This window comes from Notolepis coatsorum, assembly GCF_963971535.1.
Source record: "Notolepis coatsorum genome assembly, chromosome: 5".
NCBI lineage: Eukaryota > Metazoa > Chordata > Actinopteri > Aulopiformes > Paralepididae > Notolepis > Notolepis coatsorum.
Genome location: NC_140169.1, coordinates 123,377,383 through 123,449,198, shown reverse-complemented (window position 1 = coordinate 123,449,198; position 71,816 = coordinate 123,377,383). Strand labels below are relative to the sequence as shown.

Here is a 71,816-nt window from a genome sequence, read left to right as displayed (position 1 = left end):
TGTGGTATGTTTTTGTGGTTGTACAAAGTGAGTCAAAGCGACACGCCCATGTTTTAAGTATACCTGCAGTCTGGCGACCCCGTGTCTTGTCTTAGCATAAAGGAGACATCATGTGAGCTTCACTAAGCAGACAGATGAACGATAGAAGAGAGCTCACACATGATGACAGACAAAAAAAAGTCAACCCTCGAAAACCGCTGCCAAATGACTAAGCAGGCTTTTGTGCAATCTGTGTCCCACAACCGTCTGTCTGAGGACAAGAGGAGAGCTGGGTCTGTCTGGAGCGTCTGGGCCAGGGTTAGTCATCCTAGCCGCTGCTGGCAGCACCGGCCCGGCCGTCCCCCATGATTACAGGTTGCCGACAAGTCCGATGGGCGTTCCAGCCGTGTCCCTCACTTACTCTAGTAATGCACTCCTCTCTTTCCGGATTGGGGAACAGCTGAGCTGATGGCTGGCTTTTCGCATGGAGAGGCACGTTCGACTTGTCACAGCCCAAATGAGTTATGCTCAGCCCCGACGCCCACTTTGACTATTGCAACTTCCAGCTAGGGCCATTATCACCTCTGTGCGCCGGCTCGGTTTTTTGCGTGGGGCAGTGGAGGTATGGGGTAGAATGAGGTGTTGCTAGGCGGAGCTTTGAAGGAGGCATTTATTGGATCAGTGTGGGATTTATGGCCAGACAAAATGGAGCTGCATGCCTCCCAACCACCTGTGACCTGCGCTCTGACACCATTAAAGTAGAGAGGTCAGACGATTGTTTAGATCAGAACTAATCATCTCATTTAACGTCTTAGCTTGATCTTTTGAATCGTATGTTATTTTTGTTCAACGGGCACTTAATGTTAATGGGACAAATTAAAAACAAGTTACAACAATAACAAAATTGGCGTAATAGCATTGTTTGCATTCCTCATTCAAAAGAATGTATACCTAGGCGGCTGGGTGGCGCAGTGGACTAAGCGCTCGTCACCACCGCAAGAGACACTGGTATCGAATCCGGCTGTCAGCGGTGCCTCCGGCCTGGCCGGCCGTCATACTGACACAATTGGCGGTGTCAGCGGGAGTCCACGCTGTCAGGTGAAAAGAGGCTGCTGGCTGTCTCCTGTGTATCGGAGGAAGCATGTGATAGACTTCAGGGCTCCCTAGACCGACCAGTGGGGGGCACATGCGATCAACGACCATGAAGGGGAGGGGGGAATTGGCATAACGACTAAATTGGGATGGGAGGGGAAAAAAATTTAAACAAAAAAAATGTATACCTGTAGCTGCTAGCGGACTTCTTTCCTTTTAGCTAGCGACACCCGTTGTTTTTGATGAATACTGTAGTCCTTATTTCTAGGCCATTTCTAGGCAAGCAGGACACATTTTCCAATATTGTCATCAGCGCACAATGAAGAAATATTTACCCATGTGCTAATTTTTTTTTTAAATGTAAGGGCATTCCTTTGAGGCATGTATTTTTAATCATATTCCACAGTGCTTTCCGTATTATAACCACTACTCAAGTGTTTATTGAATAGAACTGGCTAATCTCATCTCTCACTCGCACTACGAAACCACTCTCTCTAAGAATGGACCGCGCCCACACTCTCACAGATGTGTCCAACTTACAATGGAAGCTTTTCCATCTTCTGGCCAAATGAAATAACAAAACAAGCCAGTCCCATGTTCAAATAAACAAGTGTGGCGGACCGGGGCAGCTATTTGCTTCATCTGGTAGTAGCCCATATATCGAAGCCGCTGACAGACCCGGGCGCTTGGCAGCCTGGCCGTATAGCACCAGCGGTGATAATGATGTATGCACACACATAAGGCGAAACCCTACGTACTGCACACCCCACAGCTGTCCACAATGAAGTGGAGCTGGGTAATTTTCTCCGCTGGTCTGCCTGTGGACTCTGATCCACAGGTATGGGCCTGACTTGACGGTTTCTCAAACAGAGCTGCGGGCTTGGCCTAGATCTGTTGGCAATCAGCAGAGTGCGTCCCGACCAGACTCCATGCTCCATGCGAAATTACAGTGGCGGCTGGGGGGAGGGGGGGGGGGGGGGGGGCTGGATATGATTTTCTCGGGATGGAACCTGTCCAAGCCAGTGATTAAAGAGCATATGAGCTCTGATTAATGTGATCATCTTCCTGATGACAGAGGTATTTCTCTAATAAATGGATGTTTATGATGCCAAACCCTCAGCGATCGTATGTTCCCCCTCCCTATTTTGTAAACTAATAGCGGCGGTTTTTAATCTAACATTTTAATATTCTCTGTGTCTCTGATGCCAAGCATAGGATTTATTCACAGCTGATAAGGAAATGAGAAAGTAAGGAGGAGGATGTGCCCCTGTGGACAAGCCCAGATAAGTGTGGCTGTGTGTGACGCTCCAAACCTCTAAATAGCAGCACTGCCTCGGGCCTCTTGACCTGGCTTATGCCGTCGGACTACAGCACGCTGCATTTTGTGAATTATCTCACTTTTCGATCCCCCCCAATACGCCTCAGATGTCCAATCAAAGGTGTTAGATGGTGAGCGCAGGGGCCCTCAGGCTGTACTTTGACATTTAAATGGAAGCAAAGAGGCAGCGGGCGTTTTGACTACTAAGCAGCTCTTGTAAATATCCCCGGTCACAAACCTCACGCCGTAATCATTCTCTGTGCCTTCTTACTCCGGAGCCATTGTTTTATTAAGATAAATGATAAAGCCGACGTGTATACGCAAACACATATCCCGCTTAGCCTGGTCATGGATTTGAAAAGACGTGCCTCGCAGCTGCATGGATCCAGCAAAGGTCGCCAAGGCGGAGAATAAGCAAAGCCATCCGTCCCCGCAGTCCTTTCAGCTCTCATCTGGGCCGCGTCTGGGTGTTTCAAAGTGGATTCTTTGTGACATCCAGTGTGCTGAGCTGGGGTTAGATAGCATCATTATAATACGGCTCACCAGCAGCAGGATTTGGACAAGCGTGCCACATTTCTTATGACTTCATCAGCCCCGTCTCTGCAGTGAATTCTGGAGATCTCAGGAAATTCTGCAATTAAGAACGGGGGGGGGGGGGGGGGGGGGGGGGATATCGGGCCGTACATCTTCCAGCCAGGGAGTTCTTGGAGGATTTGCGCTGATTAAGTGAGTTCAGATGGAAAATGGTCTCTGAACAAAACTGAGATTTATTTACAAAGCCATAGAGCTTTTCCACCGCTTTTGACCTTGTCATCTATTTCCTCCGACCTCCCTGAAACGAGATCATTTACAGTCTTCCTCCTCATGTGTTGGCCCGCACCTTATTGTTAGCATAATTATAATTGCCAACATGAATCAACAAAAGCCTTTCTTTGGCATCAAGCTACTTTTTACGATATAGAATCGGGCTCCATATTTCCTCATGCGAGCAGCTGAGGATCTGCACGGGGTCGTGCGTTCGCCACGATCGCATGCATGCTCGCAAAGTAAAAAAGGACGCAGAATGTATTTAGCCTTTTTAAAACGTGACAAACACTGCAATTGTGATATGATTCTTCACAATATTCTTTGAAAAACGTTTTTCAAATACGATGATTTCCCCAATCCGATGATTTTGACGTATATACAACGGACGTATGGCTGTCCCGGGAGCGTACAATGCTGATTGTGGGCCGTCAGCCCTGCCACCTCGTTTGGGCCCTATGCACGGTCCCTGCCGGCTCAACAATTATGTAACACATCTGACCAGTGACTCCTGCATCTGTTACCCAACTGAGCGGTATTTTGTGAGATTATGACACGGACGCCCCTGTAGGCCGAGACGAACTCCCTGCCGGCAGGCCACGGAGGGGCCGTGCACATGGTCCCATCCTGCGTGCATATCAGTGGAGCGTGAATGCAATGTCCCCCCGTGACGTTGACCTCCCCCCTCCTCCTGGATTTGCAGTTCTGTGCAAGGCTATACTTGTGTTGTTACGTCCGGGTGAAGGGTGATGCACAGCATAGCCCCGCTGAAGAAGGATACAATCTTTCCCCCGACATGGCCACTGTGTTCATTTATCGTAGAAATACTGATCACAGCCTACAGCTTTTCATTCACCTCTGAGGAATGCACTAGTGACTACTACTAGTATATATATATCAGTGGTTTAGGGCTTGGAATTGGTCCCATTGTAATTTTAGGGCAGATTTTTGAATTGGGATTTTGTGACCTTTTTACTGGTGAGTGGTGCTGCCTAAAACAAGTGCAACATTAACAGAATAACATCATAACAATTACTTTTGTTTAAGAACAACCACATTATTCAGTTGATTTAGCCTTCCATACACATCGTTTGCGTTCTCTATTTGTTACTGGGAGTGTTGTAACCTATTTTGTACCTGCATTGATACTAAAAACAACAATCAGTATTGTCCAATATGAGTGTTGGAAAAGACTGGTTATCAGTATATCAGCCTCCAAACACCTCTCACATGCCACACCTGAGGATGATGATGGTTATTATTTATTTAATAGGCACGTCTCCTTCGGCATACAACACGGACGGTTACACCTCAGAAGCGGTGGGAGGCGAAGGAAATTGGGTTTGATATCTCTCTGTTGATCCCAGAGAATAAAAATGAATATAAGATGACGGCGGGGCTTTTTTTTTTTTTAAAGGTCTTTTGAACTGGGGAAATAATGATGTGAAATTGTCATTTTGACGGCCCGGTAGAGCCGTCAAAGGCAAAAAGACGTCAGATATGTATTAATCATGGTCCCATCAGCTCTGCAGCTGTCATTCCTATAGAACATGAAAGGACCAGCACAGACCCTCTTCCAAATCAGACCTGGCTAATTGCTTTCGAATGGAGGTGCCTTTGTCCTTTGACCTCCCTGCATGGCCTGTAAAATAGCCCCCTACACTGGAATTGTTACGCAGCTCACTCACTAACTCACCCACTCTTTCACTCCTTGCTTAATTCATTAATTCACTCACTCACTCACTCACTCACTCACTCACTCACTCACTCACTCACTCACTCACTCACTCACTCACTCACTCACTCACTCACTCACTCTCACTCACTCACTCACTCACTCACTCACTCACTCACTCACTCACTCACTCACTCACTCACTCACTCACTCACTCACTCACTCACTCACTCACTCACTCACTCACTCACTCACTCACACTCACTCACACATAGCCACTAGTGGTGTAGGACTAGTTCAGTCCATACTTGACATATTGAAACAACAACAACAATCATCCACGTGCAACATCTGATAGAACACCAATACATTTGACTGATGTTCTGAGCCGCGTTCATGGGTTAGCTAAGCCTTTTTCCATTCCACCAATATCACAGTCAATGACACTCTTTCATCACGTAGCTAAGCACATGTGTTTATTGTGCTGGCAAACCTGTGCCCAAAGGCCCCCCCAAGCTAAACACAACACGGACCGCAGCCCCCCCCCCCCCCTTAAAGCACGCAACACTTGCATCTGTGACACGATGTGTCCTTGTTTCAAACACATTCCGTTTTCAAGGGTATTTCATACAGGTCTGTAAATGATGAATTAGAATCACTGAGCTGTAGAAATGATCAAATGAATTAGACGCCGTCACGCCAACGAGTCTCGAGTAGCCATACCTCTCTCCACACCACGTTAGCGCCGTGCCAGCGCTGTGGGGAGAGGTTGCGGCGCTAAGCCCAAGATGCAGCGACGGTGCCCTTGCTAAATAGTGTCACAAATAGCGGAAGGAGAGGAGAATTCCGACTGAAATAGTAGGCCCACAGTCTATATCCTGTGAGTCAGACAACCTACTGCTGAATAAGACATTAACAGCTTTAACCACGATGTACAGTTTAAATCCACACGATCTTCCAATTAAGGCCTTGAAAGAGAGATAGATTGATGATCAGACCAGAGAAGGAGACATAGCACCGGGCAGAAGGACTCTACCACAGAGACGTCGTCCACATGACAAGCTGAAGCCTTGGAAATGAAAGAGTTACTTAACAGGCTGGGCAATGTAAGCCTGCATCGACCTCTGTCTCTGTCTTCCCGCATGGCTCCAAGTGGAGGTGACGAAGCACTGAGCAGCTGGAGAAGCATGTTGTGGGCACTTGTTGCCACCGGCAAGGAAGACTGTGGTGCTGAGTCCACCGGCTGACGCCAATTCCAGACAGTTCCCCCGCACTCTCCTCTTCTTCGTCATGTTTACTGCAGCCTGACGTGTGAATGAGGAACTTTCACTGCTTACCGGGTACCTGCTCTGTGGGGACCTGCCGAAGAGAGCAGATATGAACATACACACAGACACACACGCACGCACGCACGCACGCACGCACGCACGCACGCACGCACGCACGCACGCACGCACGCACGCACGCACGCACGCACTGCTTAAATGTCCAATATCTCCTGGGCAGCAACATTAAATACCAGGGGTGTTTTTCTCTCATGGGAGTCACAGTGTCAAATAGAAGCAATCTTGATTATGTCATACCTCATTAGTGTCGGCCCTGGAACCATTCTGTCGCCAATCCTGATGTTTTCACAGACTTCTGGAACAGATGTTAAAAAAAAGGCTCCATTCTAATAAAGTGAAAAAGCCCCAACAAAATGGACCATAAATATCCAGCGTGTGGTTAGGGTGGGGTGAAATGTAAGGGAACTCTGGGGGAACCAGCCAACCTTGTGTTAAAAGAATTGTTTGCTTTTTTAGGAAGCCTGTCTGAAAGGAGGCAAAGGAGCTATTTCAGTATACTATCGAATAATGAACTGGGCAATATTTCAGTATTATCCATAAAGAACTGGGAAATATTTCAGTATATCTATTAAGGAGTTATTTCAGTTTGAATTGGGAGATATTTATATATATACACATATATATATATATATATATATATATATATATATATATATATATATATATATATATATATATATATATATATATATATATACTGTATATATACTGTATATATTAGCTGGGAGTTATTTCAAAATATCTGTTATGATATTAAGTCATTTCAGTAATAGTATATCTAATAAGCCCTTGGGCTGGGCGATATGGCCTAAATATGATATCACGATATTTTCTGACCTTTCGGCGATACACGATACGCATCACGATGTTTTTCTTTTTTTCCCCAAACAATTCATTATGAGGCTTACCAAGACAGTATTTGAGTTTGCAAGCTAACATTAAAGACAAAATAAAATACCCATGCATTTAGCATTTTTATATTATATATTAGATTTAGATTATTAGATTATATATTGCATATATTTAGCAATGAGATATTATATGATTTAGATATGAAATATGAATTGAAAATGGCGGACCCTGATGTAAACAAGACGAAAGTCTTTCGCTGGTCTGCATCCCCTTAACAATTGTATGTATTGAGCTGTACTGTACCCATTCTGCAATATGTTAATAAAGTTTTAAATCAATCAATAGGATTTTAGCATTTTTATGAAACTACTGTATATTTGTATGTCTCTAAATGTTTTGATGAATTGAAAATGGAGGACCCTTATGTAAAAAAGCCGAAAGTCTTTTTCTGGTCTTCATCCTCCAGTCAGTCCACTGTTGTTGTATTGAGCTGTACTGTATTGTACCCATTCTGCAATCGTTAATAACGTTCATTCATTCATCATTCAGCCGGCAAAAGAATAATTTTGATTGACAGTCGAGTCTGCCAATTACGTCACACCGCTTGTACCCGCCCTGCTGTTCTTAGCACCAATCGGCAAGCAGCGCCATTCTTTTTTTACTTCCTGAATGCCCTCCTTGATTTTAACGAGAGCTCAGCTCAACGACAACAACAACAGCTCACCGCAGCCGACGAGTGATTACTAGCACACCGCAGCATGACAACGAGGCATAATGATTTTACTGCAACAAATGTTATAATAAAAGCCTTTCCATACATCTGTCTGATTGAAAACTTTATTAACAGACCGCAGAATGGGCACGCACAACTCGGCACGGACTGAGATATGAACAGTAACGCTTGCTATGTTTGGGTAAATACGCTGATGTGTAACTATATAATGTGTAACTATATAATGTTGATGCCACAAAACGAATGCCTTTGTTAATCATAAGTACTAACTAACTTTGATGCAGTAGTGTGTGTGTGGGAGCGGCGTTGTTCAAAAGTTTGAACGGGGTGGACCAGATTGACGCGACACAATCCTCTTGGGCAAAACATCACGATATCCACGATACGTTAAAAAAGTGTATCGTTAATGAACTGTACCCGATATTTATATAATATCGTCATATCGCCCAGCCCGCATGTTTTCGTTTATGAGATATTAGAAGTTGAAAGTGTTAGCATTTGTTGATGAAGTGAATTATGTCCAATGGAATGCCTCTGATAAATCACATTAGCGTGTGAAGTTGAGCTATCAATTTAAATCATACATTTAAATAGTCATATAAAACCATCTCCATATCTTTTGATATCTTCAAATAGTTAAACTTGCTTATTTGTTTGACTTGTGTATTTGTAGTGATGTCCTCAAGCCAATAGGATTCCAATGCTGTTTTCCCTGTAAAAATAGATACTAGGATCTTGTGGTTAAATTAGTTAAAAACCTTTTTTAAAAGGTGGTAAAATGCAAGCAATCCAGTGTACTGTAATTAATACAGTCTGTAGTGTGGGCGAAAGATATTCATGCGTGGCTGGAATACTTGGGTAATTAATAGATACGTTTATAGCATTGGTATGGTCCATGAGGCAGGCAGAGAAGCAGAGACATGATGAACTGCAGCTTATATTATGAACCGCCTCTGCTTTGCATTTTTGCCTCTTCGACCGTCTAGTTGAAATCAACCAGCGTGAGTGAAAGAAGAGGATATTAAAAACCCCAGTTTGTAATGTATTCATAAGATATTCAAATTGAGAGAGATTGGCTCCTGGATCAGTTAGCTCGACATGAGGAGGTTTCGGGGGGGGGGGGGGGTCACTAATATGTTCTCTAATATCACAGAGTGATTTGCACAAACACCTTCCCAAACAGCCTCTTTAAGCCTCGCCTAACAATTAGAAAATGTTCCGCTACACTGAGCCTCACAGGTTTGTTAAAAGACTGCGAGTGACTGACTGGCTCTGGTGTCCATGATACTAAGTATGTCATTACTGTCTGTGGCAGTGTGCTGGCTGAGTAATCCACAGGGGGGGGGGGGGGAGAGAGAGAGAGAGAGAGAGAGAGAGCCAAAGGAACAGGTTTCCTACAGATTAATGCTCTGCCGAGGTCCTCGATCACACGCCTCAAGAAAATCTGCAGCGCAGGTTCAAGGCCCGCCGCTCTGTTCCTCTTTAGGCTCGGCTGTTGTGGAATTATGAAATTTTTTTTCTCTCGCGCGGAAACTACCACGTCCGCTAATACTGTTAAGTGATTTTAATGATCTCAGTGACAACACAGCGTCACCCGCGGTGGAGAGAGGGAGTGAGGACGTGGCGGGGGGACCTGACTGACTCACTGCCACTGAGCCCCCCAGGCCTAGGGATTGATTGATTGATTGATTGAAAACTTTATTAACAGATTGCAGAATGGGTACAATACAGTACAGCTCAATACACACAATTGTTAAGGGGATGCAGACCAGAGAAAGACTTTCGTCTTGTTTACATCGGGGGGGGGGGGGGGGGGGGGGGGGGGAACATGGTGCAGATCTTCTGACTGAGGCTGCATCAGTCTGACTCAGGGGGGTATGAAAATGTGTTATTAAAGATGTGTTCAACTTATTTCTCATTGTAGAAACACTTCTTTATTACGGGACTGCAGTGAGATGCTTCTGCACCTCCCTTACTGGAATCTATCACGCAGCGCTGCATTTGGGACAATCGTCACGTTCTAGAAAAGACTAGATTACATTCTAGATCAAGTTCTAGATTATGACTCAAGACTGTGTAGACACAAAGAAACAGTTAATCTTGACCAACTGACCAAAAAGAAGGAATGCTTTTGACTGTTCAAATGGACTTGGAACAGAGTCTTCCTTTACCCACATTGCTCCGAGAGTAATTGATACTTGCACAAAAAATAATGGCGAGGGCAGTGAAAGCAAATATCAAATCGGAACGGCGCAGAGAAATACAGCCAAGAGGCATCTTGTGGCAGCGATGATAAAGTCCAGGACAAGGAAGGGTCAGCTCTCAAGACGACTCACTGGACAAGGTCAGGGGAAAAAAACGAAAACATCAACGTTGGACCTAAGTTAAGCTACGCTAACTGCTTGTTATGACTCTGGGATGAGAACGCAATCATCCTTTTAACCGTCTGGCTGCGTTGCAAAGGATATGTTCATTGTCCCTGTGTTTTGGATTGGATTACGTCGGACATGTCACAACGGTGGGTTCCGACGAGGCCTCTGGCGTCCACGCTGTCGTGTGCATTACTGTCAGGAATGCAGATGAGGCCTAATGAGGGTTTAATCCGGCAGGAGTCATTAGTAGTGGGTCATCTTAAAACAAATCCGGGGTCAGGCTGAACGACGACTACAGAGGTCCTCCTCCCACACCGGGTCACTGAACATGACACAAGGCACATCATCGCCTCGGCAGCTCCGAACCTTCACACTGAACTTTCTTCTCTTCTCTTTCCGGAGGCCCTCGCCTCAACCACCACCTCGTGCCCCTTTCACGAGCACTCCGTCTGCGAATTAATCCATCCTCCATGATTAAGTTGATATGAGGGGGATTGTCTGATTTCCCCTCCTCTCGGTAGAAATCTAATACTGAAGGTCATAATTGACGATTGTAAAAAAAAATGTAAACGTCCCTTCTTCATTAGGAGGCCGTAAAACTTTTGAGTTGTGGCTTTATTGCCAATACGTGTGGTTAATAGTGTATGCCCTTATTAAATGTATGTCTATTACAGGCCACAGAACAGTTTGTCTGAACATTAGGAAAGTAAATGTACCTTATTTTATTTCATTTTTATTTTTGTTTAAAGGGAATAATTCACAATGTCAGCTGTGGAATATGTTTCTCCTATCCGCTTGGATTACGACGATGATGACAACCAAACCATCACTCTGAGTTATTTGTTTTTGGGGGAAACGGTACATTTGGTTAATACTAGAACCAACCAAAATGATATTATATTGTATTATATAAATCCGGTTGTAAAAGTGTAAAAGAGAGACACTATAAGAAGTCGGTCTATCCTTCACGGTCAATTGAGCAGTACCTGACACATCAGCATGACATTACACAGAGCAGATAAATGGTTCTCAACCTTTGGGTCCCTGGGGTGATTCATTTTCAGTGCAGGACTGATTAGACTGACCTCTGCCATAAGCACATTATTAAGGGAAATCTTAATCCACAGCTGCGGTGGTAAAGTTCTTATTACATCCTAAGCTTTACTACCACGATGTGTCCAATGCACATATATTTTACAGATCACGTAGATTTAGCATATTTGTAGTATTTATTTTACCGGGAATTGTTGGCCTGCATCGTCTCCTTGGTTTACGATACAGTTAAAGTGCTTGTCAACTCAAAAAAGTTATTTCTCACCCAAGGGCTTGTTTGTCCCCTTACATGAAGGTAATAATGTTTTCATCAGATCAAAGTTTCTAAAGATGCAATTCTGCATATTAAAGCTATTGCTTTAAGCACTGACATTCAAAAATAGGAGAATGGGTATTTTGTAAGGCAGCGTGTACAAGGTGGCACCACAGTAATAATATAACCCTTGAGCGCTTTACCCAAAAATGATCGTTTGCATATCAATTACTCACCCTGTGATGCCTTGAATTCATGGAGATTACCTTTTTATTTTCTGCGCATTCCTCCACGGGGGAAAGTAGTAGTTCAACAGTAGCAGTTCTTGATGAATTGAAGTTACTAGCAATTACGTTTTAACGACAGCAAAACTGTATCAAGACATCCCTTTATAAAGTATTTTTAGTGAAAATGCATTATACTTTGTGAAGTACTGAGCACACAGAACGGCTGGATAAAGGAGACTTGGATTACACCGCAAGATGTGTTTGAGCGTTTGTGAACGGATGTGTTGATATAGTTTTGCTGTCGTTAAACACAATCTCCAGTGACTTTAATTCATCAATTATATATATTTGAATTGATATACAAATTAGAATGTTTGCGTGAAGTGCTCTTTTAACCCATTTAGACCTGAAACACCTGCTAATAATGCATTATAATATAGTCTGCATATACAGACAAATGTGTTTCCCGGATTCAATGGGTTAAAATGAGCTATGTGTAATGGGGACATTAACGTGTGTTGTCGGGCCTTACAAATTAATTTGATTTGATTTGATTTGATTTAGTGCCACCGACTTTAACTGCTGTGCATAAGACGGGGGGTTGTGAGGTTACACAGGTACAAACACGCCTCTGCCTCTCCCCACAAGAGGCTCCTCCAGTGCTTTGCCAGTGGGGAGAGAGTGAGTGCCTGCATTCCTCCACGGGAATGGTTGGAATTAATTCAAGTTAATTGTCATTCATAACTTCCATGTTGCAGTTGCACACTGACTGGGATAATGCTATCTTCCGGTGTTTGCTTTGTAATTGAAATTTCGATCATGAGGTGTAAACATTTAAGGAGCAGCCGCGTGAATATTCATTCAGCGAGGCGAGGGGGGCGCTGAGCGCTGTGTGTGGGGGGCGCAGAGGGGGGGATGGATGTGTGTGCGTGTGTGTGTGTGTGCACTAAGGGTTTGGCCCCCCCTTTATTGACATGTCCTGTTCAAACAGCTCCGTCGCAGGTCAGCGAGGTCATCAAGGAGAGAGTGCAGCAGCGCAGCATCCAGCTCTCCTGGCAGGAGCCCGAGCAGCCCAACGGCGTCATCACCGAATACGAGATCAAGTACTACGAGAAGGTGAGTTTGTGTGATCCTCCGTATGCCTGCCTGGATCCGGGAACTGTCAATGTGTGTGCGTGTGTGTGTGACTGTGTGTGTGTGTGTGTGTGTGTGTGTGTGTGTGTGTGTGTGTGTGTGTGTGTGTGTGTGTGTGTGTGTGTGTGTGTGTGTGTGTGTGTGTGTGTGTGTGTGTGTGTGTGTGTGTGTGTGTGTGTGTGTGTGTGTGTGTGTGTGTGTGTGTGTGTGTGTGTGTGTGTGTGTGTGTGTGTGTGTGTGTGTGGGGTTGTGTGTGTGTGTGTGTGTGTGTGTGTGTGTGTGTGTGTGTGTGTGTGTGTGTGTGTGTGTGTGTGTGTGTGTGTGTGTGTGTGTGTGTGTGTGTGTGTGTGTGTGTGTGTGACTGTGTGTGTGTGTGTGTGTGCGTGTGTGTGTGTGTGTGTGTGTGTGTGTGTGTGTACTGAATGCACTAGGGACGCATGATATATTGATTGTATCGGTCCCATGAGTAAAATTGGGCAGATAATAATAATAATAATAAGGCATAAAATGAGCACAAAATTGGCATAAAATAGACAGCAGCAAAATAGACAAAGTCAAGATAAGGCATAGATTCTAAGATCACATAATTTTTTTTTATCTACTTTTTCTCCCCATTTTTAAATTGTTCTCTCGTCCCCAATTTCATATTGTCCAATTCTACCCTCCCCTGTCTCGAACGCTGCTAGGCCATGCCTCCCACAGGTCGGCTGCAATGTGGACGAAGCCTTGCATCACGTGTCCCCTCCGGTACTCGAGGAGGCAGCCGTCACATCTTTTCACCTGCACAGCACGATCTCTCAGCGGCGAGGGTCTGCGTGGGAGGGACACGCCGCCCTCGTCGCTTCCTGATTCTACTGCGCAGCCGCAGACGCACCAACCGACCTGTAGGAGTCGCTGTCCACAACGTCCAATCCCCACCCACCAGCTTCCCACCCCCTAATACTGCCAATTGTATTAGTATGAACGACCAGCCAAGCTGGTAGCAACGCCGAGAGCTGGGCTCGAACCCAGCATCTCCTGCGTTGGTGGCGAGCGCCTTGCCCACTGCGCCACCTATCCGCCCTAGATCACATCATTTTTCATATTAGGATCTAACATCTTAATAGGCCTCTTTGTTTACAGTTTGATTGTTACTGATACACATAAAATAGACATAAAATCATGAAATTGGCAGATACACATAAAATAGACATAACCCAGTATTGGAGATGATTACACAAAATACGGTTGATTTATCGATTGCATTGGCAAACCTGATGATTTTGCAATTGATGATTATTTCTCTGGTGTTGTGTGTGTGTGTGTGTGTGTGTTTAAACAATTTTGGCCATGCAGAGTTTGATTTGGTACGTAACGTTACTTGCACGTGACAATCATGCAAGCACAGGATTGTGGGCTAACATTGTTTCAGTATGTACAAAAATAGTATGTACAAAATGAAATGATCATAGAAATCGTGTTTTATTTACACAGATCATATCGGTCATAACAGTGAAGTTGCATCCCAGGCGTGTGTATGATGTGCTCGTGTTTTGTCTTGCGAAACAACTTAACCCTGCGCCCATACTTTCCATCTCTCTCGCCCTCCATTTCGCCGACTCTCCATTTTACATTCCGTCCGCATGCGTCTGTGAGTGGAATTTGCAAGATTCTGCGAGGGCCTCCTTTGTCTCATAATTGCAATAATGAATGAGTTGCTCATAAGATTTTAATCAGCCCACAGTCCCTCTCAGCCAACCCCCCCCAGCCCACCGCCCACCGCTCCCACCCCCACACACTCAACTCTCACATGGCTCTTCCGCTGCAAGAATTAACAGTCTGTCACGGTATCTCCTTTCCTCCTTTCATATATAATCATACATCGCCACTCCCCTGTGTGTGAAGTCTGAACAGATCAGCATGTTGCAGTGAGGTCTAAAGAAGTGGCTTTCGCACGACAAATCAAAGGCTGGGTCGCCCTCATGGGGCCCTGATGCCCGGCCTTGTTGGCTACAGCCAATCAGGCTCCCTGAAATCAGTCTCCTCTGTCACATACTGTGACTCTAGTCCGCTCGGCTGTGGAAGTGGAAAATTGGAAACCACGACTATGCTCCTAACAGCATTTGGCATTGCACTTGAGTTTTTGCCAGGTAAAACATTTACAGATCAACAACAAAATACCAGATGGAAATCCGAGCTCAAGAGAATTTGGCTTCAGGGTCTGATAAACAAAACAAAAAAAACGAATTCGGAACACATTTCTATTATCATCACACGTGTTCAGTGATTATTAATGAAAGAAAATGAATGATTTATTTGCCCCTTGTGCAGGACCAGAAAGATCGCATCTACTCCACAGTGAAGTCCAAGTCCACATCAGCCACGGTGAACAACTTGAAGCCCAGCACGGCCTACGTGTTCCAGATCAGAGCCTTCACGGAGGCCGGCTACGGCACCTACGGCCCCAGACTGGAGATCACCACCAGGGAGGAGGCTACAGGTAGGAGATACGCCCACCAGGTGTAATTATGTCCGGGAAGATGGGAGGCGCTGGTGAGATACGGGGGATTTCCCGCCTTCTGCCTCTGTTTCCAAAATGTCACCTCCGCTTGGGACATTGTTCACCCGCCCCCCAAACTCCCCGCCTCTTTGATCTATTAAGGCTGATAAATAGAGGCTTTGAATGCACTGAGCGTTTCACACGCCTTAACATACATGGAGCATTGCGTAGCATCTACAAATAGATGGTTAGTGAAAGACGTCAGTGACAGATGATCGCCGGTAGCTAAATCTCACCCTTGGTGAGGTTATCTGTTATGTTGTTATGGGCAACAGGCTCTCTGCATCAGGGCCCTGTTTCTTGTACGTGGTTCAACTAAGTCGATCAAGATGTCATTATCCAGCTTCAGTTAACCCGATGTTTGAAGCCGGGATTTTCCTGTTCCACGAAGGTGGATTCAGTCTCGTTAACTCAAGCCAGACTTGCGACTCAGGCTAAATGCGCGCGGCCGCTTTAGGTGAAAAGCCAGCACGTATCGATGGCAGAGATCCTGATTCTCTAACGGCATTGATTGATTAATTGATTTAAGACTTTATTGACAGATTGCAATACGGCTCAATCGCCTCGCCGACAAGTTAAATGCGTTATCTATAGGCAAATTTTAAGTCCCTCATTACCTCAATCAATCAGACTATATTTCTTTAAACTTGCCTGCTGGATTGAATAATCAAATGAGATCTTGCTAGCGAAAATAATTAGTTAACTGTTATACAGAATTACGATACGGCTCTCTTACCCATTGATTGATGTATAGTCAATCTTTAACTTATCTCCAATGTGGTCTAACGGGTTGTTCTTTTGACTTTCACACAGACGACCGGGGTTCGAGACCCTAGTCGTCTCCTTCTTTTTGCAATATAGGAATAATTCAATTTGGTGCACGTTGAGAGCTATATAAAGAATGACATCCTCAATACATGTAGATTTATAATATTTTAACTTAAAACCAGGCTACTTTGGCGTATAATCATTAATATTATATTCAAAAAAATCATATTGGAAACACCGGGTTTTGAACCCCGGTCGCTGGGTTGGCAGGCTTGAGCACTACCGCTGCACCACTGTGCCAGATGGGATAAATTCATTGTTTATACATTAATGAACGAGAGACCCGTGTTTAGAATATCCTTTGTTTTGAATGAAGTTTATCTCTTTATCCTCATTCATTAATGTGACGTCAACGGCTCATTCAATTTCTCAAATCCGTCAAACAGCGCATCTCATCAGACATCTTAATCCCAGTTACAATTAAAATAACCACATAATGTGTACATCGCACGAGCGAGCGCCACCGTCGCCACGGTATATATAACGTGCATTATTTAGGACAAAGTGAATTTAGTATCAGCATTTTGGGTCTATTTTACATTTCAAAAGCCCCCTCTGGAAGAATGGAGCACAAAAACGTAATTCAGAATGGTATAATGCAGATCGTAGACTGTGGGAATAGTTTCAGGAAACGGGCTGTCACTTCTTTGCGGGGGCGTGGCGATGGGTCAGGCTAACTTGAACTTAAACTCTGCTTTCGACCAGGCTCAAACTTTTGGATCTGTTGTCATGGTGATTTGGAAAATCCACGTACAGGGAACCGGAAAGTCCGGCTAACTCAGTTATCCAGTTAAAGTTATCCGGCTAACTCAGTTATCCAGGTACAAGAAACAGGGCCCAGGACTCTTTCACCAATATTTGTCTTTCGCACCATTTGTTTTGTGCCACCGGCTGATTTGTCAGTGCAAGGCGCTCGGACGGCTCTCTGAACGAGACACGATCCAAACCTGAATGTGTCTTTTGTTTCAGATGAAGGGCACCGCCGGTTCCATCTGGGACTAAGTTAATTAAGCCCACTTTTCTGAAACACTCGAGCCGCGTGAATGAGGAGCGATCAAAAATAGCAGCGGCACCTCCTTGTCTCTCTCTCTCTCTCTCTCTCTCTCTCTCTCTCTCTCTCTCTCTCTCTCTATCTCTCTCTCTCTCTCTCAGGGGTTATCAGTCCCCCACGCTGCTCATTGCCTCAATTATTTCCCCGCAGATCTGAAGCCGTGATGTGATGCTGAACCTCACGCTGACTGGGTGTCTTTGTCTGTCTGCGTGTTGCCCTCCCCCCTACCCACCCACCCCTCCTTCCTTTCTTTCTTCCCCTCAGCCGCGATCGTATCCAGCGAGCAGAACCCCGTCATCATCATCGCAGTGGTGGCCGTGGCGGGGACCATCATCCTGGTGTTCATGGTGTTCGGCTTCATCATCGGGAGAAGGTACGCTCTCGCGGGCCCCATTGACTCTCCGTTGCTGTGAGTCTCTGCTCGTCAATTAGTCCTTTCTATCACTCACTTGGGCATCCATAGCTGTGGGGTCTCAACTCACACACACACACATACACACCCATCATGTGTGTGGCATGCTGTGCTAATGGATCATCATCCTCCAGTCCCTCACCCTGTGACAAAGCACCTGACGCTATTTTATTTGTATTTGTTTTCCCCTCTATTTCGTCTCTATTCCCCCCCCCCTTTTTTTTGTTTCTAATTAATCCATTATGAGACTACAATACTCAGATCTGTGTGTGTGTGTGTGTGCACGCATATACGCGTACGCTCATGCACGTCGATAAGAATGTCTGTGCGAGTGCCTTTTTACATCACGCACAGTACTACTCAGGGCAGGATGAAATACAGCAGGGCCTCTCCTGTCATCCCAGACCAGGGCACCCATCTGTCAGTAGTCATTACCCCCCCCCCCCCCCCCATTCCCCCCTCATACGCTTCATACAGTAGGAGGTTGTTTCATCACCGGGGGGACATATCTCTTCATCTCTACTCTGCCTTTCCATGGAGTTACATTAGAGCATGACATCCGTGGGGCTCATTCCCAAACCGTCCGGGGGCCACAGTGAACATGTACCGTACTGTACACGTGCAACTTCTACATCCACCCCCTCACCTACCCCGCATGTCCGTCAGTTGTGTTCTATTACACATAATAATGTCTATTACCCCCCCCCCCCCCCCCCAACTTTTTTGGTCTGTGTTCAAAGCACAACCTTGTTCTGCAGATTCCCTGCTTGAGGGCACCTTCAACACGTTAATATTACAAATGAATATTACAGGACATGTTGAAGCAGCCCCCTTTAACAGGGCATGCGTTATTCGATGTGTTTTCGGCGGTGCCGTCAGAGGGAGAGGCAGCCGATCTGGTTCTTTCCCCCCCGGTGCTCTGGAGCGCTCTGTCACGGCCTTGTGCCTCTCAGCGGGTTCTCTCAAAGAGACTTGCCTGTGCACCGCATTACTAGTTACTGCATTCAAATGATTGTAAAGTACACTTTTTTATTTTCCTTCCTTCGCACCGTCGGTTGATTCCGTGTGTCTCTTCCTCTCTCCTCGCGAAGGCACTGTGGCTACAGCAAGGCGGACCAAGAGGGAGACGAGGAGCTCTACTTCCAATGTGAGTGCGCGATGTCATCATCTTTCATCACACACACACGCACGCACGCACGCACGCACGCACGCACGCATGCACGCACGCACACACACACACACACACACACACACACACACACACACACACTTCAACATCTCAATTACTGCACACTGCACAGGAAGGGTGCCCCCCCCCCCCCCCCAAAAAGAACACATCTTAGACCTGCATTGCTGTATTAACCAAAAAAAAATTTATACATTGATTTGGGCTGTCAATTAGAACAATCAAGCTAACATCTGTTTGTGATTTGAATGACAAATCTGTTGAGATGAGGACAAGAGGTCTCTACAAACTACAAACACATGAATATGACATCAAGAAGTGGACCTGATTGACAAAAGAGGGACGTTTTCTTATATATATATATATAAAAAAAAAAGGAACCAGACTGAAGCCACGTCCACACGCACAGTGGTGGCTGCCGGATAGGAGTGTCATGATTCCGACTCGAAATGGAAAATCAAACCATTCCCAACATCGAATTTGTGATTCTCCCAGTAGTTTATTCCTCCTTTCCACCCCGGCCTCCCTCTACCCACGATCTTCTTACTTAGCCAAGATGGGATACGTAACGTTAACCACAGTTTTTCCCCCCTTTCACATTCACACCACCACAAAAGCAACAGAACGAGTCTCACCTTTAGGAGTGAGAGTGCAGGCAGCCATGAGAGCAAAGGAATTTTGTAGTTGAAGATGTCGCCGCTGCCTTTTCCACTCGTGCTCTGTTGTGCCCCGGCATAGTTTGGTCAATTCCACAACAGCCAACGGCATTTTCTATATCAGATCCCTATCGTGTGCACTCCTTGATAATTGAAACAAAGCGGTGCACAATAGACCTCTCATGTGTGTCGTATTTCCGTCTCTGCACGTCTCTCCACGTCTCCTGCAGCTAAAGGCAAGTGAATGGACTATCAATAGTAGCTTCGTCTGTGGTGCATGCAGGCTCGGTTCCTCTGTCTCTGTTCTAATATCGATTTCTCTCTCTGCTAAAGCAGGGGATTTTGAGATTTGAAGCATCAGATTAAAATACGGGAGAATCGCTTGCCGAAACTAGCTTAGCATTGCAGATCATCAGGTCACCACGAAATTGTGACATCCAGTCATTTAGTGTTAGCGATGCAGCTCTTAGAAGTAGGCTAGTTAACAATAATATAATATAATAATAATATAATCCTCCTGTAAAACGTAATTATTACTGGTAAACGGGAAAGGAGAACACCATTACTTTTGGTCATCGGCTGAAAAGAAGGAACCTAGTCTATTAGCAAAGACGCCATAGAGAATAGAAGCCATACTCTCCGCTCTTTGTTGACAGATTCCAGACTCCAAGCACCTCCTACTTATCGGCCAGTTCTGTGGAGCCATGAAAGGTCATGAGATTTCCAATGTTCTACTCAGATTGGTTCATCAGTTCACAGATTGTGCCATCTTTTTAAAGATGCAAATTCAAATGCAAAGGACAGTTGTCCGGGCATAAAACCAATTATCTGTTGATATTTGCAAATCAAGACTTTCAAAAATGGCATAGCCATCAATGCTGAATAAAATAATTGTGACCTTAAAGAGGTCATATTATACTCATGTTCAACAAGTCTCCCCAAAATATGTATTTGAAGTTATTTTTTCTGAAAATACCACTAGCTTATGAATTCTAGCATGCCTCTATACCCCTCTGTTGCAGCCCTGTTGTCTATGGGTTGTTTCTGCGCATGTAGGTTTAAATATAAATGAGCTGCTGTTTCCCACGGCCGAGCATGCAAGTGTGGAGGCGACTGTCAAACTAGGTGTTGCAGATCAAATATGAATGAAGATCCAACAATTGCATATCCGATTTCTCGCTTGAAATGTTGTCAGAAACATATTTTAGTGAACCGTTTAGGTGGAAAAAGGGAATGTTTACAAGCGAGCCGCCATCTGGAAAAACGGAGACAACGAAGTCAAAGACCACCCGTATGCAATGTGTTACATGGTGACATAGAGCAGTAAAGGAAGAGAGGGTTGGCCTACAAACTACTACGACAACGGAAGAAAAGACTCGATTATAAACTAGGCGTTTCATGCAGTTCAGGAGCAGTGATTTCACCTTGGGGTGCAGACATTCTACATGCACCTCCAGCTGTATAACACACTAAAAAAAGGGAAAAGGGAAACCCCCCAAAAAGGGTTTCTAATATTGATTAGATTAGATTAATATGTAGGCCTATTGTCATTATACAGCACAAGTACAGTAAAAAAAAAAAAGTTTGGCATCCAGTGTAAATATACAATATGTCCCCTTCAGGAAATCAAAAGTCGAAATGAACCGTGGAACAAATCGTGACACCCCTATCGCTGACGTGCATAACACCCCTATCGCTGACGTGTATAACATCCCTATCGCTGACATGTATAACATCCCTATCGCTGACGTGTATAACACCCCTATCGCTGACGTGTATAACATCCCTATCGCTGACGTGTATAACACCCCTATCGCTGACGTGCAGGGCTTGACATTAACTTTTTGGCTCACTAGCCACTGTGGCTAGTGGTTTTCCAAAGTCACTAGCCACTCAGCATTTTCACCAGCCAAAAATCACCACACTAAATAATTTTTTCATCAATACGTTCCCATTTTATAGCGTGATGATGAATAGGTTTAAAATCAAAATGCATATGATCGGTATCATGTTCCACCATGAATGCATGAAAGGGGGGGGGGGGGGGCGGGGGACATTGTTTCTGATTATTGATTACCAAAAACGGCATTCGTTATTGTAGCATCATACACTGATGTGTCATGTCTGTTGTGTATGTCATAAATGTCACTATAAATTGAAAATGGGGGACCCTGATGTAAACAAGACAAACGTCTTTCTCTGGTCTGCATCCCCTTAACAATGGACCTATCTCAAACCCTGCCCTCTTTTCTTGAACAAGTTTGTCCGAGGCAAGCGACAGTTGTGATTTCGAGGATCAAGAAAAGAGGGCAGTGTTTGAGATAGGTCTATTGTGTGTATTGAGCCGTACTGTATTGTACCCAGGGTTCGAAATTAACGGGGGCTCGGGGCAAAATGCCCTTGAAAATGGACAAAATGCCCTCGAAAATCAGTTAAGGGGGGCAGAAAATGCCCCCGACAGTTTACTAATCATATATATAATTATATATATGATCTACAGTGCGAGCATTTCCCTTGTATTTGCCCCTAATAATATGTGTGTGCGCGACCCGGAAAAATCATTTACTCGAGACGAGTGACGATTACAAAACAGCTCCGCTGTTAATAGTCCCACATTACACAAGGCGCATAAACGTCCAATCACAGTAGCGCCCGAAAACAAAGTCACGGTACCGGCTTAGGCAAGTTATACATTCAGAATCAGACAACGCAAAAAAATCAGCCAGCCATGAAGCCCATTCATTTTTATTTTGAGCAAAAGAGAGACGAGGAGAAAGAGGAATCCGGCTGACATGGCTTTTGAAGTGATTTTGCGGGTCCAGTCCCCACGGTATGTTGACAGAATTCGCAAAACACCTTATCGACTGAAGCATAAAAGTCATTAGGATACTGCTCTGCTCTGAATTTAGGGCTTAGTGGGGAATTTCTTCCGACGTTAACGTTAACGACGCACCGAAGCAGCTAGACGCTTGGACATTTCTCCATGTTGTGTGTAACACGCAGCGGTCCCCGCCTCCCTCCCTCCCTCAAACGTTCCACCCAAAAACGGAATTTCTATTTCATAATGAATTAAATAATTGTATAAAGAATTTTCAATGTTCTGTCATCTAATAATATATTCCATTACCTTTCCTATCTGTATCAAAGTCAAAATGTTGGTATCATAACAACACTACAACATACAAAAGCAGCTTGACAACCGATATCCTTTGCGTTTGATTGATTGAAAACTTTATTAACAGATTGCAGAATGGGTACAATACAGTACAGCTCAATACACACAATTGTTAAGGGGATGCAGACCAGAGAAAGACTTTCGTCTTGTTTACATCAGGGTCCCCCATTTTCAATTCATAGTGTGCACACGCACAGTATAATATGCATGAGATAAATAGTTAATAAACTCTTGTGTTACTTGAACAATTTTCACTGTGCTCCTAAATTTCTTTGTGTGCTCCTACATTTTTATTTAGATTTTATTTATTAACATTTTATTTAGGAGCACATGTGCTCCTTGGGAAAAAGGTTAGCGTAGAGCCCTATATATGGAGACATTAACATTACATTATCAAACATAGGGACGAAGACTGTAAAAAAAAGTGTCAACAATGTTTTATAATCCTTATGTTAATTTTCATCATAAAAATTCAGTGCCCCCGAAATACAAAAAAAGCCCCGAAAATCAATTAAGGGGGGCAAAAAAAGCCATTGAAAAAAAATGTTAATTTCTAACCCTGATTGTACCCATTCTGCAATCTCTTAAATAAAGTTGTCATTCATTCATCGGCTGGTTGGCTATGCTAACAAGGCCTGATCAGCATGAAATCGTTCTTACCTGTGGCCGGTTGGATCCCAAAAAGGATTTCCCAGTTATTGATCGCCATCTGGTAGATCTGTCCATTGGCTGATGCTATATTCCTTTACTGCATACTGAATTCGGCGTCGCAAAAGGTATTCTATGCGGTCTGATGAAGGCATAGCTTCACGCTAACAGAAAAAGTAGGCCTGAATGAAACATTTTTACATCTGGTCTGAAAACAAGGAGTACTCCATTCTCGAGACAGCACCACTACCAGGATCTGGCCGGTAATGCACTTTTTCGAATTGTTGTGGGAGTTGTAGTATTATGTAGTATCACTTGGATTGACTTAATTATTGCCGATGCTTTTTGTAGACTACAATGTTTTTTTTTCATAGAAAAAAGTCACCGGCCACTGTGGCTGGTAGAATGACAGTTACCGGCCACAGCCGAATTCTACCAGCATTTGGCCGGTGGTCAGGTGTTAATGTCAAGCCCTGCTGACGTGTATAACATCCCTATCGCTGACGTGTATAACATCCCTATCGCTGACGTGTATAACATCCCTATCGCTGACGTGTATAACACCCCTATCGCTGACGTGTATAACACCCCTATCGCTGACGTGTATAACACCCCTATCGCTGACGTGTATAACACCCCTATCGCTGACATGTATACACACTTCACTCTACGCCAGGCTTCCACCGCTAGGCTTCTTTTATCACTAACAGTTTATTTTTGTTGTTTTCTTTCCCCCCACACCTCCCGTACACCAAGCCGTAATGATGCCTCTAGAGATACAGCTACAGACCGCTTCCCAAGTGGAGCCGTAATGATCGGTGCTGTAGGCAACCTGCTGATTTAGGAAACAAAAGGTCAAGAGAGGTGTCACAGAGTGCGGCTCCGAAGCAAAGCAGAGCCGTTTGCCGCCTAGCCTGGTTTCCTGCCCGTCGCTAAGTATCTGACAGATTGCAGAACGCCGAGTCCACCTGCTACAACCTGGGAAACAGAGGAACACAAACAAGCGGCGTCTCGTCGGTGGCTTTAATGGAGGGGATTCTCTCTGCGGTGTCAAATGAGGGGAGGCGGCCGGGGCGACAGAAGCCAGATAGTCTGCGGATTCATCATGTGTAGACCCAATTTGTTTGGTGCGTAGCGGCATGAAGCCACGATAAGACATCTCCTATCAGATCCGGTGACATCTTGGATGGACGAAGCAATTATAGGAGCCGAGTGGAGGGGGATCCCAGCTGCCAACTTCCCTCTCGCTGGAACACATAACATACATTTGTGTTTATGTCGTTGGATTGGCCAGCGCGCCATTCCGGAACACAGAGAATATGTCCTTATTGTCCTGCTCAGCAGAATGCGCCCGGAGCTACTAATAATTGAAATATGTTGTTTTTGTGTTTATTACAGTTGTCTTCCCCTGCCAGTGTAGTGTGGTCATTTCGGATGCACTTTGTTTGCATTGAAGTTGACATGCTTCATTGTGGGGTTTGGGTTCCCCAACTTGTTCATGTCAAGTGGCCCAAATAGGACGCATTCAGCCATATGCACCCCTGTTTAATGTGTAGGGAAACACATACTGTATGAGAAGAGGTCTGATACGATTCATTACAGAATAACTGTTAACACCACAGATGTGGAGATAAGAAGCCTGTGATCATTATAGTCACACGCATGTTCTCTGTCTGTGCCCCACAACCGAAAATAAGACAAATAAATGGGAGACATGTTCTTACTCTCTAGTTGATGAACTGAACTCTTGATACAAGGACTAACTTTAGACAATAGATACATTTAAGCATTTTATTTATTATGCGGTTTTGGTTCGTTTACACTGGCATTGTTTCTAAACTCTAAAACAGATCTATATTGCAATTAACAATGGGTTAATAAAGTTCCTAATAGCTACTTTTCCATCTACAGATTAAACTCCTCAAGAGTGTTTGTGAATATACCTGATATTGATATGGTAAAAGAAAATACATCATTCTAGATTGGGAAGTTGAACAAAGCTTAATTATTTTGTGGTCATGTATGTTCATAAATCGTTATTTAATATGTCATGGTAAAACGTATTCGAACCTCTGCCTATTCTACTACATCATTGCAATCATATTCAGTGCACTATACATGAGCTTTTATGGTATGGGATATAGCGTTAGTTGTTTTGCAAACCTGCGTAGATTGCTGTTCAGTTTTAATAGTCTCAGACTATTAGCAGCTTTGAGATAGCTGACAACCTCACAGATAATGCCATGCACAGGCCACACAAACATTAGATTTATTTTCGAGTGAATGCATTTTCTTGTGTGAAAGACCTTTTGACACAGGTGCTTTCCATCAGCTGACTGTTTAGCAATTCCCTCTGTATCCCTGCCCTCAGTAATTGTTTGCCTGTCAAGCGCCTGGTGGTGCGCTGTGTGCATATTTTATCGTAACAGTAATCCTCTTACCCTTCTACAGTTAAATTTCCAGGCACCAAAACATACATTGACCCTGAAACCTATGAGGACCCAAACAGAGCTGTCCATCAATTTGCCAAGGAGCTGGACGCCTCCTGCATTAAAATCGAGCGGGTTATTGGTGCAGGTGAGCCTATCCCACACCTCAGCTCTCTCTCTGTTTAGTCTCAGCATGCTCTCATACATCACATCGACAGTCAAATATTTACACACCTTGAATAGGGACACTGCGTTACACACAACGCATATTGATAGTGCAAAAAAAAGAAGAAAAACAAATAAAGTTGAATTGCAATTCATGTGTGTGGGTGTTTTATCTTTTCGAGATAAGGCAATGCAAAGATACCCACCACAGCTGACGAACTGCTGCCAAATGTGTTTTAGAGAGGCAGTCAATGACCGCTTGCAATGACACAGGCATCTCTGCCGTGTCTTATTATAGACCTTGGTCACACTCCCCCGAGTAGAACACAAGATGTCGTACCCCAATTTGTATTGTCCCGCAGCACAGCTGCTTTGTCTGAAAATACAGTAATAAAGTTGTCAGCGTGAAGTGCTTGATGCGCTCCCCGCACCTCCTGCCCTCAGTCATGATTGGTTTCCCTCCCTCGCAGGAGAGTTCGGCGAGGTATGCAGCGGCCGCCTGAAGCTTCCGGGGAAGCGGGACATGTCGATGGCCATCAAGACGCTCAAAGTGGGCTACTCGGAGAAGCAGAGACGGGACTTCCTGTGCGAGGCCAGCATCATGGGCCAGTTTGACCATCCCAATGTTGTGCATTTGGAAGGAGTGGTGACTAGAGGTACTTAGTGGTGCTTTACACACTGTACGCACTTTAACACAGTTTTGGGATAGACACGTTTAAAATAGCCCGTGATTTATCTTTTGTAGGCTACTAAATAAATAAAGTGTCCCAAAAGGACAACTGGATCCATGGAACACTGTCAAGTTAGAGATGATCTGTTTGGCTGTGGTGTCCCACCTTCCCACTACATTACAAAGTAGCATACTGTAAGATTAATGTTTTCTAGGTGATTTGTTGCATTTGTGTTGAGATAAGAAGCAGGGTTTAGGCATTTGTAACTCATCATTCTATTTTAGAGAATATAAAATGACGTACAGTATTCACTTTCGGTTCATGCTGATACCACACCTCAAGATGGGATGAAAATATAGTAGCCATAGATATAAAACAATAGATACAACATTGCATCATAAATCACGGGATAACCGTCCGCCATCTTACCTGGGTCTCTAACCTTTCAGCCTGGGTATTGTTTACAATAGACATCTATGGACATACTGTATAATTGCTGTACTAAAAGGACCAAAGACACCAAGGAGGCTGGCATCACTTTACACACGTCAGTATAGAGTAGATGAGAGTTTTATTTGTATTATATATATATATATTTACTAAAACTACAAACTCTGTTTGTGAACTAGGCAACTTTACCTAGGTAACTTCAGTTAGCTGAGTCAGATGTTGGCTCTCGACAGCATTGGTCTGTTAGCTAATCAAAGAAGTTATAACCAGCAAATGTTTTAATGTTAGCCAAGCTAACTTAGAGCTCAAAGGTAATATGAAGGTTTACGTTTTCTTATTTAGACTTAATATAAGGAGCAGATAAACAGCAAAAAAAATGATATATGAAATATGAAAGTGCTTTTGGTGTACAGTAGTTATTTATAGTCAACCATTCACTGTTTTGACAATGATTGTGTCTCAATTAATAGAATTTGTCATCCCTCTTTCAGGAAAACCGGTGATGATTGTGATTGAATATATGGAGAATGGCTCATTAGATGCTTTTCTCAGGGTGAGTACTCTCGGATGTGGTCTAAGGCACCGTACTCTTAACACGATCCATCTCATTTGTCTGGCTGTTGGAAGGTGCAAGAGAAAGAAGGAAGCCTGCAATACTACTTGTTTATCCAACAGGCACTAGCGCTCCCTCTGTGACCTCAGTGACATTAACGTTCTCTCTCTCTCGGTCAGTGAAAGACGGCTAACCCTCGTTGTGTTCTAGGGCTGTCAAAACTGGCCAAAAATGACATTAGAATATTCCTATAAAAAAGTATGATATTCGATTATATTCGAATATCTATTGTTGGGCATATTTATTCAAAATAATTATATTTTTTTGGTGTCTGTGGTAACACAATTTTATTTTTATGTTTTGTTTTATTGTTTGTTATTTCCGTAGTCGTTATTGTTGTTGTTGTTGTTGTTGTTGTTGTTGTTGTTGTTGTTGTTGTTACTATGTCCAGTGAAGTCTTGTTTATTGTTATTATTACTGTATTGTGTTGTCTTGTTTAACTCATTGACCGCCAGGGATTAGCCGGGGCCCCGCTCTAGCACTGCCACGCTTTAAAAGATAGGAGTGGATCACCTTGTTTGTAGAGCTATAACTATATTCTATATTCTATGGATACAATACTATGGCCCATTTGACATCACCTATCTATCGTTTAATAAGTAAAAAAGAATAGATGTTTCCATCCATACGTTCCCGTGTTATACCGTGGTGAATATAAGTATGGTTTTAGAGCGGTCTAGGGTCATTCCCGAAATGCTGAGGTATAGTCGCATACATCAATTCCACTATAGACGTTGCCATTTCTTGCCTGGACCCGCTATTATTCCGAATCTATATCATAGGTATTATGTTCCATCATGAATGCATGATGATTGATTGTCAGTAACAAAAACTCCTCCCAGAGCGTTCGCGACCCATACACGTGAAAGGTATCAAAACGACCGGCTTGCTCCAACTCAAGTGTCTATTACTTTTCGGAAAGTTACCGCACCGTTTGGCTACAAATCGACTTTAAACGGGAACATTTAGGTCCCATTGGAAATGCATTGCAAGTTAGAGTGTAGGAGGTGAAATAATCTTTTTCCACCTCCTTGGGTAAATTGCGAAAGTGATCTCAATTTTGGACGTAGATATAAAAACAACACATCAAAACGATGACACGGCTGTCGCCTCGCTCACAAAAGAAAAATAAATGGAATTGGACATTTCTATCTCAACTGATGACCATTTTTTTTTCGCTTTTCCCCCCTTGTGTTCTGATCGTCACCGGGGCCACAATTGTCGACGGAATGCCACAATATCGCACACAACCCTTCACATAACCCTTGAAGTGCTCATCTGAAAGTCACAATGCTTCATCTCTTATTGTTTGCTTTTAATCATCGTGAGAATGCAGTCATGCATCTGCCCTCATTGAAATACATTGGGTCGAAAGTGCAAGTCATTTGTGCCTAATTAGTGGTAACAGGTGTGTGGCTCATGGCTCATGGCTCATGGCTACAGCTGACCTGCCAATGACCTTTCATGGAGTTAACCCTTAATCGCCCCTCTGTGTAGCAGTACTGAATTGATTGACAGCGCCCTCTGTCTTGCGGGTTGTGTCATTGTACTCAGTAGGGATGTCCTCTTTCATTGGTCTATGTTGACCCATTGTACTCGGTAGGGATATCCTCTTTCATTGGTCGATGTTGACCACTCCCCCGATCCTTAGACCACGCCCCATTAGGCCACACCCCCTTAGTGTATCTCTTGAACCATTTGTCGTAGAGACTTGCGGGTTGTGCCATTGGACTCGGTAGGGATATCCTCTTTCATTGGTCGATGTTGACCGCTCCCCTGATCCTTAGACCACGCCCCATTAGGCCACACCCCCTTAGTGTATCTCTTGGACCGTTTGTCATAGAGACTTGCGGGTTGTGCCATTGGACTCGGTAGGGATATCCTCTTTCATTGGTCGATGTTGACCACTCCCCCGATCCTTAGACCACGCCCCATTAGGCCACACCCCCTTAGTGTATCTCTTGAACCGTTTGTCGTAGAGACTTGCGGGTTGTGCCATTGGACTCGGTAGGGATATCCTCTTTCATTGGTCTATGTTGACCACTCCCCCGATCCTTAAACCACGCCCCCTTAGGCCACACCCCCATAGTGTATCTCTTGAACCGTTTGTCGTAGAGACTTGCGGGTTGTGCCATTGGACTCGGTAGGGATATCCTCTTTCATTGGTCGATGTTGACCACTCCCCCGATCATTAGGCCACGCCCCCTTAGGCAACACCCCCTTAGTGTATCTCTTGAACCGTTTGTTGTAGAGACTTGCGGGATGTGCCATTGTACTCGGTAGGGATATCCTCTTTCATTGGTCGATGTTGACCCCCCCCCCCCGATCCTTAGACCACGCCCCCTTATGCCACACCCCCTTAGTGTATCTCTTGAACCGTTTGTCGTAGAGACTTGCGGGTTGTGCCATTGTACTCAGTACAATAGTGTGTAATAGTGTGTAATAGTGTAATAGTGTGCTAGTGTAATAGTGTAAAAGTGTGTAATAGTGTAATAGTGTGTAATAGTGTGTAATAGTGTAATAGTGTAATAGTGTAATAGTGTAATAATGTGTAATAGTGTGTAATAGTGTGTAATAGTGTAATAGTGTGTAATAGTGTGTAATAGTGTAATAGTGTGTAATAGTGTAATGGTGTTTAATAGTGTAATAGTGTGTAATAGTGTAATAGTGTAATAGTGTGTAATAGTGTGTAATAGTGTGCTAGTGTAATAGTGTAATAGTGTGTAATAGTGTAATAGTGTGCTAGTGTAATAGTGTGTAATAGTGTAATAGTGTGTAATAGTGTAATAGTGTGTAATAGTGTAATAGTGTGTAATAGTGTAATAGTGTGTAATAGTCTGCTAGTGTAATAGTGTAATAGTGTAATAGTGTGTAATAGTGTGCTAGTGTAATAGTGTAATAGTGTGCTAGTGTAATAGTGTGCTAGTGTAATAGTGTGCTAGTGTAATGGTGTAATAGTTCGTCGTACAGACTTGCGTGTTGTGCCATTGTACTCAGTAGGGATGTCCTCTTTCATTGGTCTATGTTGACCATGCCCATAGTTTGGCTCCTCCCCCTTTTTGTATCTTTTGAACCGTTTGTCATAGAGACTCGCGAGAGACCCTCTCCCGTTGGCCGGCGGTGTACAGGCATCACCCACACTTTCACAATTTCCCCCACACAGAATTGTCTAGTTTTATTTATTGTCAAAAGTATGCATAATGTTGTGTTATTCCACAACAAGATATATGTAATGTTAATTACCTGAAATGATTCCATTTTTTGGGGGGGAAACCCTGCATATATCGGTATCGGTTGATATCGGTATCGGAAATTAAGAGTTGGACAATATCGGAATATCGGTATCGGTATCGGTAAAAAAGCCAATATCGAGCATCCCTAGTATAAAAGCATTGCAGGATCAAGCAAAAATTGGCGTAAAATCGTCCTTACCTGTGATCGTATTATAGTATATAGTATTATAGTATATAGTATTCCAAAAATAATATTCCAATAGTTTGATCGCCATCTGGTACATCCAATGCCGATTTGGTCCACGGTATAATCCACCACAACATATGGATCGGGGATATTTGACGCGCTTCAATGGTACCGGGACAACCGTTCACCTCGGCCGACAAGGAAAAATGAAACCCGAGACATTTGGCCATCCCACAGGCGAAGATGCAAGGTTACAAAGGGTGCTCGATACCGCCATCTAGCGTGATGCGGCCGGTATTGCACTTTGGCATTCTCAGGATGATTCCCCATGTTATACCCCGAGTCCGTGTGCCTGTAATGAATGGAAATATCGAATAAAAGAAATAACGATCAAATAACATATATATACGTGGTTGGCGTTCAACGGTCGTCGGCCAAACATGTATAATAATCGTTGTTGGCGGCCATTGAGTTAATGTAAAAGAAAAATTATTATTTGATAAAAAAAAAACACAATTCACACAATTAGAATATCAATTTTTACAATCGAATGTATGTATTTTTTAACAATTTGATTATAAATTTGAATATAGAATATTAGTTGACAGCCCTATTGTGTTCCCTCTCTGCGTTTCCACAGAAACACGACGGTCAGTTCACCGTCATCCAGTTGGTGGGGATGCTGCGTGGCATAGCAGCCGGCATGAGATATCTCTCCGATATGGGATACATCCATCGAGATCTGGCTGCGCGAAACGTTCTCGTCAACAGCAATCTCGTATGTAAAGTGTCTGACTTTGGCCTGTCAAGAGTGATCGACGAGGATCCCGAGGCCGTCTACACAACAACAGTGAGTCAATTAAACCAGTTCCACATATCGCTCCCTCCACCAAAGCACCCAGAGTTCTCTTGGAATACGCAAATCAAACCACAGTGAAAATGCAAGCCTGTGCATGCCTGTACTCGATATTGCAAAACAAGCACATTTTCTTTTCTCAAGTTTTGTCTGAATGCTTTGCTGACCCTGTGTGTAATGTTGAAACTCTCTTCTAATTGACATTTTAGGGGAAGATGCAGGATATAATGCATTTGATCTTTACTCCAGCCACTGATCTGCGTTTTACTGAACAGGGCGGAAAAATACCCGTCCGATGGACAGCGACAGAAGCCATCCAGTATCGCAAATTCACCTCCGCCAGCGACGTGTGGAGTTATGGCATTGTCATGTGGGAGGTCATGTCCTATGGCGAACGCCCTTACTGGGACATGTCCAATCAAGACGTGAGTTGCTCGACATGCCTTTACGTGAAGTCAGTGATTCAACAGCATGTCAGATTTATCATCATCCCGGGACGAGGGTCCACCTCATAGCCCAAGGTTGTCATTGTAAGCATAGATATATACACTAGATGGCTCAAGGCGGAGTCTCCCGCGTAGTTCACCGGCGGCCATCTTGTTTGAGTGGACTACTGCTTTAACTCATTGACCGCCACGCTGTTTTGCCATCTCTACTCAATGGCGCTAGCGTTATTGACCATTTTAGCGATGTTTGCGGACCCATCGTGTGTTCTGTATTATAGCTATGGAGACAATAGTATGGCTCATTTGACAGGCATTGTTTATAGTCCAACACTGACTAACCAGTTAATTTCTACATACTTTAGTTTGTGCACTATTCCATGCTAAACATCGCCCCTTTCCAAAATAATCCAGTCTTTTTTCCCCAGATCGCGAGATATGACGTGTTATATGCATTATGCCCAAATCGTTCGGGTTGCTCGCCTGAAACTCCAAATATTTCCAAATCAAAGGTATATACCATATATATATATATGTGTCTTTACAAAATCATCAAGAGAGGGGGGGGGGGGGGGGGTCGTTTTACCTCGAAACTGCGATCATTACCAAAAGCATGTTTTAGGTCCGGTAAAATACGACACTGTGATCAGTACAAAAGCATGTTTTAGGTTACCTAAAATAGTTCTTACCTCAGTCAGAAGGTACTCCAAAATGTATAAATCCCAGTCGTCGTGATCGCAATTACTCGTGTAATAGGTTTGAGGCATCAAATCTCCGACCGATTGCTATGTCCTGATCCACTTCGAGGGGGAAGCAGCCGGAGGTAACTCAGTACTGGAAGACAAGTGATATCCCCAGTTAAAAAGGTAGGTGATACTGCCACCTGGTGGGATTCGATCGTCATTGCAATTTTAACGTAGGCAGCTGTGCCAGGGAGACACAGACAGCTCCGAGTGAGTGTTTAGAATGGGGATCAAAGGAAAAATATCAAAGGATCTAAAAACGAGAAAACTCGTTTTTGGCGTTCAAGCATTGGCGACGAAACACAAGTATACTCGTTTTTGGCGCCCAATGAGTTAAGGTGATGATCTGCACAAACAAAAATACTCTTAACTCGCTGAAATCTTGACGGATTTACAAACGGTTTGGTTTATTACAAACGTTATTAATATGGCTATGAGTCTTGCTTGGAAGAATTGTTTTTATTATTATTATTATTATTTTTTATGAAAGTATGTATGCAATATGATAACTACATCTAGTGTTTTTAACAAACCAAACAGTTGAAAATTGAGCAAGCTATGGTTATTTCAATAGTACATGCACCTCATGCATGTTATGAGTGGGCGTGCTCCACCCATGCAAGATGGCCACCATGTGGCAATGTCGGTCTCCGTTGGCCAGCAGTGCGGGTGAGTCATTTTATTTCGCGACCCTCTCTGCGCCACCCCCCTTCCCCCTGTCTCCGGCTGTCCCTGAGCAACGACCGGAGTGTTGAATGTCCCGTGACTAAGACGGGGAGGACGTGACCCTCTTGCGCCGCCCCTGTGCCTCAAATAGATCCGCTATCAACTCTATCTTTAATCTTTCAAAATGTTCAGTTGCTATCGCTATTAGCTCTATCTTTAATTTTTCAAAATGTACAGTTGCTATTGCATGCACTCATCTGTGTTTCACCACACACATGAGTGCATGCTTACCAACTGTCCGTCTGCAACACTACTATCACCGACATCTAAGAAGGGAGATCCCCCCTTGAACGGCCCTTCTAAGGTTTCTCTCCTCCACATTTCCTGTGGAGCTTTTTTTCCCTATTGTTAGGTTTTAGTGAGTTTTTCCTTACCTTCGCGTGGGGTATGTCTGGGAGTGCTTGCATTCTTTCATTTATTTGCATTCATCTAAAAAATGTTTGGACCCTATGGTGTTCTTGTTCTGTTCTTGACTTATTGTTATGTTGTCTTCTTGACTTGTTTAAAGAAGACCTGTACGGCCCATGGGGACATTAACGTGTGTTGTCGGGCCCTATAAATAAATTTGATTTGATTTGATTTTGATTCATCTAGTGATATATATCTATGGATTTAACAGTATGTCAGATTTATCATCATCCCGGGATGAGGGTCCACCTCATAGGCCAAGGTTGTCATTGTAAGGAACGGCGGGCATTGTTCACCATGTAGGTCGTGACCTTACCAGTGGGCCTGTGGGTAATGACAGGGTTGCGGATACAGTATGTTCCTGGAAAAATAATGCTACCTACCTGACTACACCTGACTACACTGCGCTTAAATCAAATTGTATCTGTGATTTTGGGACACCCTTTCACTACCACACTACAGAAGGTTAACCCTTTACTATCTATTTACTACTACTAGTAAAGGGTTAACCTTCTGTAGTCAAGTCAAGTCAAGAGTTTTATTTGTCATGGCATACAAGTATACAATGAAATGCGGGTGGTCTTGCCCGCAACGATGTGCAATACAGTAGTACAACATATAATGGAATCCAATAAACAATAAACAACATTGTGCAATAAACAGGTAACATAGTGGGACATCACGGTATTTGTACATAGTTATTTACAGAGCATGAAGGACATGCTAGGTCCCTTGGTAGTGCAATACACTGTTACTATACTATTTTTTAAAGTGACCTTTCCTTTGTGGCCATAAGTGTCGGCGTGTGCAGCATGAGTGAGTGCTTTCTCATGTTAAAGTGGCTGCTAGTGTGCGAGCGTGCACAGCGTGCGTGTCGTGTGTGTGCTAATGTGTGCTTGTTTGTGGAGAGTTCAGTGTTCTGTGACCCTCAGTGTTCATTGTTCAAGGCTCTGATGGCCTGGGGGAAGAAGCTGAGTGTGGTAGTGCAAGGGTAGTGCAAGGGTAGTGCAAGGGTTAACCCTTTGTTGTATGGCAGTGAAAGGGTTAACCTTCTGTATTGTGGCGGTGAAAGGGTTAACCATTTGGTAGTGTGGTAGTGAAAGGGTTAATACAAATCCAGTATGGATGTATTTTCTTTCATTTGATCCTGATGGAAGACCTATTTAGAACCATCTGACAGTTTTATAAAATCAGAGTGAAAATCCAACATTATATATTTATTTTTTTTGTTTTGTTTTTCACACAATACGGTGATCTTGTGACAGTGATGGTAACTATAGGCTTAATTTGTTCAAGTGAAATAAGCATACATCCACTTCTAGGAGATGTACAGTAATCTCAGCATGTGACTTGAATGGAGTCCTGATTGCAATGAATGCATCAAAATGATGTAGTGTGTCATTAGGATTCGGAATTCAGAAAAGAAGTTAGATTATAATAACAATAATTAGGAGAAGGTCTTTGCATACATAATGTTTCTAATTCAAATGGCTTGTACAATGAGCATGATGTGAGGTGATGTGAACCCACTCTGCCAATGCTGGAGTCAGAACGTCGCAATTTGAGTTGCTTTGTTTGAATAATAATAGTTTTTGTTTGAACTCTGATGAACTCTGCAAACCTGTTCACCTCACTGATTACTTCCTTAGTGCAACTATGCACTGAACTACATTATACTGTACATGAGCTAAAGTAATTAATTTCAACGTAGTTATAATGTTTGTGAAGTAGTCATTACCATATGTGACCATTCCAATCAGATTTCTCAGTCCAGACACTGAACAACAGTCCCGGGACGGACGCTGAAATAAATAGTCTGCTGGCACTTGTGATGGATGATGGATCTTCATTTCTCATGCTTCCACGTTGGAAAGCCGCGTCACCATCGTACGTAGTTAGGTTGGTGGTTGATAGGTCGGCGATGTCAGGGACATACAAATACGATCCAATCGCTTGCAAATGACAATGCGGACAGTCTTCCATAAAAGATCAGATTTGAGAAACAAGTATTTTCCTGCAGTCTTACCGAATCCTCTGAGCCCTTCAGACTTCACAACTCAGACTACCTCGAACTGTTTCTTGGCCATCAGCTACCTATGCATTTTGACCGACACGTTCCTGGCAAATGTGTTTTCTGCCCGTAATTCTATATACAGTTACTGGTAAGCATGGGGACAAGCAGCATCAGGACTAAACATGATCAGGACACTCAACCTAACTGGTGGTTGATCAGCTGTTTAGAAATGCTAAACCAGATGGTTGGGCATTTAAGTGGCGTCTGTAGTGTCTCGACACTCCACCTACTTGGCAGACATCAATGTCAGAGATTCTTGTGCTCCGTCAAGACATCAGCAAACTGCTCCTCCAGGGGCTGCAGACAAGACAAATATTAACATTTTTATCAACAGTTTGGGTGTTTTGACACTTCTCCCTCCACGCCTCAGTTTTGTTTGAATAGCCCTGACAGGAATAACAGATGAATATTAAGCAGGAAAATAAACAGCTCCACGTATACCGGCTAGACGGGAGAGGCGGGCTGGGAATGGAAATGAAAGGTGCCCGTTGCACCTTATGTTTTTGCACAGAGTCAGTGAACTGCGTGTTCAACTCCGGTGCTGAAGTTACAGGACGTGGAGATGAATCTTTTTCTATTTTTTTTTTTTTTCATTATCCATTAGAGCTTGGTAAATGCAGATTATTGTTGAGACACACAAACAAGGTGATGGTGGGGGTTGATCTTGGGAAAACATCCCACTGTTTGCTTTAATTAATTGCATTTGCATCTGTTGGTGTGATAGACATGGGCAGTTGGATAGCACGGATACCTCCATCTATTGTCATACAGAGGCCTCCGTAACTCCTCTATTTAGTCCTACTGTGACTGAGTCCTCGTGTTTCCAGTCACTGCAAGAACACAACCCTGAATCTGGTTAAAGGGTTTTTGTCTTCTAATGCAGTGCCTCTATAGATTAGTCCAGTATGTGTCAGCACTGCTGTTTACATACATTGTTATTAGAAAAGGATGCAATGTAAATTAAAGGTAGTAAGTTGTGTCTTCAAGGATATAATTTCAACCTAGATCACCTGGCATCATTTTGATCGATTTCTACTAGGGATGCTCGATATTGGCTTTTTTACCTATACCGATATTGTCCAACTCTTAATGTCCGATACCGATATCAACCGATACCGATATATGCAGGGTCCCCCCCCCCCCCCCCAAAAACGGAATAATTTCAGGTAATTAACATTACATATCTCTTGTTGTGGAATTTACACAACATTATGCATACTTTTGACAATAAATAAAATCAGAAAAAATTGAAAACCGATACCGATATTTTCCGAGATCACATTTTAATGCCAACAACGGCCGATAATATTGGTAGGCCGATAATATCGGACATCCCTAATTTCTACTAATACATCTTGTGAATAAGCAAATTGTTTCTTTCTCTAGGTGCTTGAGAAGGCTGCAGCTCTCTCTGGTGCTATTCAGTCCAACGATGGCAAGCGCATAACAGTCAAAACACAAAATACTTCCCTTCGTAGTCATTTCAGAGTTAGACAAATATTTATTTGGCAACTTTTGAGGACAGTCTTTGTCTGTTGTGCGGTCGCCGCGTTGGATTGAATTGCAGCTGGAAGAGCTGCGCCTAACTCAGTGCCCAGATCAAAAAATTCACTCTCCCACGGTCCAATAAAAGCTTTTGGTCAGAATCTAAAGGTATGATGCCAGATGATCATAAGAATGGTCTATGGTGAGAATGAACCCATTTAGCCCTAGCGTAAAGAGGACATATTATGGAAAATGGCCTTTGTAAAAGTTGTTTGGGGTAGCCAGGCAGGGAAGGAAAAGAATAATAAGAAAATAAAAAATGTGGTGTGTTGCAGCTACACCCACCAAAAACAGTAGTAGTAGACTAGTTTATTTGCAAATAAAACAACAACTAACAAATGTGTTCCACAAAAAAACTAAAAATTCCTTCAATTCTAAAGTCTATTATGTTTTTTTGTGTTCTCCAGGTCATAAAGGCCATAGAAGAGGGCTATCGTCTTCCTGCTCCCATGGACTGCCCACCGGGTCTACATCAGCTAATGTTGGACTGTTGGCAAAAAGACAGGGCAGAAAGGCCCAAATTTGATCAAATAGTTGGTATCCTCGATAAGATGATTCGCAATCCCAATACCTTGAAGACTCCAGTGGGAACCTGCACGAGGTGAGGGAGCCACTCGTCCCATGGATAACACTTAACCACAACAGAAGGAAACCTTTTCGACTGATGTGACTCTCGATGTGGCGTACTATTGCTACGCACAAGTATTCAATTGCAGTTCTAGTGCATCAGTGGACTATTCCAAAAGCCTCCGATGTTTGATTCATTGAGCAGCATTCAGAGATGAAAGATAAGTCCTAGGGAATCAATAACACAAAGCAGCTTCTATGGCTTTATGGTCAATGCCAGAGTTATTAAATCAACCCTCACTGGGACTCACAGTGCGGTGGGAACTCTGCACCAGACTGTGACATTTGTCAAATGAAATTCTATTTGCAGTCAAAACAAATGTTCTCTTTGTGAGATTGAGAATGAAACCTAAACATGGTCAGAAAGCACTTCCATTTATGGAGACCATTTGAATTTTTTTATAAAGAAATATATATATAAGTATATCTAATAATGAACTGGGAGTTATTTCAGACATTTTAGTGTGTAGGATTCCCACAGGATTCCCACAACTATTATAAAAACCATATTTTGAGAGGAAGAAAAGCTGAGGTGCTGCATCTGCTTATGAATGTGATATTGATTGAAGACTCAAATTACATCAGTTTGTTCCTCACTTGCAATTTACTGCGCAACTGATGGACGCATTTGGCGGCCGTCTCATCGCCAGCTTGTGTGATTGTGTCTTCTCTTTTTTTTGCGTGTGAAATGTTTCCGTTTCACATATAGGACATAAATATCTTCTCTCCATCCTACAGGCCAATTAGCCCATTGTTAGATCAGAGTACGCCAGACTTCGCTGCTTTCCGCTCAGTGGGAGAGTGGCTGGAAGCCATCAAGATGGAGCGCTACAGAGACAACTTCACAGCAGCTGGCTACAGCTCCCTGGAATCTGTGGCCAGGATGTCAATCGAGTATGTAGACCCATCAACAGCATCCAAGGGGTTAAACAACGGGGGTGGTTTGGGGGTTGGGGGTATTCCCGAAGAGTCTCAGAGTACAGGGAACACCTTGATAAACCCTTACAATAACCTTATTATTAAATAAGAGTTAAGGTGAATTAAGAAAGGGATGAACTTTCTTAAACACTTAAAAAACAATTACACAACCCCTTAATTTAAATGAAACTCCTTAATTTACTTGACACTTCTCCCTTCAAATGACTGATTAAGGTGTCTAACGCCTGACTGAAATGAAGTCATGTTTAAGGGGTCTGCAATGTTTTAAGCACTCTTTGATTTCTATTAAGGGGTGTGTGCATAGATTCAACGATTCCCAAGGCATTTTAAGGGATGATTCTTCCCTAGGAGTGCTGACCGGAGGGGGACCAATTTGCCTCTTCAGTCATAGTGGAGTTTATGCAGTGGAGTCATGTGATTTGAAGGGTGATGCCGAATCAGCACTTTTAATGAATTTTTATTCTAATCGTTGCGATTCATGAATAAGGCTGACACATTTTTAAATTCCCATTTTATCCCCGTTTTCCCATTAATTAAAATCCTGAGGCTATAAATCTAGCTTGTTTGGCACTGCTGTCCTATGGTCCAGCGCTGTGATTTATGTGTGGACGTCCTGTCTCTCTTCTCTCTCTCTCTCTCTCTCTCTCTCTCTCTCTCTCTCTCTCTCTCTCTCTCTCTCTCTCTCTCTCTCTCTCTCTCTCTCTCTCTCTCTCTCTCTCTCTCTCTCTCTCTCTCTCTCTCTCCCAGTGATGTGATGAGCTTGGGGATCACTTTAGTAGGCCATCAGAAGAAGATCATGAGCAGCATACAGACTATGAGGGCCCAGATGCTACACCTCCACGGCACCGGGATTCAAGTGTAACAGACTTGTAAAGAGCCCACACACTGGGACGGGGCTATAGCAAGCAGAGGAAGAAGAGCTACCGGGAGACACGCTCGGGCAGTGACCAGGGTAATTGTCAAGAGTTAAAAAAAAAAAAAGAAAAAAAAGGACATCTGTTAAAATGTCTTTTGAGTCAGCTGTGTCTGGAGCGAAATCATTCCTTTGTTCCCTGGCAAAGGATTTTTCTTGGACGCTCCCCCCCCCCCCCCCCCTCTACAAAGGGGGCGCTGAGGAGAGGAAAAAAAGGGCAAAAACTGAAAGAAAGAAAAAAAAACTACCTGGATGGGATGATTTTTCCTTTTTCTTCTGCGCGCAAGTTCTTAGGAAGTTAAACCACATATCAGATGGAGCAGAGGAGTTGGATGCTTAGAACATTGTTACTTTAACTTAATGAATGATTTTAAAATCCACACTAGATTTCACATAAAAGAGAAAGAAAAAAAAAAGAAAGAAGGGAAAAAAACTAAACAAAATGTCCTTTTTGCTGTGCTTTTCAGTATTTTTCTTTTCTTTTTCCAGTTTGTTTATTTTGTTTGTGTAAACCACAGTGATATGATGTGGTGAATACCGTAATTCTTTTTTTTTCTTTTGCTATTTCGTTTTCCTAATATTTGGACTTAACAACAGGGTAAACTCTCTATCTGAAAGGTAAAGAGAGATCAAACGCAAGGAGTTTGTTTGAACTTTTTCGAGTGAAAATTTTTACTGTAAAGGTACATTGACCAGTTTGTGCTTGAGAAACTCTGCGGCTGTTTTAACTGTTTGCAGTGAGTTGTGCTTTCCTCCATATGGTGTTAAAGTGACAATGGTCATTCTTCACCTTGGCTTCAGAGGTAATATTCACGTGGTTGTTTTAGGCTTACAGGAGTGGTTTTTGCTGTATGCTTTTTTATTATTTAATTTATTTCAGAAACGTGGATGCTCACATTTCTATGACAAAATTTGATCTTTCAAAAAAAAATTGTTGTTTTTTGGAATGACATGATGACTCCCAACACACGACACTAAGGAGGCAATGTGTTCTTAGAATGAACGTAAACTTTTATATCAGAGTAGCAATATCCCTTATGTTCGTGTTCACGACAGGAATCGTTTTGGTTTTTATTGTCCCAAGTGTTCCCATTCAGAACGGTTTTAATTTTGTTTAGTTACTTGATAGAACATTTCAGCACTATTGAAAGATTGTATTGAAACTTTTATGTTAAGTTGCAAATGGTTTTGCCATCCGAATGCCTAAAATACTATGTTGCACACAGTATCTGTTTTTAGTGCATAGTTCAGCCGTGAATGCATTTTGTTAAGGATGAATTTATGACAAGTTTAAGTTCTAGAAGTAATACTGCCTTAAAATGTGTTAGAATAATGTATTGCCACTATTTTAGGCACTTCAATGGCAATGCTTTATGCGGCTCAGTTAGATGGAGGTCTTTATTTTAAGGTATAAATGAATAGGTTCCCTATTTTTTTCCTTTCATCCTGAACTTTAAGAGAGGAGATTTAAGTGCATGAACACATTTGAGTGCCACGATCGACACAGTCAGTGTAGGATAGATTGACCAAACAGAGCAATAATTACCAGGTAGAAAACGGCCCTCAGCCAGAAGATTTTAAGGTGCTAGGTGCAGCAGCGGCAAGCCTTTGGAAGAACTCGGTCACCAATGGGGAAAATGAATAGCTGTTTTGCGGCTATACAGATGGGTGGTTTGGAAAGTGTTTGGTGAAACGGCGTGCTACAGTATGCTATCAAGTGATCAAATAATCATGTCACGCCGGCCACGGTGTACGACGACACGCTGAACACTTTCAAAGGTGCGACAGGGCACGGGACCACGGAGATCTGAGTGCAAGGGGCACGCGGTGGCTGCGGATGTCGAAGACACTATTTGAACCGGTGGAGAGGTGCAAATTAGCTGCGACGACATCGCCTTCTCCTTCCGGGGCACGCCGAATTCCACAGAACCAATCTCACCACGAGTCTTACCCCACGGTTCTCTGTGAAACCGCAGCACCGTGCGAGATTTCCCCCGGAGTAATTTCTGTTACCGAGCTCATCCTCCGCATATTCCTCCTCCCGCCCCGTCAGGCTCCATAGCCAGGAGTTCCGCTCACTTGTTTATTCATGTGTCTCTCCGCTCACCCTTCACAAGGCGTATTGCCTTAGTATATAACATGCATAAGAAGAGTCTCCGAAGATCCCCTCCTCATCCTCCCTGGGCCCCCTTTTGTATGGTAATCACAACACAATACGAGGGGGGAATGGGCTTGAGAAAAGATGTGCTAAAAAGCCAATTAATCTATTTTGTGCCATCCGTCTTTCGTTCTCGTGTAAAAATGAAAAGAGAAAGAAAAAAGCCATTGATGTTGAAAGTGTTTTCAACACGGTGTCCCTGATGAATGCTTTCCCATTTCTCGTCCATAAAACGTAAGGAAAAGCCGTTATTCAGCTGTCATGTGAAGAGGGCAATATTCACACACACACAGACACACACACACACAAAGTCATAACACACTCTAATATTGAAAATGCTCCCCGCTTCTGTGACCCGATGATAGATTTGAATTTTCAAAGGCAATCCCATCTACATTTTAAAAAGCTCTCATTTGTGGAAGAAGCAGAGCATTGTTCAGTAAAATCAAGCTTGTGCTCGTTGACTCGTTGAACGTGTGTCAAACCCAGTGGAAGTTTGCGATGTTCTCCTAGATTAATTTCCATTGTGGGTGTCAATCCAAAGGGACTGTCCCCAGCGTTGGGGGGGGGGGGGGGTGTTACCTAGGAATCAGGACCTGCCAGCTCTGAGCCCCGTGTCACAAACCCGCTCTTTATCCATAGAGCAAAGCTCAGCGTTTGGGCCCAGGCCAAGCCTTTGAATTGAATACCAGTGTAAAGGCATTCAGTCAGCACAAAACTACCCAGTTCACAGGCAGCAGTCAGTCCCCCCGTCCCCACCCACTCCGATCTCAAGCGGCAGGCCCCTGGAGGCCCTCGCAGTCCAGAGCTGAATGCCTCTGTCTCCGTCCCCTCTGGCCAAGCCAGGGGCCCCCTGTAGACACAGCAATTTGAGCCAAACTGAGATTAAGGTTGGGATACAATTGATTATTTATATGGATCATCTGTAACCTTCGCACCCACTTCCCACACAGAGTCACCTTACTATCTATTGTTGCTTTGTCTCTCATCCAATTTATTGTTCAGGTCGCTCAACGCAGGAAACTAGAAAGTTGAGGCGAAGTCGTGGCTCCGCTTCAGCGATATTTCGTCGGACCTACAAGTTGTGAAGGGTTGATGAGGTCGACTCATGGATAAGAGAGATGTTATTCAATATGACATTATTTTTCAAACCTTGTGGTCATAAACAGTTGGAAGTAGTGGACACCCCTTTGCAAAGGTGGTGGGTGATTCCAAAGAGTTCAGCACTGTTGATTGTGTCAGAAAAGATCAGAGGTTTGAGGGAAACTTTGTATATGTTCTAATTGTAAAACTTGTACATTTTATTTATATTGTTGTTTTTTACACACATTACTCAGTAGTGAGCTCTGAATACGTTGAAAATGCACTATATTTTTCTATCTCACTTGCAGATGATTATTGTCACCCACAAGATTTCAGTTGTACATAGTTCTTTTTTTTTCATTTTATTTAATTTTTTTCATTTAGGACCAAAGACAGCTGATAGGATTTCCATCTTATGGTTTTATTTTGCCTCTTAGTTTTAATGTACAGTAATACAATTTGTCAATGTATTATTTATTTTTCTGTGATGAGAGTATTGAGAATATTCACTGGTCACTGGTATTTTCCCCAACAGCAGAACTGTAAAATCATTTAATTAGACTATTTCTTGTTACATAGACAATTCCTTTTGCTTTGTAACCTTTGTAATAGACTGTACATATATTTTTGGAAATATAATACAATCTCTATAGAAATGCTTTGTGTCGTGGGAGTTTGTTGTGTTGTTTATCACGCATTCGGACTGATCTTTATATGTACAAATGATGCATTACAGTGTGTGTGTGTGTGTGTGTGTGTGTGTGTGTGTGTGTGTACAGTACACATGTGTATGAGTGCATGCACATACTTGTATGCACATACATGATGACAGTCTAGTGTGAGGCTGAGGAACCGGACCATCTTCCTTTTTTCTTTTTTTCCTTTCTTTTTATTCATTAAGACCCATCCACGGGGAATCCAACAATGGAACTCATGGATTTCTACAGATTAAATCTCAGGATATTCTAACATTCATTGGTGTTCCGTACAGTGTAATCTCAGTGTAATCTCAGCACCGTGTCTCCAAAAGCTGCTTGAATGTCATCATGAAACATTGCATTCAAAGTTTTCAGACAAATGTGGCCTCTTTCCACGTATCTTCCTCCATTCCCATTAATTCCAGCGGTACGCTCTGCGGCTAATCTCTGCCATCTTGCATGGAGGGAGAGTAATGTTTGGGTTATTCTGTAGACAGGAGGCACACGTTCTTCATAGCGGTAGAGCCTTCTGGTGCCGTAGCCATGTCTGACGATCCATCTTGAAAACTCCTAGGTGGGTTTAACTTCTGTCCAGTTATGTGTCAGTGATGATGAAGATTGACCTCATTGTCAACTTAAACAAGGCAATTGAAATGGATCTTTCTGCATATCTTTCATACAGACCAGTATATACAGAGACCACGTACCTTTCTTCAAAGGTCAGGATAGGTCCCCTGCAGGGCAACACCCCTTTGCTCAAGGACACTAGGTAATACTAGACACTCTTATCGGGATAAAACCAGCGACCTTTCAGTTACTAGTCAGTCTCTTTACCTCTGGGGCCGTCCTGCTACCTCGTACATATGATCAGATTAGATTAGATTGTACTTTATTATCATTATATTTGCATACAACGAGATTTGGGACTCAAACTTAAGGTGCAGTAGTGGAATATAAAATCACACAGGTAATAAAAGAGAAACATAAAATACTATACAAGAAACATAGAATACTATACAAGAACCATAAAATACTATACAGAAACATAAGATACTATACAATAAACAATGTTACAATATATAAAATAACAATATAAAAAATAACAATCACAGTGTCAGACGGTAGTGTTAATGACAATGTTTGATGGATATTACTGTCTGACTGTCCGTCATTGCACCATTGTGATTGGACAGGTAACATACAATTCAATACTGCTATGTAAACTCAAAAACAAATCTACATTTTTGCTCCCTATGATCCAATACAAACTGTACTATTGTATACAGAACAGTAGAACCTGGAGGACTGCCAGAGGAAGAGCGGGGGAAAGAAATCATTTATATACAGAAGTCAAACATGGACATTGAGATGAATGGCTTTACGCTGTGGGAATTGATGACGATGCACATTGCCTCCAGGGCCAGCCATAGATTTTGGGGCGCTGAGCAGTATTGGATTTGGAGCCCCCTACCCTATGTGCATCATAACCTGAACCCCCCCCCCCTTCATACAGCACCTATATGTGTCTGAAAAAATATAATAATAAACACAAGCAGGCCTACAAATAAGCACACAAAGAATAAAAACAACAATAATCCAGTCTTGTTTCTCTGGAACGCGAGTTATGACGTGCGCATATGCGCAAATCGTTCAGGTTGCTCGCCTGAAAACTATTATTTCCAAGTCAAAGGTAAACACGACCATATAGATGTTTCTTCACAAAGTCATCAAGGGGGGGGGGGGGGTCGTTTTACGACGCTGCGATCATTACAAAAGCATGTTTTATGATGGGGTTCGGTAAAATAGACAAAATATACGTTACCTTTGTCAGCAGGTACTCCACTCTCGTTCCAAGTGTCTTGGATCAGAACAGGATCAATACATATAACGTTAGGTGGCCCTCATCCATTTTGTCTTCTTCTTCATCATCTCCAATAGTTCGCTCGCCATTGCATTGCAGGCTACTATTGTGCATCGGAGTGCTCGGGCCAGACCGAATAGGTTTTCTCATCGGCCGGTTTGACTATAGTATTTATATGATTTACCAGAAGTGCTGAGTCCAACATTGTCTGGTGAAAACGCACCTTATCATCCATAATCATCATCCATATCATTCGTTTTGTCTTCTTCTTCATTATCTCCAATAGTTTGCTCGCCATTGCATTGCAGGCTACTATTGTGCACCGGAGTGCTCGGGCCAGACTATACCACGGAGCCGAATAGGTTTTCTCATCGGCCGGTTTGACTATAGTATTTTTATGATTTACCAAAAGTGCTGAGTCCAATGTAGTCTGGTGAAAACGCACCTTAGTCTGGTGAAAACGCACATAATCATCATCCATATCATCCATAGTTCGCTCTACAACTGTACCAAACTGTGGTATTATGGATATTAAACATGCTGGCAGAGTACATGCATCCATGTTGTCGTGAACATTTTAATTAAATAAAGAAATTCCCTATCCATAGTCGCCGTGGGAAGAGATAAAATAAAAAATAAAATCTGTGCACGGAGACCAGCAACAATTTTTTCTAACAGAAACCCATTGGGGGGTACGTCAGCTAGGTCGGGAGGTGACAGGGGGTGCACGGCCAAAAAAGTTTGGGAACCGCTGCTCTAGGCGATCGCCATTGTTGAACGTTAGTTGGCTGTAGTTTGCTCAATGCTGCTCGGCACGCTCCCTAGTGCTTTGAGTGCTCTCGTTGCAGCGTGGGGCGGCCCCACACTAAACTGGCCCAGTTCAAAAGGTAGGCGATACTGCCACATGTCGGGATTCGATCATCATTGCAATTATAACGTAGCCAGAGGTCCAGGAAGCAGTGTTGGGAAAGTTCACTTTCTACATGAACTAGTTCAGTTCACAGTTCAACATTTTAAAAATGAACTAGTTCAGTTCATAGTTCATAATTCAAAAAGTTTAACTAAAGTTCATGGTTTAAAAAATGAACTAATTTAGTTCTTTTTTGTTTTTTTTTTATTTTAATTTTTATTATAGATTTTTCACGTACAGTTACTTACATTACAAAAACACACATTGGGACAAGGGGGGGGGGGGTCCTCCAGTTCATCTCTATGCCATCATCCACACCATAAGCAAGCAAAAACAAAACAAAAAGAAAAACAAGCAAAAAGGAAAGCAGACCAAGACAGGCACTGTACAGTATTGCACTTGCCTCGAGCCCATTCACATGTAGACATACATATATTTATTTTTTCCTATCCTAGGTCTGTCCATACAATGGGGCACTGGGCCTTTAGAAGGATCCGATACATTTCAGCAGGAAAATAGTCTAATAGTGGGGCCCACACCTCCCGAAAGGAAGCGTTGTTGCCTCTATGCATTGCACAGTGTCTTTCATGGGGTAGCAGCACACCAAGATCTCTCTATACCACATTTGTAAAAATGGAGGCTTATCCTTAATCCAGTTTATCAGAATGCATTTCCGGGCTGAAAGTAGAAGTTTATCAAATAGTTTGAATTGTAAACTCTTTTAAATGCAATACGCCGACGTCTAGAGTCTGACTCTGACTGAGCGAGTGCTGCTGCAGCTCTCGGCTTCTGCGCGCAGATTCCTCTGTTCCACTGCTTGTTGTGAGAAGGAGTCTGATGACGTAGCAGGGGGTGACAGGCGCGTTGCCAGATCGGGTGGTTTTACGCATAATTTTTAAGCCTGTTTACAGTGTTTTAACTGAGTTTTCGGCTGAAATGCATTATGAAATATGGCACATCTTTGAACGCCGTTATAATAGAGTGCTGAGAATGAACGCACTTTTGAACTCTGTTACACAGGGCTGAGAATGAACGCGTTCTCAATTACGTTCATTTAGCGGATATACAGTACGTTCAGTTCAAGTTCGCCCAAAATACGAACGCGTGCATGAACGATCGTTCATTGAACGCGTTCAGGTACATCACTGCCAGGAAGACTCAGAAAGAATAATAATCATTTAAAAAAACGGAAAAAAAAATAAAACGAGATTTCTTGTTTTTGGCACTCAACCAACCGCTGGCTTTCAAAGTCGAGTTTTTTGGCGCTCAATGAGTTAAGGACCTATTTTTTCCCTACGGCTCCTAGTAGCTAGTTATCAACATTTTCTTCGTTTGCGGAAGCAGCTCGATGTGCATGCTTGAATATGTGTGGTCCATGCTCAAACTATTGAGAAGCTAGGGCAATATGGTACTACAGGAGGGCGATGGCTAGAAGGTATCCACATTACAGCCGGTTGCGTTGCATGGTGGACTCCTCACATGACCCACTTGAAGTCGGAGATGCTTTATGGAACTTGTTATGTTTGTTTATGTTTGAGGAGACCTGTGATGTCATTTGTACTCATGGTGGTGCTATTCTCGCAAATACATGAACAGCTTGGCTAATCACTTGACATTTGAAATGTGTTGTCCCTTTGTGATATCCTACTGATGGTACCGATGTGCATTAAGTAGGTAGTTGATAAGCCATGCCATGGCAATATAGGCAACGTTCAACCGTCACCCACAGTAGCATGTTGAGTGTAAAGTAAAGTGGGGAGAATATAAGCCTTGGTGGAGGTCTGCACTCTACTGAGTACATTTTTCTAGTTCCAAATTAAATATATCTGTGGGGAATATCTCTGTCCATGTAAAATAAAGACTGTGCCAAAGTGGATGTTGGAAAGTTTAATTGTTTTTTTTTGGAATGTTATAATGACAAAGTAAAACACATTTTAAGCCAACTCGGCCTAATTGTGAAAACACATGATAAATTATAAGTTATAAATTGGATTTCTAATACAGTTTAATGTATTTTGAGAGTATTGTTCAGAGTTTAAGACAATGAAAGTTTAAGTTAAAGAGTTAAGTCAGCCATTATAATGATTCAACGCCAAAGACATCCAATTTCTTCTTTCTTTCGTCCGTGATGGGTGCAGTCTTTTCTGAGACATCATCTAGTTGTACGGCATACCTGTATCCTCCCGAGGTGGCAGGTGCAGTCGAGTTGGACCACAAGTCTGCTAGTTTACTCCATTTTAATAAGTGAATCATGATGCTGATGGTGATGATGATGATGATGATGATGATGATGATGATGATGATGATGATGATGATGATGATGATGATGATGATGATGATGATGATGATGATGGTAATGATTTGATGACCAAGATTTACTTTGCGCCAGTTGAAGCTGAACCGAGACACAAACTGGGTCGGTAGGCCGGCTTTACTCACACAACGAGAACGTAAACAGCGCACAACAACCCAACCCTTGTGATACATTCTTGTGATACCCAACACAACCACGTACAGCTAGTTTGTACTGGCGCAGCCCCTTTCAACCAACCCAAAACAGAGACACAAATACGCAAACGGAAAAACTAAGGCTGGCAAAGAAAATATACATACTGTACATGTCCTTTTTCAAAAGGGCAGCGCTTACTGGAAAATAAATCTCTAGCCTTTGTTAGATCTCACCAGAGCTTGAAATACAGACCCATTTTTGTTCCAATGTTTTCAAACAAATAAAACATTCACAGCCTCAAAATATACGGAAAGCTCATGCTGTCACACAGTCAGTCCTTATATCAATAGCTCTCAGTCAATTATTTGGAGGCAAGAAATGTGTCTTCAATCTACGTCAAGATGTAAAAACAAGCCGTAGCGGATTAACAGTGACACCATTCTCCATATCTTGGTTTGGGCCTTTCGGAATTGGCCTGGTAAACAAAAAGGAAATCCATGTCCATGACCTTTGTGGCGTCTTTTCCAATAACAAAATGTTTCTAGACCTATGTTGTATTATCGCCAGTATAAGCAAATTAAAAAGACAGCGTTGAATGAAATAGTTAGGGGCGGAGCTTCCTACAGGCGACATAGGCTGTTGCCTAGAGCGCCACCCAGAGGGGGGCGCCAAAACCTGCCCAGTTTTTTTTTGCTGAACACAGTTTTTGCACCCCCCTCTATATCGGCAACCAATATTTTGAGATACAAAAAAATTATAATAATCTATTTCTTTATTTTTGGGGGGGGGGGGGGGGTGAAGTTTGCCTACGGTGCCAAATGTGCTAGGTCCGGCCCTGGAAATAGTGGTTCAAGTTTCAAGTTTCTTTATTAGTTGTCATACAGAAGTACAGAATACTTTTTTATAAAATGCTTATTTCTGTTATGCTCCAGAGATTGTGCTAGATAAAAATAAAAATAGATAAGTATAAAATAAGTATAGTAAGTATAAAATAGAAGTAAAGTACGTAGACAAAAGTGTTCAATATATACATATATACAATATACAATGCAGAGTAGAAAAGTAACTGAGTTACAATACAATATACTATATACTATACAGTACAATGCAGAAATGGAATGAGGTACAATTTAGGTACAATTTACAGTAAGGTGTAATGAGGTATGGGTTGTAGTGCAAATTCTTTACCAATAAATATAAAGTGTGTTTAGCTGTCTAAAGTGGGTGCTGCAGCGAGTTGTTTGTTTAAAGTGAGTGTGTGCGTGTGGATGTGTATGCTGTGAGTGCATTTGATGGTTGTTACATAGTGTTATTGTCATTTAGCATTCTGATGGCCTGAGGATAGAAGCTTCTTCTGAGTCTCTCTGTGCTTGCCATGAGACTCCGATATCGCTTGCCTGACCGCAGCAGTTCAAAGAGGCAGTTGTTTGGGTGGCTGGAGTCTTTGATTATTCTCTTAGCCTTACTCATTACCCATGCACAGAGTGGGAACTGTTCACTCTCTCAACCGGTGCCCCGTCGATGCTGAGGGGGCTGTAGTCCCTGACCCCCGACCTCCTAAAGTCCACAATAATCTCTTTTGTTTTGCTGACGTTCAGGGAGAGGCAGTTCTCCTGACACTACTGCGACAGATTCTTTACCTCTTCCAGGTAGGCCCTCTCGTCGTTTGCAGAGATCAGGCCCACCACTACTGTGTCGTCAGTAAATTTGATGATTGTGTTGTTGTTCCGCTGTGCCACACAGTCGTGTGTGTCCAGGGAGTAGAGGAGGGGACTCAGAACACAGCCCTGGGGGGCCCCTATGTCGAGAGTGATGGATGAGGAAGTGCAGTTGCCTGCTCTCACCACCTGGGGTCTGCCCGTCAGGAAGTCCAAGACCCACTGGCAGAGGTCCTAGTTCAAGCCCAGGTCCCTGAGCTTGGCTATGAGTTTGGAGGGGACTATGGTGTTGAATGCTGAGCTGTAGTCGATGAATAGCATTCTCACATAGTTCCCCTGCCTCTTGTCCAGGTCACAAAAACAATCCTATGGCGTCCTCCGTGGACCTGTTGGGGCGGTATGCAAATTGCAGGGGGTCCAGGGTGTTGGGGAGGGAGGAACAGATGTAGCCCTTTACTAGCTTCTCAAAGCACTTCATGGCTATGGAGGTGAGAGCTACAGGGCGGTAGTCGTTGAGGCAAGCAGGCTTGGATTTTTTTAGCCTCTGGTATGCGTGCCATTAGCGTAAGAATGATATAAAAAAAATATATATATATATATAATTTTTTATTTTTTTATTTTTATTTTTTTTATTTTTTTTATTCGACTAAGAGGTTGGCAGTCGACTACGGCTCCTTTCGACTGATTAGTCGACCAAACGACTAATAGGGGTCAGACCTAGTTTTGGTTTGGGTAAACTCTAATTGTGGTAGTGGGGATTGTTTCTTCTACCAAAGTACAAACAAAGTCCAGCACTGTCTCTGTGTAGTCATTAATATTATCTGTGTTGTCACGGAACACACTCCAGTCTGCACATTCTGGTGCAGCTTGGAGCGCCTCCTCTGATTCCCCAGACCAAAACTGCACATCTCGCGTTACTACAGGGACGCGTTTGAGACATTGATTATACTGAGGCAAAAGAAAGATGGCGTCATGATCTGACTTGCCGAAAGGACTGGCAGCTTGCGACTTGTACCTGCTCTTAAATTGCGAGTAGCAATGGTCTAAAATATTCCCGCCTCTGCTCCTTCACGTTGCCTGGATCACACCAATTGTTGTTCAACATGAAAGCTATTCCACCTCCCCGTTTCTTCCCAGATTCTTCCTCCGTTCGGTCTTTGCGATGAATGAAAAAGTGATTGGCCGGTTGAATGGCGTGGTTTGGGATGTCCGCCGTCAACCACGTCTCGGTGAAGCAGAGAACATTGCAGTCTCTAACGTCTCTTTGTAATTGAATCCGTGCGCCTAGCTTTCAGTTCCACAGCCCAAGTCCTTCCGTTCCACAGCCCATTTCCTCGTATTGTTTTCATCTCTCTATATTAACGTAGCCCGTTTTCATCTCTCTATATTAACGTAGCCCATTTCCTCGTATTGTTTTCATCTCTCTATATTAACGTAGCCCGTTTTCATCTCTCTATATTAACGTAGCCCATTTCCTCGTATTGTTGTCATCTCTCTATATTAACGTAACGCGCTATTCATATCAATCGACATCACATCAATATAAATAACGTATTGTTTTCATCTCTCTATATTAACGTAACGCGCTATTCATATCAATCGGCATCACATCAATATAAATAACATATTGTTTTCATCTCTATATTAACGTAACACGCTATTCATATCAATCGACATCACATCAATATAAATAACGTATTGTTTTCATCTCTCTATATTAACGTAATGCGCTATTCATATCAATCGACATCACATCAATATAAATAACGTGTTGTTTTCATCTCTCTATATTAACGTAACTAGCTATTCATATCAATCGACATCACATCAATATAAATAACGTATTGTTTTCATCTCTCTATATTAACGTAACTAGCTATTCATATCAATCGACATCACATCAATAGTTAGTATATTGATGCACGGCAGTAGCAGTATAGCGATGCATGGCGGTAGTAGTTAGTGCATTGATGTGCTAGTTAGTTAGTATATTGATGCACGGCGGTAGCGAGTTAGTTGATAGTTAGTAGTATATTGATGCAGGTAGGTAGCTGATGTGATGGACTTGTGGAACTGAAAGAAGTTCTGAAAGTTAGGAGCGAGCGTTAGGAGTAACGCGATTGGGCGTTGAGAGAAGCGTCCAATCAGGCCGCGTAAACCGAACGCGGAAGGACAACCACCTTGGGGAAAGTATTCACACATCCTGGTCGTTGTAAACAGCGACTCCTACAGGTCGGTCAGGGCGCCTGCACACCAAGGGAAGGGACTGGTGAAGGTAGTGTGATCCTCCCACGCATTACACTTCACCAATGAGAGTCCACGCTGTCAGGTGAAAAGAGGCTGCTGGCTGTCTCCTATGTATCAGAGGAAGCATGTGATAGACTTCAGGGCTCCCTAGACCGGCAAGTAGGGGGCAAATGCGGGAATTGGCATAACGACTAAATTGGGATGGGAGAAAAATACAGAAAAATAGGAGGAGAAAAAGTAGATAAAAAAAAAGAAAACTGAAGTAAATATTGCCATGTAGGCTACCATCAAAACCAAGAAAAACACAGGGACATGACCCCTTGGCTCCATCACAGCAGAACACACCAGACACAACTTGTTCTCCGCATGTTCTCTTTTCCTCTGACTCAGTGAAGCCTAGGTGGTCCTGTTACTGGTGTAAAAGCATCTTCTGGAGTAATGCAGGACTAATGTTGCTGGGAGCAACAGACTCCTGCTCATCTAGGCGGCACGTTGGTGTAGTGGTAGCCTAAGCTAGAAGGGTTCGATTCCTGCTTAGGGACCAGGTTTCTGCGTTGCCAGGTATCCAGGTGGGGTATTTCCCAGGCCTTTCTGTGTGGAGTTTGCATGTTCTCCCCGTGCTCGCAAGGGTTTCCCCTCCCGATAAGAGAAACCCAATGGAAAAACATGCACAACAGATCGCTAACGCTGTTCCGTTCCCTGACGAAGACGGACAGGAGCACTTGGATTGGTCCCCGGGGCGCGGGCCCACGCCAAAGCCCCTATCTACTCCCGGCTGCCCTTGGGGGGGGGAGGACGACGGGATGGGTTAAGCGCAGAGACTCGATTTCATTGGCGACCCAAAGAAAAAATTGCATGTGTGTGTTCCTGTGTGTGCCGCCTATCGCATGTGTGTGTCACTGCATGATGATTAAAGACTTCTTCAAAAGTCCATTTATTATTATTATTATTATTATTATTATTATTATTATTATTATTATTATTATTATTATTATTATTATTATTATTATTATTATTATTATTATTATTATTATTATTATTATTATTATTATTATTATTATTATTATTATTATTATTATTATTATTATTATATTATCTCCCTCTTTTAGCTTTAGGAATGACTGTGGTGTCCTTCTGTGTGGAGTCTATGGATTGTATCCCCTCCTCTTGGGTGTCCGCTCCACCCTCTGGTCTGCTGTCTGAATCCCTCCCAGTCATAAACTCTGGGGGGATTGGCTGCGGTTAGACTTTCGTTTCGTTTTCAGATGAGTTTCGCCGCAACGTAGCGGGAGGCGAGTCACACTTTCGTTTTGTCACCTGAGCACAGTGATGTAGTACACTGCCAAAGCAGTAGGTGGCAGTAGGTGGCGAACATGAAGGCAATTTTCAACCAATCATAACTTGAATGTGCCAATACACTTCCTGCAAAGAAAATGTCAACAAGGCGGGCACCGCCATTTTTGCCTATTTACCCAATGCAGCTGCCACTATTGTTGGCAACAAGCTCTGTAGGCTTCAACCTGGAAATCAACCTGGTGGCATCGTGCACTTGATCAGGGAGCGTGGACTGCTGTCATTCTTCAATGCTAGTGCTAAATAAGATGCACAGAGTACATTTAGACAGTACACAGCTGTTGATCTAATATGGAGAAGGCCCTCTCAAAACAGAGATTGGCCCACTCGATTTCTGATACTATCAGTTTGGTTTATTCCAGTGTCGGCTATAGACCCCTCCACAGGTCGCACAGAACCACCTCTATGCTGATGACTCTAAAAAGGGGGGGGTCAGGTGTGGAGGACTTAAGCTTGGCCCTTTGGTTTTACCTAAGGGATTTGTCGTCTTCTTCCCTCTTGCACTCTGTGTTGCATTTGGTGATGAAGGAGTGCAGAGAGCCCCCAGGATAGTCTATCACCTCAAAAACATCTCCCGTCTCCGACCATCACTCTCAGATTCTGTGGCTGAGACCCTGATCCACTCATTCATCACCTCCCGGTTGGACTACTGCAATGGTGTCCTGTTCGAGGTACCCAGCAAAGCCCTGGACAGGCTCCAGTAGGTACAGAACTCAGCTGCCAGGGCTCTCACTCACACCAAGCCCTGGCAACACACCACCCCCACCCTCATCCACCTCCACTGGCTCCCAGTCAAGTTCTGCATCGCTTTCAAACTCCTGCTCCTCACCTACAAGTCCCTCCATGCCCTCTCCCCCGATAGCTGTCTGATCTCCTCCACCAGCACACTCCATCCCGGAATCTACGATCTTCTGATCTGGGTCTCCTCTCCATCCCTCGCACCAGGTTGCAGACTTTGGGTGACAGAGTCTTCAGTGTGGCGTCCCCTACCCTCTGGAACTCCCCCCCCCCCCCCCCTCTTGAAAGGCGCTATACATTTTTTATTTATTATTATTATTATTATTATTATTATTATTATTATTATTATTATTATTATTATTATTATTATTATTATTATTATTTTATTATTATTATTATTATTATTATTATTATTATTATTATTATTATTATTATTATTATTATTATTATTATTATTATTATTATTATTATTATTATTATTATCATCACTGTCCTTGGTACTGAATTCAGGGGGGCTGGAAACATTCACTTAGGTAGTGAATACTGTAAAGGGGGTCTAATTTCTTTCCGAGCTCCTCACTGTTTCTAAGTTACAGTAGAAGGAGTCTTCCCCAGCCAGTGACCTGCCCAGTTTGAACTGATGCTCGTTACATGAGTAGGTTCAGAGGAAGGTACACTTTCAGGCTCCGTCTCATTACACTGGTTACCCATAGTCCTTTCTTTGACGCGAAGCACTAACAATATATAACAATAATCGTTACAAATGTAAATAGATAGAGTTAGCATGGAGCTTCATAGCTGAAGCCACCAAACCTATCTATAAGTATAAGTATAAGTATAATTATAAGTACAAGTATAAGTTTAAGTAAGTAGAAGTATAGGCCTACGTCTTTATTTGATCTATCTGAGGTTGTGAATCACAGGAGATAGGGATAAGCAGTAATATAAACCCGAGGGGATGGGGTTTTATGCAAACATTCCTTCACCATCCCTTGTATTTGATTGACGGCTGGAAGGTAGACTAAGTACCAATAGCTGTTCATGATTTACCCATAGTGCTAACTTTGAAGCTACATGCTAAATTATATACTGTAACTAGAGCTTCATTCGTAACCATTGTTTGTAAATGAATAAACAACAACAGTTAGATTTTTTGGGGCGTTTTCATGTAATGTGTCATGGAATCCTGAGAGTGAGAACTAAGCTCAGGGTAAACAACCTGTCTGGTGATGAATTGATCCAAAACTCAAACATCTCCTTAATCTGTGGTTTGATCATTACATGGGTAAACATATTTTCAGCACAAAGTACCCAGAGGCTCCTCTTGGTTAAGGCCTATATAATTGACAGGCACTCAGAAAGGGCATTTGAAAAACACAGCTTGGTAATAAGTTAAATAATTGTTTTGCATCATATGGTAATTTATGATCACCTATGAGAGTTCCTCTCATAACACACATATGTAAACACATAATTTAACAGTTATTCTGTTGTTATGTAACAGGATTTTCTTTTTTATTTCTCCTGGAAAACAAGAAAATAATTGGCAAAAAGGTTTCCCAATAATAAGTGTAGCCCTCGTTCTCTTATCTATGGTAATATAAACGTAGTCATTCCTTTGTGGCATTCAAACCTGCCTACAGTACGTGTCATCCATCCATGTTAAAAGATGATGAAATTTATGTCCACCCTACAGTCTCATGCAAAGCTTATTAAAGCCTTTCGCTCAAGGCGGGCAAGAGGATAATGGCCACTTCTGTTTGTGATGCAAATTTCAAACAGTCTCGCCGAAGAATACTGAATCACCTTTTTATTTCTCCGACGTGAATGAAATCTCCCTCTGATGAAAAGCATTGTACTGAGGTCAGACACATGGTACGCTTTATTAAAAGCTTCTTATGATGCTTTTACCCTGAAGTCCATCTACGGTTATTTGATTGCAAATGGCTAGTATTCAGAATCCTTTTTTTATGGCTAGGCCCACGGCACCTTGCTGCATTAAGTATTTAAGGGGCAAGTAAAGTATGGCTCCCCCTCTATGGACTGAAATCCCATGGGCGGATGATCAGTTTCACAGCCTGGCAAATGCCTCTATGGAAAAGAAAGACTGATGGCTTTGGCAGATCTGGCCAGTTCCCCAATATTTGTAATTGATCTTTAAAATGCATGTCCTACTCCACACATTTTCAAGACAGTTCTCGAATATTTCTATGTTAAGGTTTGGAATATTCAATTCTATATTTTTCTGGTACTACCACTGTCCCCATGTGCCCAGGAGACACAGATTAATGTACACATCTAAGCAGAGGGAGCAGCACAGGGTCACCCAACTCCCACAACCCCTGGAGCAAGGACACTTCAACCGGGACGGACACATTCCCAGCATCTCATCTCCGCTTTAATCAGCGCCCTAAACCTCAATCCAAATGTTCACTCGATGATGCTTCAGCGTCGTCGTGAGCCATTCTTTTGTGAGGGAGTAGAGGACAAGGCAATTGCTTCACAACCCTTTCAGATGTACTACATAGTAGCTGAATATTATACTGACGATGTGACAACGACTACTGGCCGTAGCAAGCTTTGGAGTTCCGAGATAGAAGTCTCTAGCTCATCCTGAACGAACAAGAGATTTTTATGTAGGCTACTGCTCGACACGCGGTTGACAATCGAGAAATTAAAGAATGCCTTGAAGGGCGATTGGAAGATATTCTTAGCTATGTGAGGGCTTTCAGAAAACCCTCCCCCTCATTGATTCTTTAAAGACAGACTGGAATGAGATGAGTTATGAGTTCCTGCCAGCAGCCAGAGACAGCTCATATGACATGTGTTGAGCCTCTATTTCCAGCCTTGAATTGGCTACTCCAAAGATTAACCACACAAATCTATGTACCTACCATCCCATAGTACTGGTGTTCTCAGGAGGAATTGGGTAGAAATGCCCAATTGCAATCCCCAATAGAATAACTAGATAATGTATGGGCCACATTATTCAAGGAGAATGAATAGATGGGAGATTCCAAAGGCTCAGGCAAGTATTATGGGGTAAATGTGATAGATCAGTTTATTTACATTTACATTTAGTCATTTAGCTGACGCTTTTATCCAAAGCGACTTACACCTCTGGGGTACATCTCTGGCAGCTAAGGGTCAGTGGCGTTGTTCGTCAAATAGTATTGAGCTTGAGTGTTACACTCTGAGTGCATAGTAGTATAGACATATTAGCACAAGTAGTAGTATAAGTATAGTAGCATAGTATTAGGGTACATAATAGTAAAAAGACATTAATAAGGTTGGGTTGGCCGGGTATCAGCTGTCCTGACTGTGGTGGGGAGTTTGTTTATTATGCAATCAGTATGGGAGAATTTTGTTTACTCACAATATGCTATGCATTTACTCCATCTTCAGAGCGGTACTGTATGAGAAAATTTGAAAATATGGCACGCTATGAGCAAAGTTCACACACAGGCACGCATGCACTCACTCGCACACATAAACACACACACACACACACAAATAAATTTGTTTATATGTTTTACCCCTTAAGACAATCGTGCATCCAGTTAACACAGGAGGAGATGGAACCAACGCCTGTGAAATCAGGATTGATCTGCAGCCATCCCTTCAGCCGTAGGTCAAGAGGAGTGATCCGCGTGGGTGCATTGCCTTCGTGAGGTCAGCACATGCATCTTCTCTCTGCGAAACCCGGCCTCTCATTGGGCTGCGACGTGAGGCACGAAGAGCAGGGGAAATCAGAGAGCGGCCCGTTGTAAATTGTGCTGAGCGAGAGATGTGGGCCAGCATGGTGACACCATTATCTTTCCATCTCACACATGAGATGGGCCACATTATTCATGGAGAATGAATAGATGGGAGATCCCAAAGGCTCTGGCGAGTGTTATGGGGTGAATGTGATAGATCAGTGTTTATGCAATCAGTATGGGCAGAAACGCAGCCTTGACTGGGAACTGATGCATATATAGGCCCTCGTGATTGTGTAATTCCTTTAAAAATGATTGGTCTGTGCAGATTTTCTAAATGAACAGCAGTTGGTAACATCTGTGCCCTCCACTCTGTCTTTTCTTGTTGCATAAGCACCGCCATATATTTGTATATTGCATTACAAAATCGCCCCCGAGCCTAGGAAATCAGGCACAATTCATTGAGGCCATTTGGTAAATACATACAGTTTTTCACAGGCCAACAGCTTGGCTGTCCTCTCACAGGAAGCTTGGTTTCTATAAACACAGCTGATATACACACGCTTCCACAGTGGCCAGTAATCACTGCCCACAATAACAATGGCCCACTAGAATACATGAGAGGCTAGTGCTGCTCCTGTGTTAAACCTTGCACAGCCATGGCTCAATAGGGAGGGGCCTGATGGATGACAGCAACAGGCAGGACCTGTAGGATCTCTTCTCCTCACCAACCGGGGCAGGCGAGTCGATGCTCAGAAGCCGGCCTCAATGGGGGTCTCTAATGGGGCCTGTATTGATCCAGCCATCGTGCTCGCCCCATGGGTCTAATGGAAAAATACTGCTGAACTTTTGACATAGGAAAAAGACAAAAGGTCCATATGAAAGAGTTGATTTGCAATAACCCATATCCACGTTTTCTATTATTGTACAGGTAATGTCAATCAAACTGCAGTTGGGTTGATTTAACCTCTTAAGCCCTAGCCATATTTTCAGAAAATGCGCCTAAAAGTACATACCCAAGTAAATGGAAGATTGCTCCACTTCTACAAGGTCCATTTGCATTTTCTTGGTATCTACTATCTAGGGACATCTATGGATCTCAGGGAATGTATTATTATTATTATTATTATTATTATTATTATTATTATTATTATTATTATTATTATTATTATTATTATTATTATTATTATTATTATTATTATTATTATTATTATTATTATTATTATTATTATTATTATTATTATTATTATTATTATTATTATTATTATTATTATTATTATTATTATTATTATTATTATTATTATTATTATTATTATTATTATTATTATTATTATTATTATTATTTATTTATTTTTTACATCTTTGACGGTGAATAACACCATGCTAACATTGACCAGATGTGAAAAAATTGATAAAGGGCAGATGATTTACAGGGGTTTTTGTAGATACAGTACTGAATTTTACCATCTGGACACATGCAATTTGAAATATAAATATAGAATATCAGGCCTATACAGTAAATTACCTTATTATGGCCAAGTCATACATCTATGGATCGGGCCAAATCTCCTCTTTAAAATCTGGATTTAGTACCACCAGGCACCCGTTAGAGGGCAGCAAAGACCGTGAATGAAATCTACTGTAAGTACAGTTTATTTTTTTTTCTATAATGTCCATAGCTCCGCCATTTTTGACCAGATTGCGACGCAGTTTTTTTCATTCCCGGTTTTTGCTGCCGTTATGGCGCCTGGGGGTACTAAATTCAGATTGAGCTCTGCCATTGGAAAGGGGAGATTTGGCCCGATCCATAGATGTGTGACTTGGCCATAATAAGGTCACTTATAGGCCTGATATTCTATATTCTATATTCATATTTCAAATTGCATATGTCCAGATGGCAAAATTCAGTACTGTATCTACAAACCCCCCTGTAAATCATCTGCCCTTTATTCACTTGCTTAGATTTTTGTACATGTGATCTCAAGAAGGTGTTGAATGAGTGAACTTTTCATATCTGGTCAATGTTAGCATGGTGTTATTCACCGTCAAATATGAAAAAAGAAAAGAAAAGAAAATGTATATTCTCTTTGGTTCATTACAATTTACTCAAGCCTAGTAACATACACAATATTTCTGGCACTGGGAATACATTCCCTGAGATCCATAGGTGTCCCTAGATACCAAGAAAATGCAAATGGACCTTGTAGAAGTGGAGCAATCTTCCATTTATTTTTAGGCACATTTTCTGAAAATATGGCTAGGGCTTAAGAGGTTAAAATCATTGGTAAACAAACGTTGTGCTGAAAATATACACTTTGATTGCTGTTTTGATATGGTTAGATCTATACTCTTGGCTACATTTGAAAAATAAATGCAACATTAATTAATATGGACTGTATTGATCTATTTATCTAGTTATCCTTGAGCAAGATACTTAACCCCTAATTGCTCCTGATGAGCAGGTTGGCACCTTGCATGGTCGCCTCTGCCGTCAGTGTGTGAATGTGTGAGTAAAATGTGAGGAACAAATTGTAAAGCGCTTTGGATAAAAGCGCTATATAAATGCACCATTTACCATTGACCATTTATGACGTGAAATTAATCTCGTACCGGTACCAGACCAATCAGGCTTAAGGGGTTAATCAAGTAAACATAACAAGAATACATCACACTAACATCACACAATAAATCCATCTTTAGAGATTACTTTGAGCCAAGTTTACACTGCAATTCGCATCCAGACAGCATGTTTTCTGCTCTAAAACATGAACTTGCAATGCATTTTCAATGGACAACGATGGCTATGTGTTAACAGTAACTCACAACTTTCTTTTTTGCAAATGAACTCTTTATAGTTCTTCAATTCTGAGTCTGGATCATATAGAGGTCAGAAAGTGTCACAGGAATATATGTTACACATGTTCTGCCTCCAATACACTGTTAATGAAAAATCTCATGGAGAATGTTTATTCTGGCCCTTTTGCAGTTGAATGCAGCTCTTGGTCGGTGAACTAATATGATACGATTAAGGCTGAAAGAACTTGTGCTCCACATGCCCTCGAGTGCATTGCTCCCACTTGAATATCTGCTTACAACCACAAACTCCATGATGTATATGGTACTTGTCCCCTAATAACCTTGGTGGTGGGGGATACTGCATACAAAACTAGGTTACCGGTTAAAGTGAGCGATTCAGTACAGTGGAAAGGGTCATGGGGAAGTCTTCAGGCCAGACAGACATTCATCATCCCTTGATTCTATGCTTGGTCAGGCATGGCGACAGGGGAGTACATGAGAATTGCCTTGACTCGTATTTCTAATATGCTTTAGAATAGATGATGGGATCAGATGCTGGTGCTGTGGTGCAATTCCAAGGAACCGGACAACGGAATTAAATGAACTCGTGACAATACTGCCAGAAGTAAATTCTAACATCAGACTGAAACATGACAATTGTGTCAATATTGATGACTTGGATCATTAAGAAGACGATGGTTGCAGAGAGATATTTCCCTTTCCCTTTTTTTGTTTGTTGCTTTTTTACGGCAAACAGCACCCCAACCTCTAGCCACAGCTTTCACCCTAGGAGCAGGGGTGCAGTGTTCATGCCACGCTGTACCACGCCATTCCACCACTTTTCTGAGCAGAAGCACGCACATGCACGCGTGTGCACACAAAAATGCGTTCACAACTTTCACTCGACTCGTCGTGCCGTGCGCCAAATACCGGTACTCACCTGGCTACATGTCTTTGCATAACAATAGCATAGCAATAGCATAACGAAGAACGAGAAGAGCAAAACCAAAATACAAGCCCTGTACCAAATCAATTGGTGGGGGTTTGCTTGCGCTGTGGAACCTCTCACTATGTGACAAATGGTCCCGACTGGAAGGATGTGCTTCAGAAGGAAACTGTCCTTCTGTAAACTGTAAGTTACATTGTTAATTTAGTTTGTATTTACTTTTCTAGTTTAAGTTAATTCAATTAAAGAAATTGTAACTACAATGTATCTACAATTACATTTAAAACATTGTTTGTTTTTCAACCATATCTGTTGACAATATAGTTTCTTTATATATTGAATGCTACATCCTGCTACCTTTTTCAGCTTCTCTTTTTCAAGGCAATATTTACAAAAACTAAACTAAAACTAGTAATTTCCTATACAAACATGTTATATCTCATACTGGCAATCGCGTCTCGCTCTGCCTACTGAGATATCATAATCTCCAGCACCTACTGTGCCCGTGGAAACTAAACACATGCACCCACCTGCACGTGACCATGCCACTCCAGTGCGTGCCTCTACAATAGGCAGGAAGTGGTCACGCTTACACCCTTCCTCATTCTTTTCCATCCGCGGAAGCAGCTCATATGCACTTCAACCAGGTGGAACTTTGTTATGAAGTGTAGGGAGAAATTACGCAATGTTGGGCATTCGCCAGAAGTACGCCAGCCCCAGGAACCTTCTCGGCACGTCCAGACAGAACGGCGGACCTATCCTGTGTTTTCCTCGTCGCTTGACAGCGGACTGATGGGCTACGCGCGGCGCTTGGCCGTCGAGCCACGCCGTGCTCAGGTAGGACCTACACCGACAGGCGTTGGTTTGATTGATTGATTGATTGAAAAGTGTATTAACAGATTGCAGAATGGGTACAGTACAGTACTGCTCAATACATACTATTGTTAAGGGGATGCAGACCAGAGAAAGACTTTCGTCTTGTTTACATCAGGGTCCCCCATTCTCAATTCATCATAACATATATGACACACACGACATACAGATAGACAGTACTGCTACATCTATACATTTATGACAGATTTGCAAATACAGTACTGTTTGTGATACAAAAAGTGTCCAGAAAAGAGTGTATATACATTTGACGTAGGAACTGTACATTTGAGGAGGTTGGGTAGGTGGGGTGGGGTTGGGTGGGTGGGGGGGGGGGGGGACTGTACATTGGAGGTGGGGGGGTTGGGTAGGGGGTGGGTGGGGGACACTGTACACTGTACATTGGAATACTGACAAAGCCATACTTGGTCATTTACTGTACAACTGGGTTAGGACATTTGTAGGGGCCAGTTTTGAATTGCAGGTGTTTTTTGAGAGTGTTTTTGAAAGTGGGTTGTTGAAGTCAGAGGTTCTGTGTAGGATTGTTAGTAACTGTCTAACTGCATAACTGTTTCACTAGAGGGCGCTCTAGGCGGAGCCACTCAGGAACACCACCAGGTGGCGAGTATAAATATAGATGTCTCCTCCCACTCTTTCTCTTTCCCCCAGCCTCTCAGTGAGAGGAGAACTCTAGAACTGCTGCTCTGCCATGTGAATAAATAAACCACGCCAGTTAAAGGCTAAAGATAGAAACTAGGGATATCCCGATCCGATCACGTGATCGGGATCGGCGTCGATCACATGCTTTTCAGAGGATCGGGGATCGGGAAAAAATAATAATAAAAATCGGCAGTCAAAAAAAGAAAAATTTTATTCAACAAACATGACCATGTCCACGTCTTAAACTCATACGGAGGCCTTAATTTTGGTTTTAAATTACATATAATATATCATCATTAATGTATTTATTGTCACACAGAGCAGAATAATTGTCCACAACAAACACATTCCCCTTTAATTTACACCGTTGCAACAAACACATTCCCTTTAATTTAGACCGGCTACACGCTACACGCTCTACATCACAACAACAGTACAACACGTCGCTCCTGAAACACGGTTAATATCCACTGACTTGAGCAGCTAGACTTAATGTCAGAGGTTTGGAACTAAGCATTTTAAAATAGAAAGTCAAGCCAGTTGCAATGTTTGCAAGGAGGACAGGCTGGAGGCGAAGTTTTCAGACTAACTTTTCACCTGGAGGATAACGTGACTGAGGATTATCGTCGGCGTTTCAGACCAGAATGGACCATTACGTAAGTCGAACACTGAATGTATACTAATGTGCAAACATATATTGAAACTTTTAATATTTCTCATATGAAGCAGAAGCACATTTCTCAGGGTGAATGTAATAACAAAAGCCTCCGCGCTCGCGCCCCGGACTATAGGCAACAGATGGGCTTGTCTCGCTCTGCCAGTTTCTGACAAAAATGCGTCAAAATTGATTACTAATGTGAAAGATCGGATCGGAAACGATCGGATCGATAGATATTTAAAATCACATGATCGGGATCGGATCGGGAGCAAAAAAAGGCGATCGGGACATGCCTAATAGAAACCATGCCTCTTGATCACATTATTGTCGCTCTATAGCCGGATTCTGTCAACAGGTTATGGGCCCAGATAACGCCGGGGCAAAATAATAAGGGTAGCAAGCTTAGCTAAAGTATAGACTAGGTTAGCGCCGGGAGCACCGCGTGGCTAGATGCTAGGCCAACAAGAGCTAAAGCTACGCCTACCACCAACAAAGAGGATGGAAAACAAGGGAAGGGGCAAATGGCCCTCATTCAATGGAAAAGCAGAGGACTACGAGCTCTGGGAAGAGCGCATGTTATGCTGCATGCACAGTGCGGGACTGAAGGAGACGATCCTGGCAGCCCCCACGGGAGACCTGACAGCGGAAGAGCAAGCCCTGGACGACCAGCGTAACGCAGACGCGTACTTAGCTAGCGCCACTGCTCGACGACACCAGCTTGGGGCTGATATTCCGCGACACTAAAGACAAAGGCCGAGAAAGCCTGGAGGTGTTGAGAGAGCATTACATCGGGCGAGGAAGACCCAGAGTCGTGGCCCTCTACATAGCACTAACGGCCCTGAGGAAGGGGCACACCGAGACTGTGACCGAATACGTGAACAGAGTGGAGCAGATCACAACGCCATTGAGGAGTGCCGGAGAAGCACCAAGCGATGGGCTAATGATGGCGATGATGATGAGAGGACTACCGGAGCTGTACAAACCGTTCACACTCCTGGTAACACACGGTTCAACGGACATGACGCTGGGACAGTTCAAGGCCAAGTTAAGAAACTTCGAGGCCTCAGAAGATACCCACCCAGCCGCCGCGGAGGCGGGAGAGAGGGTGCTAAAGGCCTGAGCGACGCCAAAGGAGAGGACCAGGACCACGGCGGAACTGGCGTGTTGGCGATGCGGAGAGAAAGGCCATCGGAGAAGTGACTGCACAAAGACTGTCTGGTGTAGCTTCTGCAAATCCACGGGGCACACAGACAGAGCGAGCATTTGACGTGGCCACGCGTCCGCTTTGCCCTTTATCTCAGTAGGCCGAGCGAGACACGATTGCCAGTATGAGATATAACGTAAGGTTATCCTATAATCCTACTGGCTGAGCGTCTCGCTCTTCAGCGCCCTGAGGTCCCTTGGATGTTTTCCGCGTATGGAATTGGAACTTGGAAGGGTGTAAGCTTCCTGCCTATTGTAGAGGGACGCACAGGAGTGGCGTGGTCACGTGCAGGTGGGTGCATGTGTTTAGTTTCCACGGGCACAGTATGTGCTGGAGATGATGATATCTCAGTAGGCAGAGCGAGACGCTCAGCCAGTATTCATATAACTAGGGTTATATGATAACCTTAGGTTTCCTACTATTTATGCATAATAATCATTCTAATCATAAATTAATGCTGGTCGGAGCTGTTCTGTGCGCACGCGAGGGAACATTTATGTTCGCGTGCACGTGACGTCATTAAAACAGAGTACAACCACTTATGAAATCACCACTGCACCACTGCCTAGGAGGCTAAGATTGTGCATGGAGGTCAAGTGTGTGTGTGTGTGTGTGTGTGTGTGTGTGTGTGTGTGTGTGTGTGTGTGTGTGTGTGTGTGTGTGTACGTGTGTACGTGTGTGTGTGTGAGTGTGTGTGAAATGTTGTGGAAAGGTTGGTCATGAGCCAAAGGACAGCTGATTATTGTTCATGCCTATTGCTAAAAAAGGGGGGAGTGGCAGTGGGAGTGGCCTAGAACAAAAAGAAGAATAACTTCTACACACTTTGTGGGAAGCTTGATCATGGAGCAAGGACACACTCACACACAGATACACACAGATAGCTGTAACCCCTTGTGTGTGCATGTTATTGCAAATTTGCAATTGTTTTGAACTGCATCTCTCTTGTTCAATTTGAGCCCTAACAACTTTTTATATCAAATCACAGCTGAGAAACACATCCAATGACAACGTCTCCTGTGGTTCCAATTTATTGCAGCTTATTGTTACTGTAGATTCACTGATTACCAAATTAACCTTCTGATTTCCATTCAGCTGTAATTGTTGACGAAGAAGCGGAGCTGCTTTCACTGACAATAGTTTATTCTATTTGTGACTAATGCAGCTGTCAGCTGCCGCGGTCCACATCTGCAGGGAAATTGGGTGAATGGGAAGGAGGAGCACTAAAGCTTGAACAGACGGGCATTTTGGATCCAAATAAAAGAGGATTATTTCCCTTGCATTGCTAGGAGTGCACATCAGACCGTTTAGCTGTGGGAGAGGTCTGCAACACGCAGGATGGAAATATTGTCTGAAGATCAGAATGCGGTTCGACAGTTCGAAGGTTGTCTTGAGAAGCGAAAGTGTTGTCATGATTTACTTTCCTATTGCGATAAAGGGCCCTGTACTTAATGTTGTCGTTAGACGTGTTAAAACTTTGGATACCCGTGCAAAATGAGTATTTAAGGCATGCCATTACTGGATTAGTGGATACCTTCCAGTAGGTTTCAATTAGATCCAGTTTGACGGTCACAGAGCCCTGGTTACTTGACGTCTCTCACAGGACGTGCACAAAAGCACCCTTGTGGAATTGTGAATTCTCTCTAATATATTTGAATGCATTCTCTCAAAATATTTATTTTTTGAATGCCAGTGAAGACCTCATAAATCCGATTACTTGCCCTTCAGAAGTCAACAAAGGTAGACACACTGTGAACGTGCAGCAGCTGAATGTTCAAGTGAACATTCAAGATACAGCGATGGGTCATCTGGATTTACCGTGACAATCTGGTGTCTGTCTCTGCTTGCTGTCTGTGCTGCTACTGTAACCCACAATGTTTGTCTATTGAATAATGTTCTTGCTACGGCAAGTGAATGATGGGAACACGCCAACATTATGGGGAATGCGCTACTGCTTACTCCAGATTCAGACAAGAAGATAGATACCAATTTCAAATCACCAAAACTCTGTGTGTTCAGTAGAAAGCTATCAGCTAAGCTAACAGTTGCAAGCTAGCCTAGCTTAGCACAAATAAATGGAAGCGGATACGGACCAGCTAGCTTAGCTGTTGGCCAAAAACACCTCTCCCTGAGTTTTAAGCTAGGCTAGCTGATCGTCATCCGCTTTCTTTCATGTGTGCTAAGCTAGGCTAGCTTGCAATGCATTCTACTGAATGCAAATAGAGAAAATCGCTATTATCTTATTGTCTGACTCTGGGGAATGTGATAAACACATTCCCCATGTAGAAGGGTGGATTATCCCTGCTTATGGGAGTAGTAGTACACAGCCACCTGGTAGCAGGATACTATAGAATTGGATCTATATGTACCCCCGTCTTTGGCCCGGAACGTCGTTCTGGAGGGCGTGCAGCAGGAGTGGATGGGGCCCAGGATTTACTAACCTGGGGAATGGTACTCTGGTCTCCCTCGCCTTCCAAGGCGGTCAGCAGTAGCTCCCCACACACTCTCACTTCCCCCAGTACCTCCGACAGCCCTCCCACACCCGGTGACTGTCAGTTCAATAGTGTTATTGGGCTTCCCTTTAATCAGTACCCTTCCTTGACCACCTGTATAGACCCTTTAATTAATGTGCTGCGAATGGGGTGGAAGGGTTAAATAGTTATACCAGTCACAAGTATTTACCCAGGGGTTAGGTTAGCATATATGGAAGAAACAGACACACACACAGTGCTCCCAATTCTGTCTACTTTATATGAAGCCTGGTCAGTTTATCAGTTACAAGTTGTACTTCAGATTATTCAGATAGCACATATTCATAAACGGCACCGGGTGCTCTCACTGGTAATGTAGGGGAACACTATTCCCATCATAGGCACCGCATGCTCAATACATTAATAATAACCCCGCTTAGATTAGGGGAGACCCAGGCACAAAGTAGATGATTCATTGGGAATTCAAATAACAATAATAATAATACAAAAATACAAAAGAAACCAAGTAAATGTGGGCCCACGTTACCAAATAAAACCTACACTAAAGCCGGCTTATATTGTTTGGGGTACCCCTTAGACACTGGTCGTTAGCGTTCGCTTGAATGGACATTGCTGTGGGCACACAAGGTACCGTTCGTACTTAGCCAAGATGGCGGACCCACTCCTATCACCTCTCATCCAGGTGACAAGATGGCGTCGGGCGATCCCGCGAGCACAGCCAGCGGGCTGGGGTGAACAGCATGGGCAGTGGTGAACTGGAGGAGCGTGCTGTGGTGGCGACCTCTGCTGGTGGGAAGAGGCGTCCTCTGCGGCGTCGGAGAGACGTCCACTGCGGCTGTTGTTTGATGCTGGCGCGCGAGCTAATACTGTTTGGCTACCCTAAACACAGCTAAACTGCGGGTCTGAGTGCACCCTCCTGCTATCGGTTGTACTACTAACGCAACGTGGCTGACTGTACCACCGGTCTTCAGCGCCGCGCGCCCGGTAGTCTACTGGAGTCAGATGGAGCCGTTAGCAGCATGCTAATACACCGCACACTTACTACTATAACCCGTTAACTATGGACGTTAGTCCTTCGTTCTGTATCGCTTACTCACACACTATCGCTGGTACTTCTAGGATAACACGTCAACTAGCAAGTACTTCTTATCACCCGTCGCTCTCCAACGGGGCTCTTCAACATCACTCCTTCAACGGGGCTCTTCCTGAGCACACGCCCGTTGCGACTGTTCATGGTCGAGTTCACTGCCGAAGAGAGCTTCCTGGTGCTCTGGCTCCCAGGTAATCCTCTCTTCCTTGTTGCTTCCCTCTCTCCTCCGCTCCACATGCCACCACTGCCACCACTGCCCCCTGCTGGCAACCGCAACTGATCCCACTATAGGACCACTTCAGCACGGGAGAAAGATGCTTCAATGTTATTGTTAGTGATCCATAATGAAGCCGGAGAAGAGTAGCACCTCACCTCGTTATTAGACCGGGCGAGATATCAAAAGGAACACTGTTTATCACACTTTATACACACACAGGGAAAGTAACAGTTAGTCAGCACTTCTGAATACTTAGCAGAATATTCAGGATGCTACACCCATAATGTCCCATAATGTATTTAGTGCAGAATTCCATATGAATTCCAGACAATAGGTGTTATTGTATCATTATGTGTGAATCTAATCGAGATTGAACAGTCCACTTTCTTATTTATGTTAGTCAAATATAGTTATGGCAGATGAAGAGGGATGGTGAAGGGGGATAACTGCTGGGTATTTGTACTGGATACCTGTAACAAACATCTCAAAACAAGCTAGTCAGACTACTGCTTGACCTGACTCCTAGAACCCACCTCACCCCTGCCCACTTTGACAACCTAGGATGGCTTAGAGTAGACGACAGAGTACAGCAACTTGCAATGGGCCTGGTCTACAAGATACACTACGCGACCAAGGTACCCATGTACATGTCAAAATACTTCCCAAAGGTCAGTGAATACCACGATCACAACAGCAGAGGGAGCTCCACAAATCATGTAAAACCCAGATTCGGCTCAAACAAGGGACTAAACACGTTTCGCAATTATGCCACATCAATGTGGAACGCCCTACCTAAAGCTGTAAAGGAATGTGAATCACTACCCACTTTCAAAAACACTCTAAAAAAACACCTACGTGAGACTGCAATTCGAAACTGGCCCCTACAAATGTCCTAACCTAGTTGTACAGTAAATGACCAAGTAAGGCTTTGTCAGTATTCCAATGTACAGTGTAAAATGTGTGTGTGTCCCCTACCCAACCCCCCCCCCCCCCCCCCACCTCCAATGTACAGCCCCCACCCACCCACCCACCCACCCAACCCCACCCCACCCAACCTCCTCCAATGTACAGTTTCTACATCAAATGTATATACACTCTTTTTCTGGACACTTTTGTATCACAAACAGTACTGTATTTGCAAATCTGATATGTCATAAATGTATAGATGTAGCAGTACTGTCTATCTGTATGTCATGTATGTCATATATGTTATGATGAATTGAAAATGGGGGACCCTGATGTAAACAAGACGAAAGTCTTTCTCTGGTCTGCATCCCCTTAACAATTGTATGTATTGAGCTGTACTGTACTGTACCCATTCTGCAATCTGTTAATAAACTTTTCAATCAATCAATCAATCAACATTCACCACATACAAAGGACAGAAGGTGATGGATTGACTTTCAACCGAAAGGGAAGGGCTTGGCTCAAATCTGATATACATGTCAAACCATCAGAACAGGTGAGAAATGGATGCAATTAACACAATGTCATTGGTTGCATGATCATAAATATGGCAAGGTGAGGGGTAATTTGCATGATTGATAGAAGGAGTTACTGACAAAAGACTCCAAATATTATTTTCCATAAGGCTTTGCGAAAATGATGACTCTGCAATAACATCTGTGAAGTGCGAAGAAAAGATAACGACAATCAAGTATCTCAAATATTGTTCATC

The 71,816-nt window shown here is 43.1% G+C and overlaps 1 protein-coding gene across 1 annotated transcript; it reads left to right on the top strand.

Moving 5' to 3' along the window:
- Window positions 1-11,513: 11,513 nt before the first annotated feature.
- Window positions 11,514-44,145, top strand: LOC311228331 (ephrin type-A receptor 7-like; the record flags this gene model as incomplete). The annotated part of the gene is made up of 13 exons (XM_084314240.1): window positions 11,514-11,519; window positions 12,656-12,820; window positions 15,149-15,317; window positions 17,521-17,665; window positions 18,760-18,815; window positions 25,785-25,910; window positions 26,398-26,583; window positions 27,540-27,601; window positions 31,722-31,931; window positions 32,147-32,362; window positions 38,284-38,477; window positions 39,242-39,397; window positions 40,190-44,145. 13 exons carry the CDS (start codon window positions 11,514-11,516, stop codon window positions 40,302-40,304), a joined length of 1,806 nt encoding a protein of 601 aa, XP_084170366.1. The 3' UTR covers window positions 40,305-44,145.
- Window positions 44,146-71,816: the final 27,671 nt, after the last annotated feature.